Source organism: Arachis stenosperma, chromosome 9, assembly GCF_014773155.1.
Source record: "Arachis stenosperma cultivar V10309 chromosome 9, arast.V10309.gnm1.PFL2, whole genome shotgun sequence".
NCBI classification, from domain to species: domain Eukaryota; kingdom Viridiplantae; phylum Streptophyta; class Magnoliopsida; order Fabales; family Fabaceae; genus Arachis; species Arachis stenosperma.
The window spans coordinates 43,656,404-43,728,492 of NC_080385.1; the positions used below are offsets into that span (position 1 = coordinate 43,656,404).

Here is a 72,089-nt window from a genome sequence, read left to right on the forward strand (position 1 = left end):
ATAATCACAAACAAACCAACAAATCATGAAAACAAAAACTATAGATATTCAATTGGAGCAACCAAATCTGGAGGCAACAATCCTCAATAATTTGATCAAGATAGTCACAATCTAATCACAATTAAGCCACAAAAACATAAAGAATAATAGGACAGCAGCACATTTACCATGAATAATCACAAACAGCAGTAAGATTGAATGAATTATTGTCTCCTGCATTACTAAAAAGATTTTTGTCAATCCAATGACTCAGATTATGAACTAATCCTCTATTACTAATAAGTACTAAGTCTCTGATGAATTAGTGATGCCCATTTACCTTATAATAAGAGAAACTATCACTTCATAGTATTTTTTCTTTGAAAATCTCTTTACAAGAATATTCACATTTTATTTTACATGTATCTTCTTCTTGCTATCACTTCAGCTACATAACTTGGATGCAGATGGCTTTAAAGATTAGTATTTAACAGCATCTCATCAATTTTAATTCCATATATATAATAAATCAATATATGATTCCATCCATCATATTAGTATTCACTTTATTTGAATGAATATGAAAGTTCATGTTAATATACATTCATGAGCTTCAAACAATTTTATAATTCATAAACCTCTTAAAGTGAATTCCAAAAACAAATGCAAGGATCATGAAGCAAGCTAGATGACGGAAATTACATACCTTTTTAGACTCTACATAAAGTCCCATGCCGGCAACAAAGAACAACACAGAACAATAATCAACAGCCCTAATATTCACAAGTTCTGATAATCAAAAACAATATCCCTAATTAGAAGTTCTAAAAATTTAAACCTAGACTTCCATGGCATTCATAAATTAAAACAGTTAATTTCAAAATAAAATTCCCTACCTCAATTAGCCGAAAGTCGGTAATTAATCGCAATAAACCCTTCGTTTGTTTTTAATTCCTAGTAGCAACAACTTTACTCTTGGAGCAGCAGCAACAATGATCTCAGTAACGGCAAGCTCCACCGACGGCAGAGGCGTAGCCAGAAGCTTCGGCAGTGACGGATCTGGCGGTGGTTCAGACAAAGACGATGCCGGTGACTGGTCGCGGCGGCTGGACTGGTCGCGGCCCTCCCAGGTTCTCTATCTCTCACCTGGGGATCCTGTCTCTGCCCGTGGCTCTGCTTGACGGCGATGGACTCAGAGGCGGCGGCGGCGGCGTCACGCGAAGCAGCAGCCCGTCATGATGGCGATGGCGGCGGTGGTTTCATAGCGAGAAGGACGGCGGCGACGAGTTTCACAGAAGAGGCGTGGTGCAGCGGTGGTGAGCTTCATCTGCGGCATTGTGCTTCTTCTCCTCTGGCTCCCTCCTCCGTGTCGGTGCTAGCAACGATGGCGGCGAGCAGCTCGGCCCACCAGCGCTGGCCGTCCCCCTCTCCTCTCTTCTCTTCTCTAACTCCGTTTCTCCCTCTCTCCCACAACGTTTTCTTTCTTTCTTTCTTTCTACTGATTTCTTTTTTTATCTTTTTTCTGCTGCTATGTACTGGATCTGTGTGATTTTGGAAGGAAGGAAAAGTTGAAAAGGGTGTGGCGGCTGAAGGGAAGGGGGAAATTAGGGTTAGAGTCTTAGGAAGTATTTAGTAAATTAGGTTTTATTTTGAGGACAATTGACAATATAATTAGAATATAAAATGATATTAAAAACTAAGTTTAATCTAATAAAATTATCTTTAAAAAAAGTATTATTTGTTCATCAATATATAAATTATTTTTTAATAAATATTCTAATTCAAAAAAAAAATTAGACATAATATGATTAATTCTCTTTGTTTTTCAAAATATGAGTATTAAATTATAAAATATTAATTATTTAACTCGAATCATATAAAATTCTTATTCTTTTACAACTATTAAGTTTTATCGTTTAAATATGGAAAATTATTTAATATTATAAGATTAAGTAAAATTTTTAATTTAATTATCAAATTTTAATTTAATTATTTTTAATACAATAATTTCTAAAAATAAACTCTTTAATAAATTGAAATTAACTTATAATAACATTTTTCGAAAATTCTGAGTCTTATAAGAAAAAGATAGGGTTAGAGGATTGAGTAACTTAAATATTTTTAATAAAAATAAAGATAGTATAATAACTAAAAATTAATTTTAATTTAATAATAGTTATATAAAGATATTATTTAATTATAAATTTTTAAATTATTTTTAAATAAGTATTTTAATTTTAAGAATTAGAGTAATTCTTAAAATATTATTTTATTAATATTTTAAATTATAAATAAAAAAATATTCCATTTAGTATATAAATCTCTAAAAATTTATTTTGAATAAATATAATAAATAATAAATAATTTATTATTTAATTTTTAAAATAATTTTAAACTCAAACTATCATTAATTTGACTTAAATATTTTTAGTAAAATAAACTTTTGAATATAAAATCTTAAATAAATATAATAAATCATAAATAACTTATTATGTTAATTTTTAAAAATTCAAAGTCTTACATTTAGTATGTTGAAACATAATTTTTTATTAGTTACAAAAAATCTTTGAATTTTGTGACAAATAAATAACTTGTTACAATAATATTGTATTTTGTGACAAATTAATTTTTTATTACAAAATATTTAGAACTTTTGAAACAAATAGATATTTTGTTACAAAATATTTTGAATTTTTGCAACAATATATTCTTTTGTTACAAAACATTATAACATTTTGTAACAAAACAACAATTCGATACGAAAGCCAACATAATTTGTAACAAAAGAAATCAAGTTGTTACAAAATATTGAAATGTTTTGTAACAAATTTTTTTATTGTTACAAAATATTTTTATTTTGTAACAATAACTAATTATTGTTACAAAAAATCTATAATTTGTAACAATTTTAAATTTGATACAAATTTTTTGTTACAAATATTTCATTTTCTTGTAGTGAATCATGACTCTTTAACCCAGCAAGTCTACCATGTGACACGTTTGCACACCTGCTCAAGTTAGGGGCGTGGTGCACGAAATTGTGATCACTACTTTTCACAACTCAAATAATCTTCGGTAATGAATCCAAAGACTTGGTGCTCAATACCATGGAATAAACACAACTTCGCACAACTAACCAGCAAGTGCACTGGGTCGTCCAAGTAATAAACCTTACGCGAGTAAGGGTCGATCCCACGGAGATTGTTGGTATGAAGCAAGCTATGGTCACCTTGTAAATCTTAGTCAGGCAGACTCAAATGGTTATGGATGATATATGAATAAAAGATAAAGATAGAGATACTTATGTATTTCATTGGTGAGAATTTCAGATAAGCGAATGGAGATGATTTGTCCCTTCCGTCTCTCTGCTTTCCTACTGTCTTCATCCAATCCTTCTTACTCCTTTCCATGGCAAGCTGTATGTAAGGGTTTCACCGTTGTCAGTGGCTACCTCCCATCCTCTCAGTGGAAATGTTCAACGCACCCTGTCACGGCACGGCTATCCAGCTGTCGGTTCTCGATCATGTCGGAATAGAATCCAGTGATTCTTTTGCGTCTGTCACTAACGCCCCACAATCGCGAGTTTGAAGCTCATCACAGTCATTCAATCATTGAATCCTACTCAGAATACCACAGACAAGGTTTAGACCTTCCGGATTCTCTTGAATGCCGCCATCAATTCTAGCTTATACCACGAAGATTCCGGTTAAAGAATCCAAGAGATAAACATTAGAGCCTTGTTTGCTTGTAGAACAGAAGTGGTTGTCAGTCACTTGCTCATGAGTGAGAATGATGATGAGCGTCACATAATCATCACATTCATCAAGTTCTTGAGTGCGAATGAATATCTTGGAATAAGAACAAGCTGAATTGAATAGAAGAACAATAGTAATTGCATTAATACTCGAGGTACAGCAGAGCTCCACACCTTAATCTATGGTGTGTAGAAACTCCACCGTTGAAAATACATAAGAACAAGGTCTAGGCATGGCCGTGAGGCCAGCCCCCAATGATCTAAGATAGCATAAGACTAAAGATAGCTACCCAGATGAAAATACAATAGTAAGAGGTCCTATTTATAGGGAACTAGTAGCTTAAGAATTACAAAGATGAGTAAAAGACATAAAAATCCACTTCCGGGCCTATTTGGTGTGTGCTTGGGCTGAGCATTGAAGCTTTTTTCGTGTAGAGACTCTTCTTGGAGTTAAACGCCAGCTTTTGTGCCAGTTTGGGCGTTTAACTCCCACTTTGGTGCCAGTTCCGGCGTTTAACGCTGGGAATTCTGAAGGTGACTTTGAACGCCGGTTTGGCCCATCAAATTTTGGGCAAAGTATGGACTATCATATATTGCTGGAAAGCCCAGAATGTCTACTTTTCAATGCCGTTGAGAGCACGCTAATTGGGCTTCTGTAGCTCCAGAAAATCCACTTCGAGTGCAGGGATGTCAGAATCCAACAGCATCTGCAGTCCTTTTCAGTCTCCGAATCAGATTTTTGCTCAGGTCCCTCAATTTCAGCCAGAAAATACCTGAAATCACAGAAAAACACACAAACTCATAGTAAAGTCCAGAAAAGTGAATTTTAATTAAAAACTAATAAAAATATACTAAAAACTAACTAAATTATACTAAAAACATACTAAAAATAATGCCAAAGAGCGTACAAATTATCCGCTCATCAGGGCGTAACCATCAAGAAACCTTAACCCTCTAATCCACTGACAAACATTTAGTCTATGCTCCTTCGTTAGAGAGAATACTGCCTTTGGTTTATCCCACTGCCTATTATCAAATCTCTTTAAGTTCAGATCTGGCCGTCTGCAAATGTCCACCAAGTCTAACCTAGCCTTATCGTTGTCCTTTGTTCGCTCATCGTCCATTATTGTGTACATGATATTATCAAACACATTTTTCAATGTGCATCACATCAAGACAATGCCGAACCAAATTGTCTTTCCAATAAGGCAACTCCTAAAATATACTCTGTTTAATCAATTATGCTCCTGGCCATATCCCGGAGGTCTCAAACCTGTCCCATTATCGACGATCCTTGGGATTCTATGGACACGTTGCCAAACTTGCCTACCATCCAACCTCATAGGTGCCTCTTCGTGTTCAATTTTATTCTTTTTAAACGAGTCCCTGTTACACCGAAAAGGATTATCAAAGTCAAAGAATCTTTTATGGCAATCAAACCACGAATTTTTACCGCCATTTGGAAACCATAATGCCTTCATATCCTCCATACAAATGGGGCATGTCATTCTGTCATGAGTGGACCAACCTGACAACATGCCGTATGTAGGAAATTCGTCAATGGTCCACATCAATGCAGCTTGTAGTTGAAAGTTTGTCTTCATCAAAATATCATATGTTTCTACACCATCAATCTATAACTTCTTTAACTCATTCACCAAGGGCTACAAAAAGACATCTATTTTGGCCTTTGGATTGCTAGGACCAGGTATGATGCAAGTTAGAAACATGTATGGGTCCTTCATGCACATTTCAGGACTCAAGTTATAAGGCGCCACGACTACAGGCGAATAAGAGTACGCGTTATCAAAATTGGAATTCGATGCGAACCCGTCAGAGCATAAAGCTAGTCTAATATTTCTGGGATCTCTTGCAAATATAGGATGGACCCAATCAAAATGCTTCCAAGCTTCTCTGTGTGACGTATGCGTCATAATTTTATCATCTCTCTTGTTGTTACTATGTCAGGTCATGTGAGGGGATGAACTCATCGATGCATACAATCGTTTCAGCATAGGGATTAAGGACAAGTAGTGCATCCATTTCATTGGAATTCTCTTTAAGCAGCTCGTAGCAAATTCTAACATATGATAAAATGTCTTCGCTTCCGAGTTAGGCTCTTCTTCAGCCTCTTACAATTCTATAATATCTGTTACATCACACACCATCTCGCTGTATCTCTCTTGGTTAGCCTCCCAACTCATTTTATCCATTTTTAGGTTTCTCACCACCTGAAACCTCCTTGATTGACAACCGAACCTATTCAAATTAGATGCAGACTGATTAATTCCCTACTCGTCCACTTCTCCGTATTTCGTCCAAATCTAATAACCATCTTTGAACCCATTATGGTAGAGGTGAAGCGTTATGTATGCAGGTCCTAATCACTTAGTCAGCCGACACTTTTGACACAGACACCTAGATACCCCCTTTAGATCCAAACGGTTCTATGTTGAAGACATGCACGACAAACGCATCATCCTCCTCAAAGAATTCAGAATTTAAACTCCCCGACCACCATTATTCCTCTCATACGTCCATAAACAATGACTTGGAAACAAATTAAAACACACATCCTAGAATTCAATGAACAAGACAAATTATTCAATTTTTTAGAAAATTCGGTAGAGGCTATCTTGTAATTAAACTCTCCCGCTGAATACAATTATTTTTTTCTGACAAACCAAACATGTTTTAAACAATTTGGCATAATTTCTCCTTGATTCAAAGATATCCATGAAATAAATATAATAGTTTTCACATAAAATACAGCTGCAGGCATAAATTATAACGTACACGCATTCAACAAAATTTGAAATCCTAACCATTCTAGTGCGCAACCTCTTATAACTCCATAAATTTTCAGCAAACAAGGGTTTCGAGAAGGTGCTACTACACAACCTTCTCTCACTTTCGTCCTAAAACTATATTCTAGAAAAAGTAAGTCCGACTTAAAATTTAAACAATTCATTATATTCAAAGATAAAAAACTAACCTAGAATATTATTGCAGAAACAACAAAAAAAGCAAACTCCAACTGATTTCAGAGAGAATAGCACCATCTTGATAAAAGGGACAATGTATTAAATTCACAAGTTAAAACTAAATTAGAAACAAATTTGAAAGAATAAGTAAAATTCATTAGTCCAATTAATTATAACCTAATTCTAATTTCACCAAACGAACCAAAAACATGCCAAAAATAAGCGACATAAGTTTAATGCAATTGAAAAAAAACTCATTCACTAAACTCCACTAAAATCTTTCAACAACTCAAGCATTCTTAATCTCACCTTACTTAATCTACTCTAACATTATTTGATTTTTACATCCATTAAATTAACACAACAAACTCTAATCACACACTTCGTTAAACAAATTTAGCCACTGATTTAAACTAAACCCTAACAAAATGATAAAGCCACAAATTAATATGTGAAAATGAAATAACCATACCAACAATCAATTCAATGATAGTGGTTGCATGGTCTCTTTAACGTGGTGGTGACAGAGGCGGCAGCAACAGCGACATGAATAGCAACCATGGCAGAAGCTATCACAGATACACTAGCAGAATTGATGGCGATGTGCAGCGGCGGCTTCAGTGGGTACTCCAGGCAGCGGAGACGACGACGATGAGGACTTCTCGATGGCGATAGAGAGAGCACACCAGAAGAGAGAGAAAGAAGAAATAGAGGGTTCGGACAAGTGAGGGGGGTTCTGCATTTGAATTTTAAGCAACATTTACTGTCGGATTTTTCCGACAGTAAACCACCAAAACGACACGTTTCATTAAACTGTTATACCAGCAAATTATACCACCGGAAAATCTGACGGTAACATTGGTGCCGTTGAGTCTTATTTTCGCGCCAACAATTACCATCGGTTTTTGCGATGGAAAATACATTCCAACGATAAACCTTTTCTAGCGACCAATTTCTCTTCCTTTCCGTCAGAAAATCTGCCAGTACAACTCGATGCTAAATCTAACAATAATTTTGACGGTACTCAACATTTTTCTTGCATTGTAAACGAGATATGTGTCAAAACAACATTACTTGTCTCATTTATACTATAAAAAAAATGTGTTTATTTTTCTCGTCCCACAATAAACGAAATATGTGTATATTTTTTTTGGTTCCACTATAAATGAGATGTGTAATGTAAGAAAAAAAATGCAAATTTTTTCACATTTTCATATATTGATAATTATTAAATTTATTTTAAAAAAGTCATGCATCTTTTTTTTTAAAACTAAAATGGCACATCCTATATTCTTCTTACTTGAATAAGTCATGTCAGCGAATGAGCCGTAGTTCAGACAATATATGTCCCCCTCCTTACTAAAAGGTCTTAAGTTTAAACAATATCTAATGTAAGTTGACCAAAAAAAATAAATCATGTCTTACTAATTTAACTTGCTCGTCTGTTCAAGTCAATCGAGCTTACTTAGGAGTTGAACTCCTTTTGATGATTCTCCTAAATAAGGTTGTTGGACTATGGGTTGACCTATATATAAGCTTTAAAGATATGGAGTAGACCCAATACTGACTTCTTGACCTCATTCTGTATCCTAATCCTAATTACTAATTAGTAATTACATTTCATTTTCCATCTTTGTCTTTCACACTTTTCATTAGCATGTTTTGTTGAAAAGATGTTAGTTATTGATATCAAATTACAAGTTTAAATATACATATTTTATATCATTTATAGTTTTATCAATTCATTCTTTTTAAGGGTGTTCATGAGCCAAATAAATCAGATTTTAGATTTATTTTTGTCTGAATCCGACCTTAAATATATACTAAATCCTTTTTGGGATTGTAACCTAACTCTACCCAATAAAACCTCATCACTTTCGAGGCACAGTAATATCATATCTAAATTATATTATTTTAGACTTAAACTGAATTATATATATGAAGATAACATAAAATATATATAATTTTATTTTCAAACAAAACATACCTTGAAAATGTTCTTAGCTCTCTGAACTTTTTATTTATATTTTTTATTTTGAATTCAACCGGACTGGACCTGGTGACTCAAACACTGATCTGAACCTAGTTGAATAATTTACCCAGGTCGATTTTTTAAGTTTTGATTTTGACCAAGTCATAATAAAATCAGGTCAAACTTGAGCAAAATTGATCAAACCCAAACCGGGTCTTCGGGCCGAAGTGGACAATGAACACCCTTAGACGTTACCTGGCTTTTGTTTATAGGCTCGTTTGACTCATTGGCTTTTGGGCTTATGATTTTCCATCCACATATAAGCATTCATTTTCAAAAGAGAAAATATGCATTACCAACACCAAACCTTTAAATGAAATTCAGATTTTCAGATTTTCAGCAAAATAATTTTATGACCAAATATGCAGCTTAGTCATTACAAAAGGCTCCAGTATGATTCAGCATGTTAAAGATACAAAATCGACCATTAAGTCCAATCATCTCTAGGAGTGAAACATTGCAACCTCAGTATTGAAGGATTCTAAACATCAAGCATGAATTTAAGAATTGAAGAATTTCAAACACCATATTATTTGAAAGAATGCATATGAACCCCAACTCAGGGACATGCGTATGCAACAAAAATTACAAAATCAGACTCACTAGACGCCTGCGTCAGTTTTTCATTGTTTCCCTTCCCTTAATACCATGTCAACTTTCATTTTCAAACAGCTAAAACCATTCCCTATTGAAAAATCAGAAACTGGATAGCTAGACTGAAGGGAAACATAAACCTAGGCAGGAGGCGGCGCATTGTGTGCTTCACTCGAGCTCTTTTTCGACTTGTGCTTTGATTTCTTCTCTCGCTTCTTTCCCCTGTAAAGCAATCCAAAATTATACAGCATGAAATATCTCAAACACATTTTGCAGTGAGGTTTAGAAGTAAATGACTAGCTTGCAATTCAACATAAGGGTTAAGGAAGTACTCGTCATGAGAGCATTGACCCCAACAAGACTTCAGTTTCCTATTGATATGCTTCAATTCTTTATCTGAAGGAAATTTGTATTTCATAACCTGGATATTTAGATGCAGGCAACATTGGCTCCATATTCAAATGACAAATATTCAACTTAGTGACAAATATTCAAATGAGACACAATACCAAAGAATCAATTGTGTTAAGTGCTTCAATAAGCTCGGACATTGTATGTGTGGAGTTTTGACGAGAAAATAAACTGCTCAGATAACTGCAATAGTAGAAAAGCGTATAAACCAATACATTAATTTTCATCAAAGAATACTACAAGATATTATCCAAGACATATTCTGTTTCAGAATCAAATTTTGCAAAGAAAAAATGTGAAGGGATAAGGTACCTGTCAAAGTCAATAACTTGATGGAGTGCAACTGAACTGCGCAAAGCAGCTAAAGCCAACTGCATTAAAAGACCCAATCATATAGATATTAAGATTGGAGGCAAAAAGGTTTATAACTAATTTGAACAAGAAAGTTGGAACTAGATTGGCGATAAACTGTAGAGGGTGTTTGGTTTGTTGCCTGGTTCTATTTTTAGACAAAATATTTGAGAAACATAACATTGTTTTCTGTTAACCAGTCTCTCCAAAACATCAATTAATTTGAATACATCGGTTGCGTTTCATAAAATGAATTTCATTAATTCGTGTCACAACACAGTAGATACAATACGGAGTTCTGAAAGTTACATAATATTGTTAGACTACCTGCGCAGGAGGAAATAAAAGTGGTGCATCTGTAAGCATCATTTTATCAATTTCCAATCTAGCTGTGTCTTGTAATCTCTACACATCACGAGAAAAAGTAAGTTATTTTGAATTTTCAACATCCTGGAATTCACTCAATAAAACAACAGTTAAAACAGACAAAACTGTAGCTCCGAAAATCTGTCATAGGATTATGGTGTATGGTGTAGCGGGAAATGGCTGAAATGGTGGATGGACTGAAAATCTATCAATATTAGCAACTTTCTACTCATAAAGCATGCAATTAATTCAGCAAATTCAACAAATAAACACAATATTAAGTCATAACAGACCAAAAACATAAGAGATCATGAGTAGTGACCCTATGTAAATTGAAATAAAGGATAAAGAATACAGGTTCAGAACTTCAAACTGAATGGAAGAGAGGAACAAACCAGAAAAACCAAAATATTAAAAAAGAAAAGAAAAGAAAAAAAGGATAAGATAAGGTAATGTTTTTGTAAAGTGAGGGAAGGAAAAGTTGGAAAAGAAAACCATCTAGCGTGGAGGAGGAGGGCCAACTGCTGCCAGCAGAAATGCTGCGGTGCGAGATGCTGCAACGGCTTCTTCGTCGAGCAGCAGATGGCGCCTCCAGCAGCAGAGAGAACAACGAAGAGGGAAAACAGAGGAGGAGGAGGAGGAGCGCAGCACACAGCGGTAATGCTATTGGCAGTTCTTCCAGATGCGAAGAGGTAGGGAGTCCGACAGAGAGGGAAGAGATTTTTGGGTTGGTGATGGAACCAGAGGCTAAAGCTAGTGTCTGAGAATTTGAGCTCTCTAACTTGGCTATTATGGTTTCCTAAGTGACCAAAATAACCATCAAATGCAAAAAGAAAAAATTACACCCAAGCCTCCAATTTCCGCCATTCACATTGCGGACCACCATAGCATAATGGCGGTGGCCCCAAAACCCGCCACGTCATTTCCCCATGGCACCATGATAACCACAATTCGAAACACTGATCACAATGTATTCTTGCATGAGTAAATGTATAAAATAATGATTTCCCCCTTAAGAAAAAAAGAAAAAATATGGAAATCATCTCAGACCAGTATTTTGGATAGTAGGAGTAGTACCTTCAACATTTGAAGCTGGTCCTCACTTGCATTGCAAAAGTCCTTTCATCATTGCCATTGATCACAAATTCCAGCATAAAATAAGATCAGTAGTAAAATCCAATGATAATAGCAGACAAATATAAAAACCATGCCATTCAATATGATGTAAAAAAAATAGACAATTTAATTTAAAATTCCACTCATTGACCAACCAAAGCATACCTCCATATCATCCATAAAACCTTCAAGTGAACGATATGGTGCATAAACAATAAGATCAAATTCCAAACTCTACAAAACAAGTATTTCATATCATCAAAGACTAAAAGTTAAGATAATAATAAAAAGATACATAGATAGATATGTTAAGCCTATCCATGCCTGATAAACTATCATCTCATTATTGAGAATCATTTGATGATCCTGTGAGATCCCTTTACCAAGCTCCTCAGCAGAGACATGGTTTTCTTCTATCTTACAAGCAGCATATATGCAGGTCAACCTATAAAAAATTCAGTCCAAGTTATTGACAGGCTAACACGTAATAAAAACATTTAACTAAAAAACAAAATCAAAGATTTAAAGCCAGGCAATCAGCTCTATCTTGATCATAACATTGCTTGGTTTGGGTGGAGGCTGGTGTCAGATGAAGGTGAGGGTGAAGAGAGATGGCGAGGGATGGAGAAGGTATAACAAGAACATATATTTTTTCTTCCCTCTTTTGGTGGTTGCTTCCAAGGACTTGATTACAAAACTTTAGCAATTCAAAATCACGGACCTAATTACAAATAAACCACAGGAACCAACCAAATAACTAAACCTTGAAAAAACAATTAAAATTTACAAATACAACCCTGGCTTGGATGAACTGTAATACAGCAAGCTGCACAAGTAATCAATCAAACAATTACAACGAAAGTAGGATTTTACGCACAAGCCCCCTAGAATAAAAAAAAAGAAAGGTTTTCGTTTGAAGCCTAAGACTTTTAAATTCCCAATAAACTGAATGCATGAAAAATCTTATAAGGTTTCCACTTTTTTTTTAATCATTTAGCAAAACCCTTATAAATAATATGTAACTGTTCATCTTTAGTCCAAACTCCAAAGGTCATCTTATAGGAATCTGACCAGTCAAAATTGGGCCTCTGCTGTACAGCGCCTGACGACAACAGGATATAGGTATTAGGGAAAGGAATTTAAAAAAAAAAAAAAAAAAAAACTGTGCAGAAGGAACTAGGAAACTTCAGGGACTCTAGGACACCCTCTGCTCTTGTAGATCCAGAACACCAATGAATGCACACCGTTTTCTAGGTATATTACTCTATTTCTTTGTACTCTGAACCAGTTATCACATATATAGACTGAGACAAATCACAAACCTTACATTATATGTTTTGGCTGATGTTCCATTACTGACCAGTGCAGGTAGAACCTTTTAAAATAGATAAGGGCCGTTGCCTACATATCATAATGTTTACAAAATTAGTTCATAAACACAGACTGTTTATAAAATCTGGAAACTGAAGAGGAGCTTGCATACCTGGATCTTATGAGGGAAGTGGAAATTTTTACAAACTTCTTGTAGCTTGTTTTCATAAAACACTTTTATAGATTGTTCTTCTTCAATACTGAGAGGTTTTGACCGAGAATGCTTTTCAGCTGACACAAAATAATACCCTTCTTAACAGTTAGAAATTTTAAATAAACTATCACGAGCAACACAAAGCATTTTCCAAAGCAATTGAAAATTAGAAGACAGAACATTATCAACATCCTAAGAAAGGAATGAGTGAATCCTGAAATCACATTTACCATTATCCTTCGCAGAATTCTGAGGTTCAGGATATGACATTGTCCCATCACTATCTACTTCCATCAGAGTTGCTCCACACTATTAAGAAAATAGAAAAGTTAATAGCCATCATTAACCAGATATAAACTTAAAAATGTTCAATGAAACGTTATTTATGTAGGAAATAAAATAAAACAAAAAAATAATCCCCGCATGATTAGACCACAAACATCCAAAAATGAAAAATGTTGACCTCCATGCTTTCTGATTGAAAATGTTGCAAATTAAAAATGTATTTATAAGAACAGCAAAAGCGAAAAAGAAAAAGAAAAAAAAAGGGCGGGGGGGATTCACAAGCACATTATAGAAGTATACATACCTTCTCTAAAGTTTGTATGGCTCTCTGACTAGCATCTCTATATTTTTCAACCTAAGACAAAAACAGATATACTTGAACCATAAAGCACACATAATACAGGAGAAAATAGAATTTCATCAAACTTTTGCATCAATTGCACAAAAAAGTAAATTGCACATTTAAGAATTAAAATTCAACCTACTCAGCAATTTACAAATCTAAAATTATCTCCATGTAAAGCATAATATGAGCTTATCCAGAAATTAAATCATCATTCAGTGGTGAAGGAACATAAGAGACTATGCCTCATGAGTCATGATTTATAGTTTCTTTTTCAAAGAAGTCCTTACAGCCAGAAAAGAAACATAGATGAATAGAAATGATAGAAAGAAACAAGTACCAACTGTTGAGGAGTGAAGATCCACTTGGCACGGTGGGTAGAGGTCAGAAAATCCGCCATGTCCAATCAGAAAATTGTTGGCCAAATGCTCTAGTATGCACATTTATGATATTAGTAAGCACATTTATAAGGGGAAAAAACCATAAATTATGTTAGTGATGGACAAAAACATCAATGAAAGAAACAGTAGCCATGATTTTCCCTAAGAACGGCATCTGGGTTCAAGTGTAGCAATGGTTCCTTGATGTACTGATCATGATAAATGTGTTTGGATAAATAAAGAATTTTAAAATTTGAGAGAATTTTAAATGCTATTAAATTTAATTCATCAATTGAACTTGCTTCATTTACAAAGTTCCATTTTCCAAAAATTAAACCTAGTAAACATAAACAAGGAGAAAACTATAAAATTCAAAGAACTCATATTCCTTGGAGGCATTTCATCAAACACCTTCATTACACAAAAACATTCCTTCCTCACAATCCCTTCACGCTACATCTTTGAACTATCAATCATTCCCCTTGATCAAACCAAGAACCATCATACTTTTGTACCAATTCGAGGGAGTTCACATACGGCATATTCAAAGAGCTTTCTTTATTAAGCAGAAGAGTGAGAGAAATACCTCAGACTCCTCCAGAGATGTCGGTTTCAGAAGTAGCAGCAAAGATGATGAAGGAGCTGGTCACGGAGAAAGAGGGGTGAAATTGCAATATTGCATTTTTGCAAGCACCGATAGTTTGAAAGCTCAAAGTATTCCGGGATGAGGGCGAGTCAGATAGCGCACTTCAGTGCAACACTTGTTTAGGGAGCGTCACTGTAATGCTGAAAAGCGTGTATATTTCCTAATTAAAATGAATTTAGTTAGCATATAATATTGACAAGCGCAGCATGGGCAATAATAAAATGTATATGAACAATGATCCTAATTTATAATTATCAATTTAGGCTACTGGGCAATTCACATAAACAACATAGAATTGTGTACTGAAAGAGTTAAAGTACACAGCTGACCTCTAAAATTTTTCTTTGGCACATTTTTCTTTGAAACTTAACATTTAACATTGTTTTAATGCTTTTGCACTTTCCCTAAACGTATGTTCCCGTTTCCCACCCTTTTTACATTTCAGGTTAATCATAGTGACACATTTTGCATGATCCAAAAGAAAGTGTTCTTCACTATGAAGTCCAAGTGCAGAACAAAACAGCACCATCTTTCCATTCCCAAAGAAAATAAAAGGGAAAGGAATAGAAAAGAAGGGAAACACAATATATTGTTTGATATGAATAACACATTTAAGGGGGAGAAAGGGTCAAAAATAGAAAATTAACCCAAACCGTAACCTAACACTGAAATGAAAAGAAGTTTCTGTATAAAAGAAATAAATGAAAAGAACAACCTTAAATTACTTGCAGCATGTTGTTGTCTCCTTCGAAGACCCAATTTTCAACCCAGCGCGCAAGCGTCGGTAGAGAACTCGGCTCCGGCTGCGATGGCAAGAGGTAGTCGATCGGCAGTGGCACAAGACAGTTGCGTTAGTAGCTCGTACGTTTTATAAGCACGGAGGTGTGGAAAAAGGCAGAATTTTACATAAAAGTACCAATATTTTGACCAGGGTTGCAAACGGGCATGCTCGCCCGCCCCGCCTAAGTCCGCCAGGGCGGGCCAGCCCGCCTCGTCTGACTGAACGGGCTTCTTTACTCTTTTTGGGTTACAAACATGCATGTCCACCCGCCCCGACTAAGCATGCGGGGCTGGCGGCCCGCTCCTTCTAACAGAAGGGCTGTAAACACTAACCCGCCCCGCCCCGCCCCGCCCTAACCTGACTTGCCTAAGCCCGCCAGAGCGCCCCGTCTAACTGAACTGGCTGCAAACACTAGTCCGCCCCGCCAAGAATGCTTCTTTACTCTTTTTGGGTTGCAAACCAGCATGCCCGCCCGCCCCAATCCGTCTAAGCCCGCCCGGACGGGCCAACCCACCCCGTCTAACTGAAGGGGCTGCAAACACTAGCCCGCCCGCGCAAGAATGCTTCTTTACTCTTTTTGGGTTGCAAACGGGTATGCTCGCCCTCCCCGGCCGTCTAATCCAGCCGGAAAGGCGGCCGCCCCGTCTAAACTGAACTGGCTGCAAACACTAGCCCGCCCCGCCAAGAATGCTTCTTCTCTTTCATTTTTTTTCGGGTTGCAAAGGAAAAAATTACAAACTTTATAGAACAAAAGCAGCACAGCAGATTAGCAGAAACGAGGCATAACAGAGAGAACAGCCGATGAGGGAAGAGATTCACCTGAACTGACGCGGTGGTCGGTGGAAGCACCAGGGGGAGGATCGGTGAGCACGGGGTGGAGACTGGAGAGAGCAGGAGAACGAGTCAGTGGAGCAGAGGATGAGGGACCATTGGTGCCATTGCCACCCTAATTTTGATACAATAGAATATGGAATGAAAAAGTAAAAAAAAAATTTTTTTTTTTGAACAATTACCTAGTCCCTCAAGTTTTTATAGTAAGACTGTAAGACATTTTAGTCCTTTATATCCTAAAATATACATAACAATCTTTAATATTTATTTTTGTTAAATAATATAATTTTTTTGTTAGTCACCCCGGTTTTATCTTAAGTGTTTAAAAGATTATTTTAATAAAGATATTAAAAATATATTTTTAAAAATATTTACATGTGTCATATTATTATTGAATATTTTTATTGAACTGATTAATAATTTATTTTTTAATAAACTAAAACAAAATTAGTTTATTATAGCAACAATAATAAACCCAATTATCCTTATTATAATTATTAGATCTGGTTTGATCCGATTAAATTACACAATCTGAATCGAATCATGTTTAAATTTTGGATTTGGATCCTCTAAAGTTTGAATTTTACTTTAGAGAGTAAAGTGTGATCTTCTACCCTTAAATAATTTCTCTTTTATATTTATTTTTCGCCCACCTATAAAATTAATGGTGAGAGATCACACTTTATTCTCTAAAGTGAAATTCAAACTTTAGAAAATCCAAATCCTTAAATTTTTTAGTAAAAAGACAAATATATCCTTAACTTTTTGTTTTGCAGACATTTAAATCCCTAAAAATTTAAAAATACAATTAGGTCCCTGAAAAAAAAAATCTAACCTTATCCCTTTGTCCTTTCCCAAGCCCAAATCCAACCCTAATATCTCACTAATCTCTCAAGCTGACCCAAAAAAGAAAAAAACTTAGCCATAACGTCTCTTTCCTCTCCCTTTTTTCACTGAAGCTCGAGCTTTCATCTCTTTGCTCACTGGCTCAATCTCAAGCTCTCTCCCTCTCTCGTTTCCGGTCAAGCACTCAAGGTCCTTGTTGCTCTCCGTGTCATCAGTCGTCACCATCTTGTCAGTCGTCACCGTCTCGCACTCAGTCGCGCTTGCATGCCTTCCTTGAGCTCGTCGTCGCTGGCGGAAGAAGCAGCTGGTAGGAGTTACTAGGGCTGTCGGCACAGAACATGCAACACAGCAATCCACTATTGCATACAAAGGCGGATGCAGTGACGTTGATGTAGGTATGGCAGAGGCTGGAGGGGGAGCAATTAAGCGGCGACATAAGAAGCGTTTGAGTATAGTTGAGGTAAACAATGGTATTGGAGCTTGTGATGTTGAAAGGGAGGGTATTGTTGAGTTGAATCCCTTGGTGAACCTTATCGGTGGTGACACACGTGTTCGGCAGGAGCGACACAAGACAGATAACGAGGCATAGGGACTGAGAGTTTATGGACTCGATCGGGTAAGAGTTGTTGAGCTTGTCGAAGACGAGAGTGTTGGAGGTACAATGGATCTTGTAGGCGGGGTCACCACAGGTTGGGTTGGTGCTTAGTGGGAATGGGACAGTGGCATTGGTGCACCGGGGGCATGGGGTTGCTAGTGTCATGTGAGGAGCACATGAGATGAAAAGAAGGGATGATAGAAGGAAGAGGAGGAGGTTGGTTGGGGATAAGAGCAGGAGATATGTTTGTTTTGTATTGGCAAAGAGCTGCTAGTTATGGGCAGACTAGAATATTTGGCATTTTGCAGTTTGTTGCTACATAATCAACACCAGCTCCTTGTCCTGCTGCTCAGGTAATTGATTTTGATTATGTATTGTTGTTTGCTGTTATGTTTAAATGTGGCCTAACTTTGCTAGAATTTAAGTGAAATAAAATAGAAAAATAATATGACATTTCCTTTGTTTGTGTCCTGGGATGCAGGTTTAGAGAAAAAGTATCTCCAAAAAGTGAGAATTTGGCTACAACTTCTACTGACAACATAGATGCAAAGCCTGAATTCAAGCCTATCGACAGACAGGTAATACTTTAATAGTCAGTTTTGTAGGAAGCTTCTCTGTATTTTGAAATTACATTTAGGTGAATAGATAATTACTAATTAAGTATTTGGATTGGAATCATGACACTGGCCGTTGGTTGGAAAACTTAGTCATTCTTTTGCATCTAGTAATTACTGATGGATGGCATAAGTTGGTTTGAATTAGTAATAGAAGTAGCAGATATCAACAAGCCATTATTAGCACAAGAAATGAAAATACGAACCATTTTATAATAGAAAATTTTCACACAAACATAACTTGTTAGTGGATATACCTTGTTAGTTGTTAGTGGATATCTAATAACCTTCATTCTTCAAATGTATTCAGTTTTATTCTCTATTTGTTATTTTGCAGAGATGAAGTTGTTTGTCATTGTCTTTCCTATTAGCTTTGGGTACTTTAGTGCATTTAAAGTACTGGCAAACCAATTATTTAGATTAAATATCTCTAAACTTTTTTTCCTGTTTAAAAAAAATGTCTCTTATAGGTGAAGGTCTTTTTTGCCATTCCTAAAACTGTTGCAGCAAAAATTGAGTTGCCAGATGGAGTTGTACTTCAAGGTGTATTTTCTCCATGGAAACAAACTATGACCCTCTATGAGGTTTGTCCTTCAACAAATTTGATACTTTATTTTGAGAGGAAAAATTCAATCATGAAAGTTGGAAATTTCTTGAGCTAACTATTTATTGTCAGATAACTATAATTGCAATTTACAAAGAAGTCCCTAGTTTTATAAAATGATTTATGTTGTATGTATGTATATTATTGTAAACTCATGCAATACATTTTGGATGGATTTGACTGTTACTTTGCATATCTTCCATCTTTTATCAGTTTAGTGTTTCTTCTGGGACTGCTACTCAGCACTGTTCTTGATTTTCATGTTGATGATGCAATTTGTCAATTCTGCTATGAAACAACCAGGTTTGGAGTTTGAGCTAATACATCTGGTAGTAGTCCAATAGCGGACAATTCCTCAGTTCACCAAAGCAGGGAAGAACAGTAAAACATTGGAGGATGAGGACTTGATACCTTCAACTCTAATTAACTATCAGTTTAGTGTTTCAAGGCACTTGGTACCTTCAGCTCTAATTAAGTTCTTAAGTGGAGGCATTTTCTTTATAAGTTTTCCCAGCTACCACTTGCCAGCATCTGCCTTTTAGGCCACTTTTTCTTCTTTTGTATTTTTCCTCAACAAATGGGCTTTCTCACCTTTCATCTGTAGTTTTTGGGCCCCAACTAATTAACTATTGCCTATTACCAATGCATGTAATAAAAAAAATAATTTGATATACCAAATGAAAAAAATTTATAATTTAAGCTTAGTACTGGGAAAAAAAGCAGAATATGCTATAACATTAACCTATTTTAACATGTTTGGTGTCTTTTGTGATGTTTATATTTGTTGTGTTGTTATTGGTGCGAAATTTATAATCCACAACTAACCGGCAAGTGCACCGGGTCGTACCAAGTAGTATCTCAGGTGAATGAGGGTCGATCCCACGAGGATTGATGGATCAAGCAACAATGATCGAGTGATTGGCTTAGTCAGACAAACAGAAAATGATGTTTTGAAAGTTCAATTGCATTAAATAGTAATTCAGAGAATCAAAAGAAAATAGTAAACAAGTTGTGAATAATATATGGAGAAACAGTTAAGCCTTCAGAGATATCTATCTTCCGGATTGACCTTTCATACTAACTATTTTAATCATGCAAGATTCAATTTATGGCAAACTATATGTGACTAAACCCTAATTCCTTAGACCTTTTTAGTCTCCTCTAACCTTCATCAACTGCCAATTCCTTGGTTGCTTAATTCCAATTAGAGGGTGAAGTTCAATTCTAGTTTATATGCCACAAAAACCCTAATTATCCAAATATAAGAGGATTATATGTCACGTATCCCATTAAGTCCAGAGAGAAGTTTAGGAGAAATTGTTTTCAAGATGTTGTTCAAGTAAAGAGCTTTTCCAAGTTATACAATAACTCAATTAGAACCAAGGTTATTTCCATTCAACCCAGATTCATAAAATAAAGAACGAAAACAATTCTTGAATTATCAATCAGTACATTAATTAAAATAGAAAGTAATATTATCAATCCATACAATAGACAGAGCTCCTAACCTTAATAGTGGAGGTTTAGTTGCTCATGGTTCAAAGAGAAAACTAGGATTCTGTAAAACTGTAAATTGCGGAATGAGGTATAAGAGAAGAGAGGAGCTTGAAGGGCTGATTATTTTCCCTTTTATATGTAATCCTAATTAATGTAAAATATATTTCCTAAAACTAAATAATATCTTTTTCTAATTATAAATAAAACAAAAGTTTAAATCAAAATTTACTTAAAGATTTGTGCAAGCCTTTGGACGAATTGGGGACCACCTTGTTTGTAGAGGTTAGCGCCAAACTTGAGTTTTGGCTTGAAGTTATACGCATGCATTCCTTGAAGGTCTTGGTTGTGGCGCCAAACTTGAGTTTCTTCAAGTTTGGCGTGGAATGGGCAGCATGCCTTCCTTAGAGTATTCATTGTTGGTGCCAAACTTGAGCTTCCTCAAGTTTGGCGTGGATGAGTCCGCAAGCTTCTCTTTGGAGATTCCTCACTGGCGCCAAACTTGTACATCTTCAAGTTTGGCTTGAGCATATCCGCATTGCATTCTTCACTCTTTCTTGGTTGGTGCCAAACTTGAGTATTCTCAAGTTTGGCTTCAACCAGCCAGCATGCACTCTCTCCATTCTTCATCCTTGGCGCCAAACTTGAGGTTTCTCAAGTTTGGCTTCAAGCTCTTATTCTGCTGTGGCTTTGTTTCTTCATGCTAACTCTGCCAAATTCGTCTAAAATACTACCTGAAATAAACAGAATTGCACACAACTCAAAGTAGCATTTATAGTGGCTAAAATATATTAAATCTTGATTAAACTTAGCAATTTAAATGCAAATTCAGTAGGAAAGATAGCGGAGATGCTCACGCATCACAACACCAAATTTGAATTGTTGCTTGTCCTCAAGTAACCAAAATTAATATATAATTAATATGTGAATTTGCATGAGAAGTGAGAGTTCAATTAGGCTCATGTCTCTTCTTGAAGTGAGGTTTATCTATTGTAATACTAAATAGTTTTGGCATTTCACTCTCCTTTGAATTAGAGGAATGTCACTGTCATTCGGAATTAGAATCCGGATAATATTATGAATTCTCTGATCTCTATACTTCAGTTTAATCCTTGAACACAACAGATATCCTTTAATTCTCTTTTAATTGGTGCTTTGCACCTTGAGCCTAGTCGTAACTTTAAATGTTCTATCTCAAGGGTTAATTGACACAAGAACGCCACAAGCACTTAACTAGGAAACTCTCTTGAAGTTCTGATTCTTCTTTCAGCTATTTCCAGACAGTGGTGCTCAAAGTATTTGGCATACTCTGCTAAATGCACTTGGTCTCGACTCTAAATGTTCTGTCTCGAGGATTACTTGACACAAAAACACCACAAGTATATGACTAGGGAAACAACTTTTTGAGCTTTTAATCATGTCTGACCTCCCTAGTCATTGATGCTCAGAGCCTTGGACCTTGCTTTTTATTTTTCTTTTTTCTGTTTCTTTTGCTTTAAGGATTAAACTTTCACTACTTCAGAGAATTCATAATAGTTCTCTAAATTTCTGTTCCTTATACATCAACATTCCTTTATTCAAATTCAAATATGCACGGTTCGTGTCATGCATTCGGAATCACAAAGAATACCACCACATTCAAATAATTAAGACTACTCTTTGTTATAAACTCTTTTTCTCATGAAATATATCTTTTTCTTCTTCCTTTTCTTTTGAATTCAAGCTCAGTGAGCAATACATGAGACACCTTTCAGAAATAAAACCAAACACCAAAATAAAAATAGTAATTTAAACTAGAACTTAGGAATTGAAATAACAAATGATCATGCGATAATTAAAACAAAATAACAGAAAACAGGAACCTAATAAAAAATAGCAAAATAATGTGGAAAGTGAAAAGAAACTAAGCCACCTCAATCTCCCTAGTGGGGATCTCTCTCCTCAGGCTGTGCTCCGTATGGTCTTCTCAAGCGACTGCAATCCTATTTCAGCTGATGAATCTCCTGCCGCTGAAAGTCCTGAGTAGCTCTCATCTCATCAAGGGGTGGTACAAAGATGCTCCCAACGGCTGTTCTGTGTTGCTCCCATCTCCTCTACAGACGCAGTGTATTGCTGCCAGCGGCTATCCTGCGTGATCCTCATCTGCTCAATGGAGGAGGTGAGCTGCTGCCAGTATTTTTATGGTAGAAAGTAGTGTCCTTGAGGTAGTGGTGGCTGCTCCTGTTGAGCTTTTTCTTTAGCCTGTTCAATTATAGGGAGTCTCTGATATTCCCTAACCACTTCCATAGTCTTCTTTGTGATAGGTCTCTCGACTGGAATAGGAAAATCATTCTCTATCTTGACCCTAGCGGCCTCACAAAGGCAGTAGATGAGATGTGGAAGGCCCAACCTAGCATTCGGAATGGTGCTAGTGGCAACATGATAGATTTGCTGAGCAATAACGTACTCCACGTCCACCACCTCTCCTCTCATAATGCAGTGTATCAGAATGGCCTGGTCTATAGTGCATTCGGACTGGTTGCTTGTGGGCATGATAGACCGGTGAATAAAGTGGAGACATCCTCTAGCCAAAGGAGTCAAGTCACTACTCTTAAGATGGCACGGCTTCCCCTCTGTCCCCAATTTCTACTGGGCATCTGGAATGCATATATCAGTGAGTACTGCCTCTAATTGCTGATTTCTGTTCACCCTTTTGTTGTAGGATCGAAGTGGGGGCATATTTTGGGGTAATTGGAGGGTCTGTCGGATAATCTCTGGGCTAAAATCAATTATCCTTCCCCTTAAAAAGCTTCTGTGGTTCCTTTCTTTACCTCTAGATACATCCTTGTATGTGATCCACAGATTTTCATAAAATTCTTGAATCATTAATTGTCCCACCTGTGTGTGCGGATTGCACAGAAACTACCATCCTCGTCTCTAAATTTGGTGCTGAATTTTTGGATATTCATCCGGTTCGAGACTAAATCGCACTTCCGGCAATAAAGGCCTCTTGCTAGTAACCTCATAAAAATGCTCTTCATGTAATTTAGAGCAGAAGCATCGTGTATTATGAGAACCAGTGGCCGGTTCCTTTTCTTTTCTCTTCTTGGAGGGTTGGGTGGTCTTTGGTGCCATGAAAATAAACAGAATAAACCAGCAAAGCGGCAACACCAAACTTAAAACTGTTGCTCGTCCCCGAGAAAAATAAAGAAATACAAAGGGGAAGAAGAAAGTGAAACAGAAGGCAGGAAAGATTAATGCTAAAAAAATATTCTGTTCTGAATTTTTTTTTTCAGAATGAAACATAAAATAGAAAGGGATTAAGGAATGAAGAGGGGCTGGACAGAACAGGAGGGTGGGGGAAGGTGGTACAATGATATTGGGAGGGAGGGACGGTTGGGCAAGTGGTTGTGTTTAAGGGGATAGATGGGAGTGGCTGGCTTGTGTTGCTGAAGAGGGAAAAAGTGGTATGTGGGGGAAGGAAGGTGAGTGTATGTAGTTTGTTGTGGGTTATGGGTTTATATAGGAGTATAGGAGGGTTGAGGGGGGGAGGAGTGGTCACAGGTCAATGTTGGAGGAGTGGGATGAATATCTTGGGAAGGAATAATGTTGGTCAAAGGGAAGGATTCCTGAGCTGGGGTGTCACGGGGTAGGGGTTTATTAAAAGATGAAAAAGGAAAGGAATATTTGAGAAAGGAGGGATGAAAGGTTGGGTATGGGAATGGCATGTTTGGGGATTTGAAGGGAGGGGACAAGGGTCATAGGTAAGGGGTATAAGACAGGGTAGGATAAAAGAAAAGGGATCTTGGGATTTGGTTTTGATTAATGGTGGAATCAATGAGATTGTGTCTGATTGTGGCCAAGAGTATTAAACTGGCGCCAAACTTAAAAGTAGCAAGTATGGCACCGCAGCCCCCGAGTGCAGTCTTCCTCCTGGCGCCAAACTTTTTTTTTTATATTTCTCATGCCAAACGCCAGGGGAGCCACGTTTGGCGTCCCCCTGGCAGAGAGAATGAGCCCTTTAATCCCTTATGGTGGCATGATGTCGGGTGATATTGCCAATTGCTTGAGTTTGGATTTTTCACACTAAAAGAGGATTAACATTGCAAGCATAGACCAAACCAAACAATCGATCACCGATCAAATTGAAAATTCACAAGATGTGTCACAACTCAAAACCAATTTAAAATTGAGAGTATTTGACTCCCCGGTCGTCTCCCAAAGAATCACTTGAGGGCAACGAGTGTGCAAATTCCGGTTGTAATAATCACGGGGTTGTCAATGACGAAATGAGCATATAAAGCAATAAAAGAACATGCAAACTTGTAACGATTGAACTAATAAAGAAATTAAAGAACCGACTATGTAATATAAACAAGTAAAGTATAAAAGAGATTAACATAGCAATGTATGGAAGATTGAAAGCATAAAAAGGTGTCTTGGCTTGGAGTGAGCTAAGGGTCATTTTCTTGTTAGAACCACAACTATGACAATTATGATGGATTAGTCTCACTTGATCAACCCTCACATCGGAAGGTAAGTTAAATGAGCATAAGTGTTCTTAACCTACAAATCCTAAATTGCTTGCTAATTGCCTTAGCAACAAATTAGCGTTAATGGGAACAAGAACAATTAACAATCCAAGAATTGACACTAAATGTTGGACATTCCAACTCTAGGAACCCAACGGCTCACTTTACCCAAGCCAAAAAACAAAAATTTAGCCTAAAACCATGTTTGACATTTTGTCAAACACTTGGTGGGAAAAAAGCTTAAACATGAGGGAAATAAAAAAAGACTTGAAATTAAAAGCAATAATTAATCTCAATCAACAAGAATAACATAAGAAAGCATAGAACAAACATCAAATACCAAATTCATCAACAAGAAATTAAAATTGCAAAAGAGAAGTGAAATTGAACTATAACTTGAAATAGAAGAAAGAGTAATGACAATATAATTATAAAGAGTAATAGCAAGAGAATACTTACAATGAGATTAGCAAAATCCAAGATAAAAAATAAAAATGGCACTTTGAATGTAAAACCCTAATAGAAATCCTAGTAGAGATGATGAAAAACTTAGAGAAAACTAAACTAAAAACCTTCTACTCTTATTCCTAAACTATCCTAATTATATCATATGTTATGTCCTTCATTCCATTTCCAATATGAGCTAAGAGACTTCAGAAATGGGCATCCAAAGCCCTCAAATCGCGAGTCATGTGCCTTTTTAATGAAGTCATGCGCGGACACCTGTGCGGACGCACAGGCGTGTGCGTCCGCACACCTTGCAAAAATCCCATCCTGTGCGTACGCACAAGTACCTATGCGCACGCACACTAGGCAATGCTTGCCTGGACGCGCAATGTGCTCGAAATGATCCACGCGCTCTGCTTGGGCTCCAGTGCGTACGCACAAGAGGCTGTGCGCACGCACATGTCTCTGAACTCATCTCCTTTAATTCTACATGTTTCCTCCACTTTGCATGCTCTTCTTCCTTTTTTTCCAAACCATTCCTACCTTATACATATGAACTCACTCACAAATAAGATCAAGGCATCGAATGGAAGGTAAATGGAATAAAATATATCAAATTGGGCACAAAAGAGCATGTTTTTATAATCAAGCACAATTTGGGAGGAAGGTTCAAAAGCATGCTATTCAAGGGAATAAGTACAAGTTTATGTGATGAAATCCATTCAATTCTAACAAAAAAATCATCATCAAATACGGATTCATCAATTCCCCCACACTTAAAGACTAGCATGTCCTCATGCTAAACACACTCAAAGGAGGTAGATGAAAGGGAAAATGACTTATGCTATAAATTACTTAAATACATGCAACTATCCTAAGGCTAGTCGCCAATATGTACTACGATGAGAGTTGGTAGAAATAAACCATGAAATTCTAATCCATCACAAGAAAGCTTTAGGGCCAATGCAAAGAGTCCATGCATTAAGATCAATGTCCAAAGAATTGAATTGGAATTTTCAAAACTATCCAATTGAACAACTTGCAAGAAGATACACTATGAGGTGCAAGAACATAGAATTGAGCAATCGAAACCCTCACCGGAGGTGTATCTACTCAATTCGCTCAGTGTTTAGGGTTTAACCACTCAATTCTCCTTTTTTCATGCTTTTCAAAGATTTGCAAGGCATCTAACAATCAACTAGTATTTAATGTATGAATAACAAATATCATGAGGTCTTTAGAGGGATGTAATGGGGCTAGGGTTTAGGTAGGATGAAATATGGCTAAGTAGACTTAAAGAATTAGTTCTTTAATTAGCTTGAGTGTCCACCTAATCCGATATCACATATATACACATATCATTACAACCTATCTACCCATTTTCTTCCTTTTTCTATCTCACCTCACTCATGCAATTTCTTTTCAAACATGGCACATGCATCCTTTATTTAACTCTTTATTTCATACTTTGTTATGCACAAGTTTTTTTTTCAAAGTTGAACTATGAATGCATATGTCTTCATTAATGAAATGCATGAGCATTACCTAATTGTCAAAAATTTTTCACAAAAAGTTCATGCCTCTATCACCAATGTTTCCCAAAATTCCCCCACACTTAAAATTTACACACTAATCCATCCAAGCTAATCAAAGAGTAATTCAGGGATATCAATGATTTTCCACTTAAGGGAAGTAATGTACTATCATCAGAACAAAAGAGAATCTATAGGCTCAAAGGGGTTCACAAAGGTGCATACAAGGGTTGGCCATATAGGTTAGTGAGTTTATCATCAAAGATGGCCTCAATCATGCTAAATGCATCCAAACACAAATACAGGACATAAAGAATCATGCAAATCAATGATCACAATAAAAAAAGAGTAATAATCACACACAAGAACAACATTATAGTTAAAAAGATGCAACCATCTATTAAAGCTCAAGACTCACAAGGTATGTTGTTCGAGCTCTTTTTCCATGTTCTACAAATAATTTACTCCAAGCAAGTTGGCAAACATAATATCTCCTTCAATTCAATTAATGGTACACCCTAGAAAAAAGATTTCATGGAAATTCCTTGGTGTTTCACTAACTTTTTCATTCTACCATGCAACATGCAAATACTAACTACTAAATATCCATAAATAATAAAGAAATATTTACAGACAAACCAAACAAGATGAAATATACTTAAAACTACTTAAAATAAAGGAAACGTACTACAAGAAACATTGCAAAGTGCCTTGAAAAGAGAAATTTTACCCCCCTTGAAGTCATCGATCCTCCCATGCTTAGTTTGTGCACGGTCCTCCGTGCATGCTTATGCTCCGAGGGGGTGAAGAGGGGTGATGAGCGGATAATTTATACGCTTTTTGGCATTGTTTTTAGTATGTTTTAGTTAGTTTTTATTATATTTTTATTAGTTTTTAGTTAAAATTCACTTTTCTGGACTTTACTATGAGTTTGTGTGTTTTTCTGTGATTTCAGGTACTTTCTGGCTGAAATTGAGGGATCTGAGCAAAAATCTGATTCAGAGGCTGAAAAGGACTGCAGATGCTGTTGGATTCTGACCTCCCTGCACTCGAAGTAGATTTTCTGGAGCTACAGAAGTCCAATTAGCGCGCTCTCAATTGCGTTGGAAAGTAGACATCCTAGGCTTTCCATCAATATATAATAGTCCATACTTTGCCCGAGATTTGATGGCTCAAACAGGCGTTCCAAGTCAGCTTCAGAATTTCCAGCGTTAAACGCCGGAACTGGCACAAAAGTGGGAGTTAAACGCCCAAACTGGCACAAAAGCTGGCGTTTAACTCCAAGAAAAGTCTCTACACATGAAAGCTTCAATGCTCAGCCCAAGCACACACCAAGTAGGCCCGGAAGTGGATTTTTATGTCATTTACTCATTTTTGTAAACCCTAGGCTACTAGTTCTCTATAAATAAGACCTTTTGCTACTGTATTTTCATCTTGGTTCTTCTGGTTCCCTCTCTGGGGCCGAAGCCAATGATCACTATTATCACTTATGTATTTTCAACGGTGGAGTTTCTACACACCATAGATTAAGGTGTGGAGCTCTGCTGTACCTCGAGTATCAATGCAATTACTATTGTTCTTCTATTCAATTCGGCTTATTCTTGTTCTAAGATATCACTTGTTCCTCAACTTGATGAATGTGATGATCCGTGACACTCATCATCATTCTCACCTATGAACGTGTGCCTGACAACCACCTCTGTTCTACCTTAGATTGAGTGGATATCTCTTGGATCCCTTAATCGGAATCTTCGTGGTATAAGCTAGAATTGATGGCGGCATTCAAGAGAATCCGGAAGGTCTAAACCTTGTCTGTGGTACTCTGAGTAGGATTCAAGGATTGAATGATTGTGACGAGCTTTAAACTCGCGATTGTGGGGCGTTAATGACAGACGCAAAAGAATCACTGGATTCTATTCCGACATGATCGAGAATCGACAGCTGATTAGCCGTGCTGTGACAGAGCGCGTTGAACATTTTCACTGAGGGGACAGGACTGTAGCCATTGACAACGGTGATGCCCAACATACAGCTTGCCATGGAAAGGAGTAAGAAGGATTGGATGAAGACAGTAGGAAAGCAGAGAGACGGAAGGGACAAAGCATCTCCATACGCTTATCTGAAATTCTCACCAATGAATTACATAAGTATCTCTATCTTTATCTTATGTTTTATTTATCTTTTAATCATCAATCCTCCATAACCATTTGAATCCGCCTGACTGAGATTTACAAGATGACCATAGCTTGCTTCATACCAACAATCTCCGTGGGATCAATCCTTACTCGCGTAAGGTTTATTACTTGGATGACCCAGTGCACTTGCTGGTTAGTTGTGCGAAGTTGTGATAAATAGTTGAGATTGCAATTGAGCGTACCATGTTGATGGCGCCATTGATGATCACAACTTCGTGCACCAAGGGGTCACCTTCAGCCGGTGGACTTGGATGTGGGTTGGTCAACTGCATCATATTCCTCCCCAGCTAGCTCGAATGAAGCTTTAGGAGGTGGGCCGGGGTCTCTCCCTTCTAGCCTTGCCGCTATCCAATCGAAACGCTTTTGCTCCAAATGCTCCTTGCAGTGGATATCATGCAAGATGTCTTCGAATAATTTTGGAAGAGGACGGAGAAAGGGTAAAGCAGTTGACGAAGTTGGTAGACTTGGTGGTGGTACTTTAGGTGTCTTCCTCTCGGAGGGTGTTGTGTTTGTTGATCTCTCCAAATCTCCCCTCAGAATGAACTTGTTGCCTCTAGGAACCTTGAACATAATGTCTCTCGGATGCCACTCTACCCCCGCTGTTGTTGCTAGACACATCACCATCGATGGAAAAGGGATGCTAATGTTCTTCTTCTGAATTAGTTTCCATATCGATGTGCATAATAAAGGCACAATAGCTATGTTCTTTCCTTCCATAATAGCCCAAAGTAGCAACGCAATCTTGAATCTCACATGGGTAGCATGGGTGTTAGGAATAATGTAATCCGCCACATTTTGATGCCATATATGAGCTTCGGCATTCAAATCGGAGTAAGTTATAGTTGCGGGAACATATTTTCTCCCTTTGCTATACTTCCATGAAGCACCGGGACGGCCAATTCTCGCAAGTATGGGAGTCAAAGACATCCTCCCCTTGGACACACTTGCCTTGATCCTTGAATAGTCATTATTCTCGGGCGGAATGTGGGGAATCTTCAGAATAGCTTCAAGAGCTCGATTGGAAGTATCCAACCTCTTCCCCCGGAGGAATACTGACTCCGCTTCCCAATTTTGGTAGTTGGCGTAGAATTCCCGCACCAAGGTTTCATTAACTTTGATTGGGTCTTGCTCTAAAAACTCCAAATGAAGTGAGGCGATCCGCTCATGGACAACCATTTTGTACTTGATCGGAACCTTAAGCGTCCATTCCCAATGAATTGACCTTTTCTCAAATTTGTCATATTGGAACTCGGCTCTCTGGTTGAGCAAGATATTTGGGTCATTGATGACAGGTCATCTTAGCCTAGTTTCACTAGCCTTTTTCTTTTATTTTCAATTGATTTTATGCACTTTCTTGAGCCATAAGCAAGCCAATTGGGTAGATTTTCATGTTTCCTTTGATTTAATCAACCATAGATGAATTAATGCAATTTCATGAGGTTTTATGCTATAATTGTCACAAATTATGAAAGAATGAATATCTCATGATTTTGAGCATAGCTTTGATGTGTTTGGTTGATTAATGATAGGTGAAGAAAGCTTGGAGAAAGGTTGAAGCAAGAAGGAATGGCTAGGAGGAAGAGAGGACAAAAAGTTTGAGCAAAAGTTTGCCTCAAACTTTAGCTCAAACTTTTGGAATAAGTGAAAATGAACCAGGAAGCAAAAGCTGGACCAAAAGTTAGCCTCAAACTTTTGCACAAACTTTTGGGTGAAAAGTTTGCCCCAACGTTAGCCCCTAACTTTTGGGCTAACGTTGGCACATGCAAAACACTCCCTGGGGCACCAAAAGTTTGCGCCAACGTTAGCCTCTAACTTTTAGGCTAACGTTGGCGCATGAAAAACACAAAGGAGGAGCAAAAGTTTGCGCCAACGTTAGCCCCTAACTTTTGGGCTAACGTTGGCGCCATGAGTGCACATGAGGAGGCCAACGTTGGAGCAAAAGTTAGACCCCTAACTTTTGCACTAACGTTGGTATCAGCAAAATGAGGAAGCTGATATGAAAAGTTGGAGTAAAAGTTTGCCTCAAACTTTTACTCAAACTTTTACTCAAACTTTTGCAACATTCAAACCCGGTTCACTTGGTTCACTTCGGTTCCTCTCCAAACTCCAAGAGCAATCAACCAAGGCCTCTCTCAACCCAATTCCACCAAGAGCAAAGGCCCAACTCAAGGCTTGAAGATCATTTGAAGAAAGTGTATAAATAGGATAGAATTCAAGTTATTCGGGGAGCTTTTTAGTTTTCGGAGCTTTTCTTTTTAGTTTTCATAGGGAGCTTTCCCTTTTTGTTTTCAGAATAGTTTTCGGGGAGCTTTTGGTATTGAGTGATCTTTAATTTCTTAGTCTCGGGGAAGGAGAATTCACTTCTCTTCCTCTTAGTTTTCTTGCTTTCAATTTCAATTACTTTTGCTTGGATCTTGGGTTGGAGAATTGAAGGAATTCTGTTTCAATCTCATCCTTAGATCTCTCTGTTTATTTACTGCTTAATTGAATTTCAGTTTCGGCTAATTGCTTCTTCTTCTACTTTTTCTGCAATTTACAATTCCTCATTTACTTTGCAATTGTTTTTGTTGGATCTAGGAAGGCATTGAGATCTAGACTTGGTTATCTAGTCTCTTGGGTCCTGAGATCTGAATTTCAATTTTACATTCCCTGTTTAATGCTTTTCAATCTCATTTACATTTCTGTTCTAAGATCCGATTCAATCCAAGTCATCTTCTATTTCTCTGTTTGTTGAAATTTACTTTTCCTTGTTTAATTTCTGCAAATCCAATTCCCAGTTCCCTTTATAATTCAAGCCATTTACATTTCTTGCAATTTAAGATTCTGCAATTTACATTTCTTGCGTTCTAAGTTTCTGCCATTTAATTTCTTGCACTTTAAGATTCAGCACTTTAAATTTCAGTTCTCTTTAATTTCATGCAATTTCCCCATTCCCTCTACTTTCCATGCAATTTAGATTCTGCAAATCACAAATCACTCAACCAAATCTTGATTCGCTTGACTAAATCAACCACTAAACTAAAATTGCTCAATCCTTCAATCCCTGTGGGATCGACCTCACTCCCGTGAGTTATTATTACTTGATGCGACCCGGTGCACTTGCCGGTTAGATTTGTGTGTTTTGGGAGAAATTCATTTTTCCACCAAAATAACATCATCAGTCATTACTCGGGCGATCCATGAAACATGGTCTGAAGGCGCGGGTTGTAGGTTGCACAACTGGTAAAGTGATCAGTTTCTTACCCTTCTTTCGCATTTAGAAAGAAAAAAGAAAATATCAAGGTCATAGGACAACAACAAATTAAGAATAATGAAGAAGCACTTAATAAAGTCAAGAAAATCAAATTCTTAGTTGGAAGCTTGAAGATAGTGTGATTCGCAAGAATGGCGGTGTGTATATTCCAATGGTGCACACAGTTGGAACACACACACCGGCCGCACACAACGGCAAACACACTCTGAAGGCAACTAAAAGTTTAAAGCTTCACAACTAAGTGCTCAAGTTACAACTATAAAACATAGAAATGCAAGCAACTTCAAGCAAGCACCCAAAAGGGAATTGTCAATTGTTCATCTTTAACAAGCGATAATCACATATACAATACTCTTAATTTGAAGCCAAAAGATGTTTGGTTAAGACATCACCAAAAGTTGAACATTCGTAAAGTGGTTACTCAATTTAGATTCCAAGATGAACAATGAACTAATATTCTACCAACATAATGCATTTTCACTAAATTCACCCATTAGAAAGGTACAAAACATGGGTGATTGAACTCAAAGTATACCGACAAGGAAATGCATTGGTAAAACTAATTGATAACATTAAAATGCACAATTGAAGTTGCACAATTTAGACAATATGCCTAACAAAAGATAAATTGAAAGCATATGATGGCTAAGTCATATGAATCTAACAAGATGTTCATTGAGGCATTTTATCGAACATGTAGTATGCAATGTGCAAGTTTATCACAATTAAGCTTAAAATTGATCCTAACCAACCCAATAATTATGCAACAACACTTTGCAATACATGGAAGCAACAAAAAAAAGCAACAAATTTAACTTAGGCAACATAAAAGAAATTAAAACAAATGCAAAAATATTAACATAAATAAAAGAAAGGAAAAATAAAAACCTTATGTATAGAAGTTGAAGAGAACAAGAACTAGGGAGGAACAATGACACTTCTTATAGCCACTGCAAAATCATGGCGGTTGGGTTCACGGAAAAAAGCACTGGAAGAGAGAACTCACCGGTGGTAAAAAGTAAGAAGAGAAGAGAAAGAGAGAAAGAAAGAAAAGAGAAAAGAAGTAACAGAAAGAGAGAGAGATATGGTGGACGGCGGCGATGGCCGACGGCAGGGACCGGCGGAGAAGAGGGAGAGGACAGCTAGGCAGAAGAAAAGAAAAGAGAGGAGCTGCCTCTCAATAGGGCAGATTGCCCTTTAATGGCCTAGAACGTGACTTGTGCGGACGCACAAGGGGCTGTGCGGATACACAGAAACGAAAACTTGGAAGGGTGCAAACGCACACAGCGTGTGAATGCTGCGACCAGAGAGGTTGCAAAAGGGCGTGTGGGCGCACGAGAGTGTGCGCGCGCACAGAAGAGCCCTCTTTTTTTTTTTAAAATGGACAGAAGCAGGTGTGCGTGCACACACAGGTTCGTGCGCACGCACAGAGGTTAAGAATGGGGGAGGTTGTTCACGCACACAGGCTGTTCCCTCGCTCCCACCAAAGGGGCTTGCAATTGGTGTGCGGACGCACACGTCTGTGCGGACGCACACGTCTGTGCGGACGCACACGTCTGTGTGGCCGCACAGATGAAGCATGAAAGGAAACGTGTGCGTACGCACGCAGCTGTGCATACGCACGCAGCTGTGCATACGCATAGGTCAAAGAAAAGGGGGCAGCGCGCATGCACAAGCTGTGCTGGCGCTGTGACCAGAGGGCATGTCAAGGTGTGTGTGGATGCATAGGCTTGTGCTTCTGCACACATGGCGAAAAACACAGTTTTGTGCGCACGCACAGCTTGGTGCATACGCACAGATGCCCTGTTTCAGAAATTTCTTTTCTCTTAAAAACTAAGGTTCCTAACCTTCGCACAAAAATATACCAACCCCAAATCATTCAAACAAGCACAAATTCATAGTCCACAAGTAATTTAACTTATACAACTCAAAATTCTCCAACTAAATCTGAGCTAATCCTTATATCACAAGAAAACAAGTAGTTCAAAAAAGCTATAAACAAGAGATAGAATTGAAAAATGTCACCATGGTGGGGTGTCTCTCACCAAACACTTTGGTTTAGAGTCCTAAGTTGGACTCGCATGGCTTCCTTGATCACTTAGAAATTTCCCCAAGGAGGAAAATCTCCAACTCCTTAGCTTGCTTTGGTTGAGTATGATCCTTTGAATTTGAATTCTTGGCACTATCCTCTTTTCCTTGCTCCTTGCCATCTTCACTCACTTTGTCTTCAACTTTGTCGCACCCAAAAATAGAGTAAGCTTCAAGGATGGGCTTGTTGGACTCCTCCAAAGTGAACTTGACTAACTTGCCATCCGACTCAAAAGAATAGACCCCCGAGTGTGCATCTAGCCTGAAGCGGGCCGTCTTCAAGAATGGTCTTCCAAGGAGTATTGATGATGGCTTAGTTGAGTCAAAGGGAGGGGTCTCCAAAATGTGAAAATCAACTGGAAAGAGCAATCATTGAATATTAACTATGACATTCTCTGCAATCCCCACAACTGACACAATACTCTTGTCGGCTAACACAAACCTCGCCCTGGACCTCTTTAGGGGAGATAAGTTCAATCTTTCATAGATGGGGAGTGGCATGATGCTTACACACGCCCCCAAATCATACATACAGTCCATAAACTTAATCCCACCAATCAAACAAGTCACCAAACATAGGCCGGGATTATTGCATTTTTCAGGAAGTAAAGAAGAGATAGAGTCATTTACCGGCTTTTTGTTGAGGTTGCCAAGTTTGTCTTTGTGAGTGCAAACATCTTTGAGAAACTTGGCATATTTCGGCACTTGTTGAATGGCTTGAAAGAGAGGGACGGTAACTTCAATTTTCTCAAAAACTTCTACCACAGTGGGGTCAAGATCTTCTTGCTTCTTTGCTTTCTTAACTAAAGTTGGGAATGGAATGGGAAAAGGCTCTTCAAGCAAGGTCTTTCTCTTTGGCTCCTTGACCTTTGGTGGTTCTTCCTCACTTTTGTCAACATTTTCTTCTTCATCCCTCATCACCTCCACTTTATCTCCTACCTCCTCATTGTTTATTTCCTCACTCAACCTTGTGGGTATAGCAACATTCTTATCCAATTTGGTACCACTTCTAAGGGTAATGGCATTTATGCTCCCCTTAGGGTTGGGTTGGGGTTGAGAGGGTAAACTACTTGAGGTTGAAGCTTGTTGGGTGCTTTGTGCGGCTTGAGGAGGGAGAGTTAAACGGGAAAGGGCTTCGGCTATTGCAGCCATGTAAGCATCTTGTTTCTTATGGAACTCTCTTTGCTCTTACATGAAGGTGTGAATCGTGTCATTCATGTGGGATTGATTGGAGGAAAGGGCTTGATTAATTTGAGAAGGATTGGATCGACTGTTTGGATGTTGATACTTTACTTGAGACTGAGGTTGTGGGGGTTGTTGGTATTGTGGTTGACCTTGGGGGTGTTGATGGTAGTAGACTTAAGAATTTTGGTTGGGTTGAGCTTGGGAAGCTTGGTTCCACCTTTGGTTTGAGTTATCTCTCCACCTTGGCTTTGATTACCTCCATGTAGGTAGGACCCTTGGTTGTAATTGGGTCTTTGCGGGTAAGAGTTAGCAACTGCCAATGTAGTGTCCTCTTAGATTTGAGGGCACTCATCGGTGTAATTAGTAGTACAAGCACAAACACCACATATCCTTGATAGTCCTTCAATCCGTGGAGGTTTAGGTGGAGCATTTATCAAAGCTTGAGGAATTTGTTGCCCTTGGGTGATTTGCCTCAACAAAATCGTCATCTCACTGAGGGTCTTAGTCAAAATTGCATATTTGGAGGGAGAAACCTCACTCAAGGCTTTTGGTTGTGGACTCCTTGCCCTTGAGTATTGAGTTGAGTCCGCTAGATCCGATATAACTTCCCATGCTTCTGTAGCAGTCTTATTTTTGGTCAATGACCCTCCACTCGTGGCATCTAGGAGAAGCTTGTCTTGGTTGTGCATTCCTTAACAAAAATAACTGATCAGAACCAACTCATCAATCCAGTGGTGAGGACAAGCCTCCAGCAACTTCTTGAATCTTTCCTAGTATTCATATAAAGTCTCCCCATCTCGTTGCACAATACAAGAGATCTCTCTTCGCAGCTTGTCTATTTTCTGGAGAGGGTAAAACTTCTACAAAAATTCTTTTCACAACAAGTCCCAATTGGATCTAACTTCACCCGGCTGAGTATAAAACCACTCATTCGCTTTTCCCTCTAGAGAGAACGGGAAAGCGAAGACCACCACCGCGGCTTCATCCGCCCTATGTCTTCTCGCAGTTGCATATGCAACTTGGAAATCCTTAAGGTGCTTCAGAGGATCTTCCCCAGGTAGTCCATTGTATTTGGGGAAAAAGTTAATTGTGCCAGACTTAAGCTCGAAATTTGGGTCCAAGGCCAGATATAAAATTTGAAGCGGTTGCAAGTTAAGACCAGGAGCTCTGGCTTCCTTCAAGGTGATCCTTCGGGGTGGGTCTAGCATGACGGTGTCACCTAAGTCACTCAAAGAGAATTCAGTACTCCCCATAGATGAATATAGAGTCTCCTCGTTGATTGGAGAATGATGGTCACGGATTGGCGGTGATAGTGAATGGGAGTGATCCGCAAGGGAACCCGATTCACTATTTACGAAAGCTAGCCGGCGCCAAACTTGCCTTACACGAGTTAAAGTTCTTTCTATTTCTGGATCAAAAGTGGCCAAGCTCAGGTCTGGAAGCGACCGTGTCATTCAACTGAGGAGGCAATGAAAGCATGCAATTATGAAAAGTAGAACAAAAGTAGGCAAGTAAATAAGAACTAACTTAGCAATCTACAACTACTAATTACAATTGATGCCAAGTAGCAAACCAAAAATCGAATATTCATAATATTCACATATTTACACAACCAAAATCATAGTACTCATTGCACTTAAAGCGAAGTCCCCGGCAACGGCGCCAAAATTTGGTGTCGGGTGATATTGCCAATTGCTTGAGTTTGGATTTTTCACACTAAAAGAGGATTAACGCTGCAAGCATAGACCAAACCAAACAATCGGTCACCGATCAAATTGGAAATTCACAAGATGTGTCATAACTCAAAACCAATTTAAAACCGAGAGTATTTAACTCCCGGGTCGTCTCCCAAGGAATCACTTGAGGGCAACGAGTGTGCAAATTCCGGTTGTAATGATCACGGGGTTGTCAATGAAGAAATGAACATATAAAGCAATAAAAGAACATGCAAACTTGTAACGATTGAACTAATAAAGAAATTAAAGAACCGATTATGTAATATAAACAAGTAAAGTATAAAAGAGATTAACATAGCAATATATGGAAGATTGAAAGCATAAAAAGGAGTCTTGGCTTGGAGTGAGCTAAGGGTCCTTTCCTTGTTGGAACTACAACTATGACAATTATGATGGATTAGTCTCACTTGATCAACCCTCACATCGGAAGGTAAGTTAAATGAGCATAAGTGTTCTTAACCCACAAATCCTAAATTGCTTGCTAATTGCCTTAGCAACAAATTAGTGTTAGTGGGAACAAGAACAATTAACAATCCAAGAATTGACACTAAATGTTAGACATTCCAGCTCTAGAAACCCAACGGCTCACTTTACCCAAGCCAAGAGACAAAAATTTAGCCTAAAATCATGTTTGATATTTTGTCAAACACTTGGTGGGCAAAAAGCTTAAACATGAGGGAAATAAGAAAAGACTTGAAATTAAAAGCAACAATTGATCTCAATCAACAAGAATAATATAAGAAAGCATAGAACAAACATCAAATACCAAATTCATCAACAAGAAATTAAAATTGCAAAGGAGAAGTGAAATTGAACTATAACTTGAAATAGAAGAAAGAGTAATGACAATATAACTATAAAGAGTAATAACAAGAGAATACTTACAATGAGATTAGCAAAATTCAAGATCAAAAATCGAAATGGCACTTTGAATGTAAAACCCTAATAGAAATCCTAGTAGAGATGATGAAAAACTTAGAGAAAACTAAAACTAAAAACCTTCTACTTCTACTCATAAACTATCCTAATGATATCCTATGTTATGTCCTTCATTTCCCCTCCAATATGAGCTAAGAGACTTCAAAAATGGGCATCCAAATCCCTCAAATCGCAAGTCACGTGCTTTTTTAATGAAGTCATGTGCGGACACCTGTGTGGACGCACAGGTGTGTGCGTCCGCACACTAGGCGATGCTTGCCTGGACTCGCGACACGCTCGAAATGATCCAGGCGCTCTGCTTGGGCTCCTGTGCGTACGCACAAGAGGTTGTGTGGACGCACATGTATCTGAACTCATCTCCTTTGATTCTTCATGTTTCCTCCACTTTGCATGCTCTTCTTCCATTTTCTCCAATCCATTCCCACCTTATACACCTGAAATCACTCACAAACAAGATCAAGGCATTGAATGGAAGGCAAATGGAATAAAATATATTAAATTGAGCACAGAAGAGCATGTTTTCATAATCAAGCATAATTTGGGAGGAAGGTTCAAAAGCATGCTATTCAAGGGAATAAGTGCAAGTTTATGTGATGAAATCCGTTTAATTCTAACCAAAAAATCATCATCAAATATGGATTCATCATGGCGCCAAACTTGAAAAAGCTAGATTTTGGCGCCACCCTCATCCAAATTGCTTTCTTGTGACGTCGTTCTCAGCGCCAAAATTGGAATTTTCCAAGTTTGGCTTCAACCCTCCAGAAGATAACTCCTCTTTGTGCACTATGTCCCGTGCCAAACTTGGACATCCCAAGTTTGGCTTCAACCCTCCAGAGCCATATTCCATTTTTGTACATAGCATTCGGCACCAAACTTGGAAATCCCAAGTTTGGCACCACCTAATCCGCAGCATACATATCCAGGGTGGTTGAAAATTCTTCTAAGTGTCCTGGTTCCTGTTCTAAATATTCGGCATGATTAAAACACATGTAAAACAAAGAAAAAATAGTATAAACTCAACAAAAATCAAATAAATAATAAAATCAACGCAACAAAAATTAAACTAAGGATATGAAATTATCGGGTTGCCTCCCAACAAGCGCTTCTTTAACGTCACTAGCTTGACGATCAGTTCTGCTAGTTCAGTAGATGAGCAGACCTCTGGAGATTGATCTCACCTCCAAGATAGTGCTTCAACCTCTGGCCATTCACTATAAATTTTCTGTCAGAATTCTCTTCCTAAATTTTCGCATGACCATATGGTGAAGCTTTGGTTACCACAAACGGTCCTGACTACCAGGATTTTAGCTTCTCGGGAAATAGTTTGAGCCTTGAATTAAACAGAAGCACCCTCTGACTTGGCTAAAAAACTCTTATGGCAATCTTCTTGTCATGCCATATTTTAGTCCTCTCCTTATAGAGCTTGGCATTCTCATAGACTGAATATCTGAATTCATCAAGCTCATTCAACTAAAGTATCCTCTTAATTCCTGGAGCCTGAGAAATTTTCCTTTTAGATTGCCAAAGCAAAGCAATAACACTAACAAAGTAATTGAACAATAAGAAACATGAAACATAAATTGAATTAATATGAATAAAAGGAAACAAGAGGAATTTATAAACTAAATTGGCAACATAAAGGAATCAACAAGAGAAGTAGATAAACTAAAGTAATAGAACAAACAAAAGTAGAAGAACCTAAATTGAAGAAGGTAGAAATCTGAATTTGAGAAGAAATAAACCTAAAAACCCTAAAACCTAGAGAGAGGAGAGAGCATATCTCTCTAGAAAACTACATCTAAGCCTAAAATTATGTGAATGAATGTTGAATGATTGATTCACCCTTTCCAGCCTCACTCTGCAGCCTCTAATCAGCATTTTCGGGCCTGAAATTGGGTCCAAAGTAGCCCTGAAATTGCCGCTAGCATTTTCTGTAAGTTGCAACATGTGACGCTCTGTCACGTGTACGCGTCGCCCACGCGTACGTGTCGCTTCACAAACTCCTGGTCACGCGTACGCATCACTTGCCTGCTGCACTGGTCTCGCGTATGCGTCGCCCACGCGTACACGTAGCTGCCAACTTCCTAAAACCTCAATTTCTTGTGTTCCTTCCACTCTTGCATGCTTCCTTTCCATCCCCTAAGTCATTCCTGCCCTATAAACCCTAAAAACACTTAACAAACATATCACGGCATTGAATGATAATAAGAGAGGATTAAAATTAGCAAATTTAAAGCCAAATAAGCATGTTTACAATCATAGCACAAAATTAGGAAGGAAAATATAAAACATGCGAATTCTATGAATAAGTGTGAGAATAATGGATAAAATCCACTCAATTCAGTACAAAATAAACTGTAAAATAGCGGTTTATCAATCTCCACACACTAAACATTAGCATGTCCTCGTGCTAAGCTCAAGAGAACCAAAAGAGTGAAGGGGGATGGTAGGACTTATTAAATGCAACCTATCTATATGAATGCAACTACATGCAAAAATGATTCTACCTACTTGGTTAAAAGTAAATCAAATTCTCCAAGAATAAATATGAACTGGATTCCACTAATTCAAATCGTAAAATAAAGTACAGGTAGACTTGCAAGAAGAAAGCTCGTGAAAGCCGGGAACAAAGAATCGAGCATCGAACCCTCACCAGAAGTGTATACACTCTAATTACTCTAGTGTTTAAGGTTTGATTCTCTTAATTCTCTACTAATCTTACTTTCTAAGACTTGCTCTTCTTCTACCAATCAACAAAATTTTACTGAACAAATACACATATCAAGAGGTCTTTTCAAGGGTTGTAATGGGGTTAGGGTCAAGGTAGGATTATATTTAGTTAAGTGGACTAAAATCTGAATCCTTGATCAATCTAAACTTCCCACCTAACTTAAGACAATCCATATAATCAGAATAGAAAATCTAACTACCCATTAACTGTGTTTACTACATATTCATGCATCCCAAATTTGAGTATAGTACATATGCATTGCTATCACCATTTACTTTGGGGCATTTTATCCCCTTTTTATTTATTTGCTCTTTTCCTTTTCCTTTTCTCTTTTTTTTTCTTTGTATTTTTTTCTTTAGTTTTTCTCAATGCATATGATTAAGGTATTGAATGCATAAACATGTCGTCAACATTCTTTGCACATTTTTTCAAAAAGTATACAACACCCAATTTTCCCAACCCAATTTCCCCACACTTAATTCATGAGCACTCTCACTAGTCTAAGCTAACCTAGAATTCAAATTAAGGACATTATTGTTTTTCGCTTAGAGTTAATGATGTGCCAAATTTAGCATTGACCTATAAATAATATCACCTAACAATAGAAAATAAGTCACTAAGTGCCAAAACAATGGAAGAAAAATTCAACAGGTGATTAAGAAAATGCAACACCAATGAAGAAATAGCAAACTTAGAAAAGTAAATAAAAACATGCACAAAATTAAAATGCAATGAATGAAAGTATGCAAATGTAATAAGTAAAATAGAATGAAAAAGAATAAGGATGAGAAGTTAACGAAATGAAGAAGAAGGAAGTAAGAAAGGAGGAAGAAAAGGAAAAAGAAAGGAAAGAGGAAAGAATAGGAAAGGAGAGAAGAAAGGAGAAAAAATATAAAACAGCAAGCGACGCATAAGCGTCACCCACGTGTATGCGTGGGTTGCAGAACGAGGAGGTGACGCGTTCGCGTAGGTGTGAATTGTGCTCCTCGCACAGTGGCAGCGCAACTTTCGCTGACGTACACATGTGGAATGATGAAATTTAGGGTGACGCGTACGCGTGGGGTGGGTTGTGCACCAGGCACCCCTCCCACATGGTTCCAACTTCCAACGCAACTTTCTGAAAGTTGCAGCATCGCATATGATGCGTGCGCGTAGTCCACGCGCACGCGTGGGACACCTTTTTTTTTTAACTAACAAGTTACCAAAATAAATCCAATCATCATTAAACAAGCCAGATCAAAACTTAAACAAAATAAACCTAATTAAAAATAAAACTCAACTTATTACCAATAGAAATAAAAGAAAAAAATAGAAAGAATTTACCATGGTGGGGTATCTCCCACCTAGCACTTTTAGTTAAAGTCCTTAAGTTGGACATTTGGGGGGCTCCTTGTCATGGTGGCTTATGCTTAAACTCATATCGAAACTTCCACCAACGCTTGGACTTCCAATAAGCTCCAACATTTCCAAGTGAATTCACCAAGCCTTGATGAAGTTCTTCACAAGCTTTGAGCTCCCAAAGTTGATCCTCTTGTATGCCGGGATCCCAAATCATTTTTCTACACCCGTCTTTAAGTTGATAACCATTGTTCCAATTGGGTGACAAACAATCCGAATTCTCAATGAAGTACCAAACTCTTCTCTTAGATCCAACCATTTGATCACTAGACCAACCCTTGCATCTAGCTCTTGAAATAACAACCTTGATGAGTCTTGATTTGCAACTCCAACCACTAAACATTCTTCTCTTACGCTTAATTCCATAAAGCCTCCTAAATTGGCCATCTGTTTCAAGAATACCATACTCAAGTGGGACAGTAAAGCTAATAGAGATAAGTTTTACCCACTCAAATGAAGGAGTAGACGGCAACCTAGGTAGAGAAGTCTCCAACGATCTTGACAAAGCATATTCAACTCCCGTCCAACCTTGCCAAAGGACTTCCACCTTAATGTTGCTTTCAATTTCATCGGGAGAAGACTCTTCTAACTCACTTGTGGATGCAAATTCATTACTAGGATAGCTTGATTCAAGATCATCCTCACCAAGAAAACTCGCTTCTTGATCTATTCCATCCAATTCTTCATAGAAAATATGCCTTGGAGGTTGTGCACTAGCCTCCTCAACATCAAATTCAAGCTTCTTGGAGGAATACTTGATAAACCCCATTTTTAGGGTTTATCTTATGCTTAATTTAGTGGATTTTATTCATTATTCTCACACTTATGCATGTAATTTGCATATTTTACATTTTCCTTCCTAATTTTGTACTATGATTGAAAACATGCTTCTTTGGCCTTAATTTTGCGAATTTTAATTCTTCCTTATTACCATTCAATGCCGTGAAATATTTGCTGAGTGCTTTCAGGGTTTAAAGGGCATGAATGGCTTAGAGGATGGAAAGGAAGCATGCAAAAGTAGAAGGAACACAAGAAAATGAAGTTTTGAGAAGCTGGTAGCGACGCGCATGCGTGATATGACGCGTAGCGTGACTAGCGCAGAAGACGAGCAATGCGTACGCGTGGGTGACGCGTACGCGTGGACGACGTGTATGCATTGGCGACGCATACGCGTGGGCAACGCGTACGCGTGACCAGGATTTTGTCAAGCGACGCTGATGAGCAGATATTTTATACGCTTTTTGCTAGTGTTTTCATATAGTTTTTAGCATGTTTTATTCACTTTTTATTATATTTTTATTATTTTTTATTCAAAAATCACATTTATAGACTTTACTATGAGTTTGTGTGTTTTTCTGTAATTTCAGATATTTTCTGGCTGAAATTGAGGGACCTAAGCAAATATCTGATTCAGAGACTGAGAAAGGATTGCAGATGCTGTTGGATTCTGACCTGCCTGCAGTCAAACACATTTTTTTGGAGCTACAAAAACCCAATTGGCGCGTTCTTAATTGGGCTGGAAAGCTAACATCTTGGGCTTTCCAGCAATGTATAATAGTTTATACTTTGCTCGATATTTGATGGCCCAAACTGGCATTATACGCTAGCAAGAAACCTTTTTCTGGCGTAAAACGCCAAAACTGGCACACTTCTTGGCGTTAAACGCCCATTTTGGCACCCAGGGTGGCGTTTAACTCCTATTTGAGGCACAAGCACATGGAAGCTTGAAAGCTCAGCCTAAACACTAACCAATTGGGTTCCGGAAGTGGATTTCTGCACTATCTACACCTAGTTACTCATTTTCTGTAAACCTAAGTTACTAGTCTAGTATAAGAACTACTTTTAGAGATTCATTTTGTAACTTATGACATTTTACATCTCATATTGTATCCTCTACGGCATGAGTCTCTAAACCCCATAGGTGGGGGGTGAGGAGCTCTGCTGTGTTTCAATGGATTAATGCAATTACTATTATTTTCTATTCAATCACACTTGCTTATGTTCTAAGATACTCACTCATACTTCAATATGAAGAATGTGATGATCCGTGACACTCATCATCATTCTCAAATTTATGAACGCGTTCTTGACAACCACTTCCGTTCTATCCGAGCTCAACATAGTCATTGGGTGACAGCTTGAGTACGTATCTCTTGGGTTTCTAATCCACGAGTTTGACTTGCATCTCCTAACAACAGAGCATTCAAACTTGTGAGATTAGAACCTTCATGGTAGAGGTTAGAATAAACGAGCTTCAAACTCACGAACATTTGGCACAGTGACAGTGTGCAAAAGGACAGAGAGGTTCTATTCCGACACAAGTGAGAACCGACAGATAATTAGCCATGCAGAAGCTGTACTCAGAGCATTTTTCATCCGAGACGAAGGATGGTAGCCATTGCAACGGTGATCCACTAACATATGGCCTGCCATAGAAGGAGCCATGCGTGTTTGGAGAAGAAGACAGTAGGAAAGTAGAGATTCAGAAGACAGAGCATCTCTGAAACCTCAACCTGTTCTCCATTACTGAATAACAAGTATCACTCATTTCACGCTCTTTTACTTTTTACAAACGAAATCATTTTCATCACTAATCTCCTGACTAAGAATTACAGGATAACCATAGCTTGCTTCAAGCCGGCAATCTCCGTGGGATCGACCCTTACTCGCGTAAGAAATTATTACTTGGATGACCCAGTGCACTTGCTGGTCAGTTGTACCGGAGTTGTGAAAAGTGTGATCACAATTCCGTGCACCAAATTTTTAGCGCCGTTGCTGGGGATTGTTCGAGTTTGAACAACTGACGGTTCATCTTGTTACTTAGATTAGGAAAAATTTATCTTTTTGGTTTAGAGTCACTAAATTTGAGTCTTTTATTTTCTTTTCAAAAATCTTTCAAAAATCTTATTTTTCTTTATCAATCTTTAATTTTTCTTTGAGTTTTGTATTATTGTTTTTGTTAAAATTTTAAAATCCTTGTTTTCTTTTTCTAGATTTTCTCAAAAATTTTTAATAAATAGATAAAAACCAATAAACTAATAATGGAGTCTTCTGTTTGAGTTTAGTTTCATGTTTTATGTTTGGTGTCAATTGCATGTTTTTATTTTCCTTCAATTTTTCGAATTGTATGCTCTTTTTATTCTTCATATTTTCGAGTTTTACGTTCCTTGTTCTTTCTTGATCTTCAAGTTGTTTTTGTTTATTTTTCTTATTTGATCTTTAGTTTTTCTTGTTTTATGTCTTTCCTTATTTTTCTTGTGCATTTTCGAATTATTAGTGTCCAAAGTATAAAAATTTTTAAGTTTGGTGTCCTTTGTATTTTTTATTTTCTTAAAGATTTTCAAAAATTAGTTCTTGGTGTTTATCTTGACATTCAACGTGTTCTTGGTGTTCATCTTGACATTCAATGTGTTCTTGGTTGTTTTCTTTGTTTTGATCCAAAATTGTTAAGTCTTGTGTCTTTTTATTGTTTTTCTCTTTCCTTTATTTACTCGTCATTTTCGAATTCTTTGGGTTGACTTAGTCAAAATTTTTAAAATTTGGTAGCTTCTTGTTAGTCAAGTCAAAATTTCAATTTAAAAAAAATTATCTTTTTAAATATTTTTCAAAACAAATTCTTTTTCAATTTTCTTTTTATATTTTTCAAAAATCTTTTATAAAATATTTCAAAATCCTTTTTCTTTTTTTTTTATAATTTTCGAATTACTTGTCCTATTTTATTAGTTTGATTGAAAAATTTTAAGTTTGGTATTTTCTTGTTAAGAAAGTTTCAATCTTTAAAATTTTAAAATCATATCTTTTTCAAAACATCCTAACCACTTTCTGTCTCCTCATTTTTCGAAAATCCTCATCCACAATATTTCAAATCTTTTTAATTAATTATTTTAGTTTTCAATTTTCTTTTATTTATTTTTCTTCTAATTTTTGAACTTATATTCAATTTTTCATTTATTTTATTTTATTTTTATTTTCTTTTAATTTCGGTTTTCAAAATAAACAAAAAAAGAGAAAATTTTTTATTTACAATTCACATCATCTCCCTTTCTCCGTTATGGATCTAAGTGAAAATGAATAGTCCAGAAGGACTTTGGGGTCATATGCTAATCCCACTACTGCTTCATATGGGAGTAGTATCTGTATACCCCCCATCAGAGCCAGCAATTTTGAGTTAAATCCTCAGCCCATTATCATGGTGCAGAAAAATTGTCAGTATTTCGATCTTCCACAGGAAGAACCTATTGAGTTTTTGGCACAATTCTTACAAATTGCTAACACAGTACGTGATAAAGAAGTGGATCAGGATGTCTACAGATTATTGCTGTTTCCATTTGCTGTAAAAGACCAAGCTAAGAGGTGGTTAAACAACTAACCCAAAGCCAGCATAAGAACATGGAAATAGTTGTTAGACAAATTCCTGAATCAATATTTTCCTCCAAAAAGGATGACACAGCTAAGGCTGGACATCCAATGCTTTAAACAAGAGGATAATGAATCTCTTTATAATGCCTGGGAGAGGTACAGAGAGATACTAAGGAAATGTCCCTCTGAAATGTTTTCAGAATCGATGTAGTTAAACATCTTCTACTACGGGGTTACAGAAAAGGCCCAGATATCTCTAGACCACTCAGCTGGTGGATCTATACACATGAGAAAGACAATTGAAGAAGCTCAAGAGCTCATTGATACAGTTGCTAGAAATTAGCATCTGTACTTAAGTAGTGAGTCCTCCATGAAAGAAGATGCTAAAGCAGTATCCACTGAACTTAGTCCTCCAGAACAAGTTGCTGAACTCAATCAGTAATTGCTTTTTATAACAAAATAGTTAGCAGAATTTAAAGAGATGCTACAAGACACTAAAAATGCTAACAAGAATATGAAAGCACAATTGGATCAGACAAGACAGCATTTATCTAAACAGATAACAAAAGAATGCCAAGCTGTTCATTTAAGGAGTGGGAAGACATTGAATGTCTCAACTCAAAGCAGCAGAAAGCCAAGAAAGGAATAATTGACAGAGGATGACCAAATCACTGCCCAAAATCCCTCTGAGGACAGTAAGAGCCCAGAAAGGAATAATTATGGCATTCAAACGCCAAAAAAGGGTGAGAAATTGGCGTTGAACGCCCAGTGGATGGCCAATTCTGGCGTCCAGACGCCAGAAAAGGGTGGCGATCTGCGTTAAACACTCATACATCACCCAATTCTGGCATTCAAATGCCAATGAGGGATCAGACACCTGCAAGTGCTGATAACAACCCCCTTAAGCAGGCTTCTCTAACCACTTCTATAGGAAATAAACCTGCAGCAACTAAGGTTGAAGAATATAAAGCCAAGATGCCTTATCCTCAGGAACACCGTCAAGCAGAACAGGATAAATAATTTGCCCGCTTTGCAAACTATCTCAGGACTCTTGAAATAAAGATTCTATTTGCAGAGGCACTTGAGCAAATACCCTCTTATGCTAAGTTCATGAAAGAGATCTTAAGTCATAAGAAGGATTGGAGAGAAATTGAAAAAGTTTTCCTCACTGAAGAATGCAGTTCAGTCATTCTGAAAAGCTAACCAGAGAAGCTTAAAGATCCCGAAAGCTTTATGATACCATGCACATTAGAGGATGCTTGTACCAAGACAACTCTATGTAGTTTGGGGGCAAGTATCAACCTGATACCCGCATCTACTATTAAAAAGCTTGGTTTGGATGATGAAGTTAAACCAACCTAGATATGCCTCCAACTTGCTGATGGCTCCATTAAAATTCCATCAGGTGTAATTGAGGACATGATTGTCAAGGTTAGGCCATTTGCCTTTCTCACTGACTTTGTGGTGCTGGAAATGGAGTAGTACAAGAGTGCAACTTTCATTCTAGGAAGACATTTTTTGGTGACTGGACGAACCCTCATTGATGTCCAAAAAAGGGAGGTGACCCTAAAAGTCAATGAGGATGAGTTTAAGTTGAATGCTGTCAAAGCTATGTGATGAGCGGATAATTTATACGCTTTTTAGCATTGTTTTTAGGAATTTTTTAGTAGGATCTAGCTACTTTTTAGTATATTTTTATTATTTTTAAGCAACATTCACATTTCTGGACTTTACTATGAGTTTGTGTGTTTTTCTGTAATTTCAGGTATTTTCTGGCTGAAATTGAGGGACCTGAGCAAAAATCTAATTCAGAGGCTGAAAAAGGACTGCTGATGTTGTTGGATTCTGACCTCCCTGCACTCGAAATGGATTTTTTGGAGCTACAGAAATCCAAATGGCGCGCTCTTAATTGCGTTGGAAAGAAGACATCCTTGGCTTTCCAGCAATATATAATAGTCCAAAATTTGCTCGAGTTTTGATGACGCAAACTGGCATTCAACGCCAACTTTCTGCCCTGTTCTGGCGTTAAATGCTAGAAACAGGATAGAAGCTGTAGTTAAACGCCCAAACTGGCATAAAAACTGGCGTTTAACTCCAAGAAAATCTCTACACATAAAAGCTTCAATGCTCAGCCCAAGCACACACCAAGTGGGCCCGGAAGTGGATTTCTGCATCATTTACTTATTTCTGTAACCCTAGTAACTAGTTTAGTATAAATAGGACTTTTTACTATTGTACTCATATCCTCGGATTATCTTTGGATTATCCTTAGATCATCTTTGGAACGTTTTTCCTTAGACTTGGAGGCTGGCCATTCAGCCATGCCTAGACCTTGTTCTTACGTATTTTCAATGGTGGAGTTTCTACACACCATAGATTAAGGTGTGGAGCTCTGCTGTTCCTCGAGTATTAATGCAAAGTACTATTACTCTTCTATTCAATTCAAGCTTATTCTTATTCTAAGATATTCATTCGTACACAAGAACATGCTGAATGTGATGATCAAGTGACAGTCATCACCATTATCACTTATGAACGCGTGCTTGACAAACACTTCAGTTCTACATGAAAACAAGCTTGAATGCATATCTCTTGGGTCTATAATCAACCATTCACATCGACTCCCCTTTGAAAATGGGGCATCCAAATCCGAGATTAGAATCTTCGTGGTATAGGCTAGAATCAATTGGCAGCATTCCTGAGATCTGGAAAGTCTAAACCTTGTTTGTGGTATTCCGAGTAGGATCTGGGAAGGGATGACTGTGACGAGCTTCAAACTCGCGATTGTTGGGCGTAGTGACAGACACAAAAAGATCATTGGATCCTATTCCGACACGATCGAGAATCAACAGCTGATTAGCCATGCGGTAGCTATGCCTGGTATTTTTCATCCGAGATGAAAAATCTGACAGTTGATTAGCCGTACAGAAATCGTAGAGGACCATTTTCACTGAGAGGATGGGAGGTAGCCATTGACAATGGTGATCCCCAACATACAGCTTGCCATGGAAAGGAATATGAATGATTGAATGAAGACAGTAGGAAAGCAGAGATTCAGAAGGAATAACGCATCTCCATACGCTTATCTGAAATTCCCACCAATGAATTACATAAGTATTTCTATCTTTATTTTGTGTTTATTTATCCTTTAATTTTCAAAACTCTATAACCATTTGAATTCGCCTGAGTGAGATTTACAAGATGACCATAGCTTGTTTCAAGCCGACAATCTCCGTGGGATCGACCCTTACTCACGTAAGGTTTATTACTTGGACGACCTAGTGCACTTGCTGGTTAGTTGTGAGAAGTTGTGAAAAAGAATTGAGATTACAATTGTGCACACCAAGTTGTTGGCGCAATTGAAATCACAATTTTCGTGCACCACTATGCAGCATCCAGACACCTCAAAAGACTGCATGAGCATTGATGTTATTCACTCCCTAGTAGAGGAGGTCAATATGACTAAGAGTCTCGAATCAAAGATAGAGGACATCTTTAAAGATGTTCAGCCTGATCTGGAGGAACCAGAGGAAACAGAAAAGCCTCCAAAAACTCCTCAGGAAGAGGAAAAGCCTCCTAAACTCGAGCTCAAACCACTACCACCATCCCTAAAATATGTATTTCTGGGAGAAGATGACACTTTTCCTGTGATCATAAGCTCTACTTTAGAGCCACAGGAAGAGAAAACACTAATTCAGGTGCTGAGGACACCTAAGATAGCTCTTGGGTGGTCCATAAGTGATCTCAAGGGCATTAGCCCAGCCAGATACATGCACAAGATCCTATTGGAGGATGATGCTAAGCCAGTGGTTCAACCACTGAGGCGGGTGAATCCAGTCATGAAGGAGGTGGTGCAGAAAAAGGTCACTATGTTACTGGAGGCTGGTGTTCCGAGGGTCACCTGAAACTGTAGGTCGATCTCGGACGAGACCTTCTGTGTTGGTCGGAGCCGACGTGTCCGGCAGGTGTACAGCGGCCGGAGCTGGTGTATTCGACTTGTTGGACTTGGTGGTGATGCTGATCCTTCGTCCCCGGAGGGTGGGGGGTACCTGCAAGGGACTCCGATGCTTAAGTTAGCAAGGGTATTAAGCAGGTATTGAGTAGAATCAGAGTATGAGTTATACCTGGGTGCTCCAGTGTATTTATAATGGTGAGATGTGGCCTCCTGCGGATAAGATAAGTTAGTTATCTTATCTTATCTTTATCTTATCTTTAAGTGAGGTCATCTTTAAGGGAACCGCCTTTATCTCTTATGGGCTTGGGCTGCCCTTGGATTTGGGGCGCGTTCCTCTATTTGGGCCCTTTATTTGGGCTTTCCTGTGACTTGGCCGAACTCTTTGAGGAGAGGTCGGGTTGTCCTGACCTGAAGAGGTCGGTCGCTTTGTTTGTCGAACATCCCGGGTCGGACAGCTCGACCCAGGGTATGAACAGCTGGGATTATTTATCCTATTTCTGATAGCACCTAGGTGAGCCTTGTCCAAGTTGTCCCCAAGAAGGGAGGTATAACAGTGGTTCATAATGAAAGGAATGAACTGGTTCCCATAAGAACAGTTACAGGGTGGCGTATGTGTATTGACTACAGAAGGCTCAATACAGCCACCAGAAAGGATCATTTTCCTTTACCATTCATAGACCAGATGCTAGAGAGACTAGCAAGTCATAAATACTACTACTTTTTGGATGGCTATTTAGGTTACAACCAAATTACAGTAGATCCTTAAGACCAAGAGAAAACAGCATTCACATGTCCATCTGGAGTATTTGCCTACAGAAGGATGTGATTTGGTCTGTGCAATGCACCTGCAACCTTTCAGAGATGCATACTCTCTATCTTTTCTGATATGGTAGAGAAATTTCTGGAAGTCTTCATGGATGACTTCTCAGTATTTGGAGACTCATTCAGCTCCTGTCTTTGGCACACCAAGTTTTTGGCGCCGTTGCCGGGGATTGTTCAAGTTTGGACAACTGACGGTTTATCTTGTTGCTCAGATTAGGTAATTTTCTTCTTGTTCAACCTTTATTTTATTTTCAAAAAGTTTTCAAAAATCTTTCAAAAATTTTTTTTATTTCTCTTCTTTTTTGTTTTTTCCAAAAAATTTTTTCGAAAAATTACAAAAAATTAATAAAATCGTAAAAACTAAAAAAATATTTTGTGTTTCTTGTTTGAGTCTAAAGTCAAATTTTAAGTTTGGTGTCAATTGCATATTTTTAATTTTCCTTAAAAAAATTTTTCGAAAACTCATGCATGGTGTTCTTCATGATCTTCAAGTTGTTCTTGATGATTGTCTTCGTTTGATCTTGTGATTTTCTTGTTTTGTGTCTTTTCTTGTTTTTCATATGCATTTTCAATTTGTTAGTGTCTAAACATTAAAAATTTCTAAGTTTGGTGTCTTGCATATGTTTCTTCTCTTAAAAATTTTCAAAAAATAAGTCTTGATGTTCATCTTGATCTTCAAAGTGTTCTTGGTGTTCATATTGACATTCAAAGTGTTCTTGCATGCATTAATTGTTTTGATTCATAATTTTTATGTTTTGTTTCAAATTGGTGTTTTTTTTTCTCTCTCTCTATTAAAACTCCAAAAATAAAAATATATATTTCCTTGTTTTACTCATAAATTACAATTTCAAAATTCTATCTTTTTAAATCTTTTTCAAAATCAAATCTTTTCCATTTTCCTGTTTGTATTTTCGAAAATTTTTTTAAATATTTCAAAATCTTTTTTTATTTTGCTTTTAATGTTTTCGAAGATTTTAAAAATTGATTTTCAAAATCTTTTTCTTATTTTTACTTCATATTTTCGAAAATCTTACTAACATTTAATGTTTTGATTCAAAAAAATTTCAAGTTGTTGCTTGCCTATTAAAAAAGGTTCAATCTTTAAATTCTAGAATCATATCTTTTAGTTTCTTATTAGCCAAGTAATCAACTTTAATTTCAAAAATCAAATCTATTTAATTTCTTTTTCAAAATAATTTCCAATCATATCTTTTTCAAAATCAATTTCAAAATCTTTTCTAACTTCTTATCTTTTCAAAATTGATTTTCAAATCTTTTTCAATTAACCACTTAACTTTTTGTTTGATTTTCAAAATTCTTATCTTTTTCAAAACTACCTAACTAATTTTCTCTCTAATTTTCAAAAACTCCTCACTCTTTTTCAAAATTCTTTTAATTAACTAATTGTTTCAAATTTCAATTTTAATTTTATTTCTTCTCTTAATTTTTGAATTCTAACTAAATTTTAAAATAAAAACAAAAATATTTTCCTTTTTCTTTTAATTATTTTCGAAAACTCTCTCTCATCTTCTTCTATTTATTTATTTAATCACTAACACTCTTCTCTTCTTCTTATAATTCGAACCCTCTCTCCCTCTCTGTGTTCGAATTTTTTATCTCTTCTCTCTACATCACTCTTTTATTCTTTTCTTATTCTACTCACATAAAGGAATCTCTATACTGTGACATAGAGGATTCCTCTTCCTTTTCTATCCTCTTCTTTTTCATATGAGCAAGAGCAAGGACAAGGACATTCTTGTTGAAGCAGATCCTGAACCTGAAAGGACTCTGAAGAAAAAGCTAAGAGAAGCTAAAGCACAAAAATCCAGAGAAAACCTTACAGAGAATCTCGAAAAAGAAGTAATGGCCGAACCCAACAACAATGCAAGGAAGATGCTTGGTGACTTCACTACACCAAATTCTAACTTCCACGGAAGAAACATCTCAATCCCTACCATTGGAGCAAACAATTTTGAGCTTAAGCCTCAATTAGTTTCTCTGATGCAACAGAATTGCAAGTTTCATGGACTTCCATCAGAAGATTCTTTTTAATTCTTAACTGAATTCTTGCAGATCTGTGATACTGTTAAGACCAATGGAGTTGATCCCGAGGTCTATAAGCTTATGCTTTTCCCTTTTGCTGTAAGAGATAGAGCTAGAATATGGTTGGACTTTCAACCTAGAAATAGCCTGAACTCTTGGGATAAGCTGGTCACGGCTTTCTTAGCCAAGTTCTTTCCTCCTCAAAAGCTGAGCAAGCTTATAGTGGATGTTCAAACCTTCAGGAAGAAAGAAGGTGAATCCCTCTATGAAGCTTGGGAAAGATACAAGCAACTGACCAAAAAGTGTCATTCTGACATGCTCTCAGAATGGACCATCCTGGATATATTCTATGATGGTCTGTCTGAATTATCTAAGATGTCATTGGACCACTCTGCAGGTGGATCTATTCACTTGAAGAAAATGCCTGCAGAAGCTCAGGAACTCATTAAAATGGTTGCAAATAACTAGTTCATGTACACCTCTGAAAGGAATCCTATGAATAATGGGACGCCTCAGAAGAAAAGAGTTCTTGAAATTGATGCTCTGAATGCCATATTGGCTCAGAACAAAATGTTGACTCAGCAAGTCAATATGATTTCTCAGAGTCTGAATGGATTGCAAAATGCATCCAACAGTACTAAAGAAGCATCTTCTGAAGAAGAAGCTTATTGGTGCACGAAATTGTGATCACTACTTTTCACAACTCAAATAATCCCCGGTAATGAATCCAAAAACTTGGTGCTCAATACCATGGTATAAACATAATTTCACAACTTTGCACAACTAACCAGCAAGTGCACTGGGTCGTCCAAGTAATAAACCTTACGCGAGTAAGGGTCGATCCCACGGAGATTGTTGGTATGAAGCAAGCTATGGTCACCTTGTAAATATCAGTCAGGCAGACTCAAATGGTTATGGATGATATATGAATAAAACATAAAATAAAGATAAAGATACTTATGTAATTCATTGGTGAGAACTTCAGATAAGCGAATAGAGATGCTTTGTCCCTTCCGTCTCTCTGCTTTCCTACTGTCTTCATCCAATCCTTCTTACTCCTTTCCATGGCAAGCTGTATGTTGGGCATCACCGTTGTCAGTGGCTACAGTCCCGTCCTCTCAGTGAAAATGTTCAACGCACCCTGTCACGGCACGGCTATTCAGCTGTCGGTTCTCGATCATGTCGGAATAGAATCCAGTGATTCTTTTGCGTCTGTCACTAACGCCCAACAATCGTGAGTTTGAAGCTCGTCACAGTCATTCAATCATTGAATCCTACTCAGAATACCACAGACAAGGTTTAGACCTTTCGGATTCTCTTGAATGCCGCCATCAATTCTAGCTTATACCACGAAGATTCCGATTAAGGAATCCAAGAGATAAACATTCAAGCCTTGTTTGCTTGTAGAACGGGAGTGGTTGTCAGGCACGCGTTCATAAGTGAGAATGATGATGAGCGTCACATAATCATCACATTCATCAAGTTCTTGAGTGCGAATGAATATCTTGGAATAAGAACAAGCTGAATTGAATAGAAGAACAGTAGTAATTGCATTAATACTCGAGGTACTGCAGAGCTCCACACCTTAATATATGGTGTGTAGAAACTCCACCGTTGAAAATACATAAGAACAAGGTCTAGGCATGCCCGTGAGACCAGCCCCCCAATACATGATCAAAAGATTCAAAGATCTTCAGATGAAAATACAATAGCAAAAGGTCCTACTTATAGAGAACTAGTAGCCTAAGGTTTACAGAAATGAGTAAATGACAGAAAAATCCACTTTCGGGCCCATTTGGTGTGTGCTTGGGCTGAGCATTGAAGCATTTTCGTGTAGAGACTTCTCTTGGAGTTAAACGCCAGCTTTTGTGCCAGTTTGGGCGTTTAACTCCCATTCTTGTGCCAGTTCCGGCGTTTAACGCCGGGCATTCTTGAGCTGATTTGGAACGCCGGTTTAGGCCATCAAATCTCTGACAAAGTATGGACTATTATACATTGCTGGAAAGCCCAGGATGTCTACTTTTCAATGCCGTTGAGAGCGCGCCAATTGGGCTTCTGAAGCTCCAGAAAATCCACTTCGAGTTCAGGGAGGTCAGAATCCAACAGCATCTGCAGTCCTTTTCAGTCTCTGAATCAGATTTTTGCTCAGGTCCCTCAATTTCAGCCAGAAAATACCTGAAATCACAGAAAAACACACAAACTCATAGTAAAGTCTAGAAAAGTGAATTTTAACTAAAAACTAATAAAAATATAATAAAAACTAACTAAAACATACTAAAAACATACTAAAAACAATGCCAAAAAGCGCATAAATTATCCGCTCATCACAACACCAAACTTAAATTGTTGCTTGTCCCCAAGCAACTGAAAATCAAATAAGATAAAGAGAAGAGAATATGCAATGAATTTCAAAAACATCTATGAAGATCAGTATTAATTAGATGAGCGGGGCTTTTAGCTTTTTGCCTCTGAATAGTTTTGGCATCTCACTCTATCCTTTGAAATTCAGAATGATTGGCTTCTATAGGAACTCAGAATCCAGATAGTGTTATTGATTCTCCTAGTTAAGTATGATGATTCTTGAACACAGCTACTTTATGAGTCTTGGCCGTGGCCCAAAGCACTCTGTCTTCCAGTATTACCACCGGATACATACATGCCACAAACACATAATTGGGTGAACCTTTTCAGATTGTGACTCAGCTTTGCTAGAGTCCCCAATTAGAGGTGTCCAGGGTTCTTAAGCACACTCTTTTTGCCTTGGATCACAACTTTATTTCTTTCTTTTTTTTTCTTTTTCTCTTTCTCCCTTTTTTTCAAAATTTTTTTCGCTTCTTTCCCCTTTTTTTTGTATTCACTGCTTTTTCTTACTTCAAGAATCATTTTTATGATTTTTCAGATCCTCAGTAACATGTCTTCTTTTTCATCATTCTTTCAAGAGCCAACCAATCATGAACAACAAATTCAAAAGACATATGCACTGTTTAAGCATACATTCAGAAAACAAAAGTATTGCCACCACATCAAAATAATTAATCTGTTATAAAATTTAAAATTCATGCAATTCTTCTCTTTTTCAATTAAGAACATTTTTCATTCAAGAAAGGTGATGGATTCATAGGACATTCATAACTTTAAGGCATAGACACTAAGACACTAATGATCACAAGACACAAACATAGATAAACATAAGCATGAAATTTCAAAAAACAAGAAAATAAGTAACAAGGAAATTAAAGAACGGGTCCACCTTAGTGATGGCGGCTTGTTCTTCCTCTTGAAGATCTTATGGAGTGCTTGAGCTCCTCAATGTCTCTTCCTTGCCTTTGTTGCTCCTCTCTCATGATTCTTTGATCTTCTCTAATTTCATGGAGGAGAATGGAATGTTCTTGGTGCTCCACCCTTAGTTGTCCCATGTTGGAACTCAATTCTCCTAGGGAGGTGTTGATTTGCTCCCAATAGTTTTGTGGAGGAAAGTGCATCCCTTGAGGTATCTCAGAGATTTCATGATGAGTGGGATCTCTTGTTTGCTCCATCCTTTTCTTAGTGATGGGCTTGTCCTCATCAATGGGGATGTCTCCCTCTATGTCAACTCCAACTGAATAACAGAGGTGACAAATGAGATGAGGAAAAGCTAACCTTGCCAAGGTAGAGGACTTGTCCGCCACCTTATAAAGTTCTTGGGCTATAACCTCATGAACTTCTACTTCTTCTCTAACCATGATGCTATGAATCATGATGGCCCGGTCTAGAGTAAATTCAGACCGGTTGCTAGTGGGAATGATTGAGCGTTGGATAAACTCCAACCATCCCCTAGCCACGGGCTTAAGGTCATGCCTTCTCAATTGAACCGGCTTCCCTCTTGAATCTCTCTTCCATTGGGCACCCTCTTTGCAGATGTCTATGAGGACTTGGTCCAACCTTTGATCAAAGTTGACCCTTCTAGTGTAAGGGTGTTCATCTCCTTGCATCATGGGCAAGTTGAATGCCAACCTTACATTTTCCGGACTAAAATCTAAGTATTTCCCCCGAACCATTGTAAGCCAATTCTTTGGGTTCGGGTTCACACTTTGATCATGGCCCTTCGTGATCCATGCATTGGCATAGAACTCTTGAACCATTAAGATTCCGACTTTGTTGAATGGGGTTGGTAAGAACTTCCCAACCTCTTCTTCGAATCTCATGTCGGATCTCCGGATATTCACTCTTTTTGAGTTTGAAAGGGACCTCGGGGATCACCTTCTTCAAGGCCACAACTTTATAGAAGTGGTCTTGATGCACCCTTGAGATGAATCTCTCCATCTCCCATGACTCGGAGGTGAAAGCTTTTGCCTTCCCTTTCCTCTTTCTAGAGGTTTCTCCGGCCTTGGATGTCATAAATGGTTATGGAAAAACAAAAAGCAATGCTTTTACCACACCAAACTTAAAAGGTTTGCTCGTCCTCGAGCAAAAAAAGAAAAAAGAGGGTAGAAGAAGAAGAAATAGAGGAGATGGAGGTGGTTTTGTGGTTCGGCCAAAGAGAGAGAAGTAGTGTTTAGGGTGTGTGAAAATGAAGGAGTGAAGATGGGTTTATATAGGGGTGAAGAGATGGGAGGAAAAGTGGTTTGAATTTGAATGGTGAGGTAGGTGGGGTTTTATGAAGGATGGATGTGAATGGTGAAGAGAAAGATGGGATTTGATAGGTGAGGGGTTTTTGGGGAAGAGTGGTTGAGGTGATTGGTGAATGGGTGAAGAAGAAGAGAGAGGGTGGTGGGGTAGGTGGGAATCCTGTGGGGTCTACAGATCCTGAGGTGTCAAGGAAAAGTCATCCCTGCACCAAGTGGCAAGCAAAATTGCTCTCTGTGCCAATTCTGGCGTTAAACGCCGGGCTGGTGCCCATTTCTGGCGTTTAACGCCAACTTCTTGCCCTTTTCTGGCGTTTAACGCCAGTCTGGTGCCCCTTTCTGGCGTTAAACGCCCAGAATGGTGCCAGACTGGGCGTTAAACGCCCATTTGCTAGCTTCATTGGCGTTTAAACGCCAGCAAGTTCTCCTCCAGGGTGTGCTGTTTTTCTTTCTATTTTTTTCATTCCGTTTTTGCTTTTTCAATTGATTTTGTGACTTCTCATGATCATCAACCTACAGAAAACATAAAATAACAAAGGAAAATAGATAAAATATAACATTGGGTTGCCTCCCAACAAGCGCTTCTTTAATGTCAGTAGCTTGACAGAGGGCTCTCATGGAGCCTCACAAATACTCAGAGCAATGTTGAAACCTCCCAACACCAAACTTAGGGTTTGAATGTGGGGGTTCAACACCAAACTTAGAATTTGGTTGTGGTCTCCCAACACCAAACTTAGAGTTTGACTGTGGGGGCTCTGTTTGACTCTGTTTTGAAAGAAGCTCTTCATGCTTCCTCTCCATGGTGACAGAGGGATATCCTTGAGCCTTAAACACAAAGGTTTCTTCATTCACTTGAATGGTCAATTCTCCTCTGTCCACATCAATCACAGCCCTTGCTGTGACTAGGAAGGGTCTGCCAAGGATGATGGATTCATCCATGCACTTCCTAGTCTCTAGGACTATGAAATCAGCAGGGATGTAATAGTCTTCAATCTTCACCAAAACATCCTCTACAAGTCCATAAGCTTGTTTTCTTGAATTGTCTGCCATCTCTAGTGAGATTCTTGTAGCTTGTACCTCAAAGATCCCTAGCTTCTCCATTACAGAGAGAGGCATGAGGTTTACACTTGACCCTAGGTCACACAGAGCCTTCTTAAAGGTCATGGTGCCTATGGTACAAGGTATTGAAAACTTCCCAGGATCTTGTCTCTTTTGAGGTAATCTCTGCCTAGATAAGTCATCCAGTTCTTTGGTGAGCAAAGGAGGTTCGTTCTCCCAAGTCTCATTACCAAATAACTTGTCATTTAGCTTCATGATTGCTCCAAGGTATTTAGCAACTTGCTCTTCAGTGACATACTCATCCTCTTCAGAGGAAGAATATTCATCAGAGCTCATGAATGGCAGAAGTAAATCCAATGGAATCTCTATAGTCTCAGTGTGAGCCTCAGATTCCCATGGTTCCTCATTAGGGAACTCATTGGAGGCCAGTGGACGTCCATTGAGGTCTTCCTCAGTGGCGTTCACTGCCTCTCCCTCCTCTCCAAGTTCGGCCATGTTGATGGCCTTACATTCTCTTTTTGGATTCTCTTCTGTATTGCTTGGAAGAGTACTAGGAGGGAGTTCAGTAATTTTCTTGCTCAGCTGACCCACTTGTGCCTCCAAGTTTCTAATGGAGGACCTTGTTTCAGTCATGAAACTTTGAGTGGTTTTGATTAGATCAGAGACCATGGTTGCTAAGTCAGAGTGGCTCTGCTTAGAATTCTCTGTCTGTTGCTGAGAAGATGATGGAAAAGGCTTGCCATTGCTTAACCTGTTTCTTCCACCATTATTGTTGTTGAAACTTTGTTGAGGTCTCTGTTGATCCTTCCATGAGAGATTTGGATGATTTCTCCATGAAGAATTATAGGTGTTTCGATAGGGTTCTCCCATGTAATTCACCTCTTCCATTGAAGGGTTCTCAGGACGATAAGCTTCTTCTTCAGATGAAGCATCCTTAGTACTGCCTGGTGCATTTTGCATTCCAGACAGACTTTGAGAAATCAAATTGACTTGCTGAGTCAATATTTTGTTCTGAGCCAATATGGCATTCAGAGTATCAATCTCAAGAACTCATTTCTTCTAATTTGTCCCATTGTTCACAGGATTCCTTTCAGAAGTGTACATGAATTGGTTATTTGCAACCATTTCAATGAGCTCTTGAGCTTCTGCAGGTGTCTTCTTCAGATGAAGAGATCCTCCAGCAGAGCTATCCAAATACATCTTGGACAGTTTAGAGAGACTATCATAGAAAATACCTATGATGCTCCATTCAGAAAGCATGTCAGAGGGACACTTTCTGATTAATTGTTTGTATCTTTCCCAAGCTTCATAGAGGGATTCTCCTTCCTTTTGTCTCAAGGTTTGGACTTCCACTCTAAGCTTATTCAATTTTTGAGGTGGAAAGAACTTTGCCAAGAAGGCATTGACTAGCTTTTCCCAAGAGTTCAGGCTATCTTTAGGTTGTAAGTCCAACCATATTCTAGCTCTGTCTCTTACAGCAAAAGGGAATAGCATAAGTCTGTAGACCTCAGGGTCAACCCCATTAGTCTTGACAGTGTCACAGATTTGCAAGAATTCAGCTAAGAATTGATGAGGATCTTCCAATGGAAGTCCATGGAACTTGCAATTCTGTTGCATCAGAGAAACTAATTGAGGCTTAAGCTCAAAGTTGTTTGCTCCAATGGTAGGGATAGAGATGCTTCTCCCATAGAAGTCGGGAGTAGGTGCAGTAAAGTCACCCAGCACCTTCCTTGCATTGTTGGCATTGTTGTTGTTTTCGGCTGCCATGGGTTCTTCTTCTTTGAAGATTTCTGTTAGGTCCTCTACAGAGAGTTGTGCCTTAGCTTCTCTTAGCTTTCGCTTCAAGGTCCTTTCAGGTTCAGGGTCAGCCTCAACAAGAATGCTTTTGTCTTTGCTCCTGCTCATATGAAAGAGAAGAAAACAAGGAAATATGGAATCCTCTATGTCACAGTATAGAGATTCCTTGAGGTGTTAGAGGAAAAGAAAAATAGAAGGAAGAAGTAGAGAAATTTGAACTTATCAAGAGAGATGGAGTTCGAATTGTTCATTGAGGAATAGTGTTAGTCCATAAATAGAAGGATGTGAGAAGAGGGGAAGAAATTTTCGAAAAAGATTTTAAAAACATTTTGAAAAATTGATTGATAATTTTCGAAAACTAAGAGTGGAAAAGAAATCAAGTGATTTTTGAAAAAGATTTTGAAATTAGAAATAAAAAAGATATGATTGAAAATTATTTTAAAAAAGATGTGATTAAAAAGATATGATTTGAAAAGTTATGGTTTTAAAAAGATGTGATTGAGAAGATATGATTTGAAAAACAATTTAAAAAGATTTGATTTTAAAAATTAATGGCTTGCCTAACAAGAAAAGATATGATTCAAACATTAAACCTCTCTCAGCAGAAAAGGCAACATACTTGAAATGTTCAATCAAATCATTAATTGTTAGCAAGTATCCTTGAAAATGGAAAGAAATTGATTTTGAGAAAGATTTGATTGAAAAGATATGATTTGAAAAAGATTTGATTTTGAAAAATTTTGAAAACTTGAAAAAAATCTGAATTGAAAACAAAATCTTCCCTTTTGTGCCATCCTGGCGTTAAACGCCCAGAATGGTGCACATTCTGGCGTTTAACGCCCAAAGCACTACCCTTTTGGGCGTTAAATGCCCAGCCAGGCACCCTGGCTGGCGTTTAAACGCCAGTCTACCTTCTTCACTGGGCATTTTGAACGCCCAGCCTTTTTCTGTGTAATTCCTCTGCTATATGTTCTGAATCTTCAATTCTCTGTATTATTGACTTGAAAAGACACAAATTAAAAATTTTTTTGGATTTTTAATAATGAGGAATAATCAAAATGCAATTAAAATCAAATGACAATGCATGCAAGACACCAAACTTAGCAGTTTGTACACTACTGACACTAACAAAATGAGAATGCATATGAGAAAACAACAAAACACTCAAGTCAATAGAATTCAAAGATCAAAACAAGGAAATCATCAAGAACAACTTGAAGATTAATGAAGACACATGAATGAATGCAAGAAGAACAGAAACATGCAATTGACACCAAACTTAACATGAGACACTAGACTCAACAAGAAACATACAATATTTTTTATTTTTATGATTTTGTAATTTTTTTGTATTTTTCGAAAATTAAGTGAAAAAGAAAATAAAGGTATCAAAATTCTTAATGAGAATTCCAGGAATCATGCAATGTTAGTCTAAAGCTTTAGTCTAAAGAAATTAGACATGGCTAGCCAAGCTTCAGCAGGACATTGCATTCAAGAGCTAAATTGATGAGAATCAATCAGCTTTGGTGATGATAAGAACATCACCTTGAAACACTAGAATTCATTCTTAAGAACTCTGAAGAAAAATACCTAATCTAAGCAACAAGATGAACCGTCAGTTGTCCATACTCGAAACAATCCCCGGCAACGGCGCCAAAAACTTGATGCTGTTGCCGGATAAAAACTTGGCACTGTTATTGCAGGGAACAAATGCAAAATTGTAGTTAGGACATTTAATTCCCCGGCAACGGCGCCAAAAACTTGGTGCACGAAATTGTGATCACTACTTTTCACAACTCAAATAATCCCCGGTAATGAATCCAAAAACTTGGTGCTCAATACCATGGTATAAACATAATTTCACAACTTTGCACAACTAACCAGCAAGTGCACTGGGTCGTCCAAGTAATAAACCTTACGCGAGTAAGGGTCGATCCCACGGAGATTGTTGGTATGAAGCAAGCTATGGTCACCTTGTAAATATCAGTCAGGCAGACTCAAATGGTTATGGATGATATATGAATAAAACATAAAATAAAGATAAAGATACTTATGTAATTCATTGGTGAGAACTTCAGATAAGCGAATGGAGATGCTTTGTCCCTTCCGTCTCTCTGCTTTCCTACTGTCTTCATCCAATCCTTCTTACTCCTTTCCATGGCAAGCTGTATGTTGGGCATCACCGTTGTCAGTGGCTACAGTCCCGTCCTCTCAGTGAAAATGTTCAACGCACCCTGTCACGGCACGGCTATTCAGCTGTCGGTTCTCGATCATGTCGGAATAGAATCCAGTGATTCTTTTGCGTCTGTCACTAACGCCCAACAATCGTGAGTTTGAAGCTCGTCACAGTCATTCAATCATTGAATCCTACTCAGAATACCACAGACAAGGTTTAGACCTTTCGGATTCTCTTGAATGCCGCCATCAATTCTAGCTTATACCACGAAGATTCCGATTAAGGAATCCAAGAGATAAACATTCAAGCCTTGTTTGCTTGTAGAACGGGAGTGGTTGTCAGGCACGTGTTCATAAGTGAGAATGATGATGAGCGTCACATAATCATCACATTCATCAAGTTCTTGAGTGCGAATGAATATCTTGGAATAAGAACAAGCTGAATTGAATAAAAGAACAGTAGTAATTGCATTAATACTCGAGGTACAGCAGAGCTCCACACCTTAATCTATGGTGTGTAGAAACTCCACCATTGAAAATACATAAGAACAAGGTCTAGGCATGGCCGTGAGGCTAGCCCCCCAATATATGATCCAAAGATTCAAAGATCTCCAGATGAAAATACAATAGCAAAAGGTCCTACTTATAGAGAACTAGTAGCCTAAGGTTTACAGAAATGAGTAAATGACAGAAAAATCCACTTCCGGGCCCATTTGGTGTGTGCTTGGGCTGAGCATTAAAGCATTTTCGTGTAGAGACTTCTCTTGGAGTTAAACGCCAGCTTTTGTGCCAGTTTGGGCGTTTAACTCCCATTTTTGTGCCAGTTCCGGCGTTTAACGCCGGACATTCTTGAGCTGATTTGGAACGCCGGTTTGGGCCATCAAATCTCGGGCAAAGTATGGACTATTATACATTGCGGGAAAGCCCAGGATGTCTACTTTCCAACGCCTTGAGAGCGCGCCAATTGGGCTTCTGTAGCTCCAGAAAATTCACTTCGAGTGCGGGGAGGTCAGAATCCAACAGCATCTGCAGTCCTTTTCAGTCTCTGAATCAGATTTTTGCTCAGGTCCCTCAATTTCAGCCAGAAAATATCTGAAATCACAGAAAAACACACAAAATCATAGTAAAGGCCAGAAAAGTGAATTTTAACTAAAAACTAATAAAAATATAATAAAAACTAACTAAAACATACTAAAAACAATGCCAAAAAGCGTATAAATTATCCGCTCATCACTTATGATCCTGAGAACCCTGCAATGGCAGATATGAATTACATGGGTGAAGCCTATGGAAACACCTATAATCCCTCATGGAGAAATCATCCAAATTTCTCATGGAAGGATCAACAAAAGCCTCAACAAGGCTTTAACAATAATAATGGTGGAAGAAATAGGTTTAGCAATGGCAATCTTTTTCCATCATCCTCTCAGCAATAGACAGAGAATTCTGAGCAAAATCCATCTAGCTTAGCAAATATAGTCTCTGATCTATCTAAGGCCACTCTAAGTTTCATGAATGAAACAAGGTCCTCCATCAGAAACTTGGAGGCACAAGTGGGTCAGCTGAGTAAAAGGGTTACTGAAACTCCTCCTAGCACTCTCCCAAGCAATACAGAAGAGAATCCCAAAAGGAAGTGCAAGGCCATAACCGTGACCAACATGGCTGAACCTAGAGAGAGTAAAAAGGCAGTGATTCCCAGTGAGGAAGGCCTCAGGGAACGTCCACTGGCCATTAAGGAGTACCCCAATGAGGAACCAAAGGAATCTGAGGCTCATACAGAGATCATTGAGATTCTATTGAATTTCCTTTTGCCATTCATGAGCTCTGATGACTATTCATCTTCTGAAGAAGATGAAGACATTGCTGAAGGGCAAGTTGCCCAGTATTTAGGAGCAATCATGAAGCTGAATGTCAAGTTATTTGGTAATGAGACTTGGGAGGATGAACCTCCATTGCTCATTAATGACCTGAATGCATAGGTTCAGCACATTTTACCCCAAAAGAAATAGGATCCTGGTAAATTCTTAATACCTTGTACCATAGGCACCATGACCTTTGAGAAGGCTCTATGTGACCTAGGGTCAGGTATTAACCTCATGCCACTCACTGTAATGGAAAAACTAGGAATCTTTGAGGTACAAGCTGCAAGAATCTCACTAGAGATGGCAGACAAATCAATGAAACAGGCTTATGGACTAGTAGAGGACGTGCTAGTAAAGGTTGAAGGCCTTTACATCCCTGCTAATTTCATAATCCTAGACACTGGGAAAGATGAGGATGAATCCATCATCCTTAGCAGACTTTTCTTAGCCACAGCAAAAGCTGTGATTGATGTTGACAGAGGAGAGTTGATTCTTCAATTGAATGAGAACTACCTTGTATTTAAGACTCATAGTTCTCCTTCTGTACACATGGAGAAGAAGCATGAAAAACTTCTCTCAATACAGAGTCAAACAAAGTCCCCACATTTAAACTCTAAGTTTGGTGTTGGGAGGCCACAACCAGACTCTAAGTTTGGTGTTGGGAGGCCCCAACCATGCTCTGATTATCTGTGAGGCTCCATGAAAGCCCACTGTCAAGCTATTGACATTAAAGAAGCCTTTGTTGGAAGGCAACACAATTTTTTTTATCTATGTTATTTTATGTTTTCTTTAGGTTGATGATCATGTGGAGTCACAAAAACAACTACAAAAATCAAAGCAAATTCAAAAACAACATTAGAAATAGCACACCCTGAAGGAAAAACTTACTGGGGTTTAAACGCCAGTAAGGGTAGCAGGATGGGCGTTAAACGCCCAGTCTGGCACTATTCTGGGCGTTTAACGCCAGAAATGGGCACCAGACTGGCGTTTAACGCTAGAACATAGCACTAAGTTGGCATTAAATGCCAGAAACAAGCAACAGCTTGTCGTTTAACGCCAGGAAAGGTATAAAAGCTGGCGTTTAACGCCAAAAACAGGCAGCAGTTTGGCGTTAAATGCTAGAATTGCACTCTAAGGGTGTTTTTGCACGCCTAAATGGAGCAGGGATGAGAAGTCCTTGACCCCTCAGGATCTGTGGACCCCACAGGATCCCCACCTACCCCACCTCTCCCTCTCCCCCTCACACATCTCTATCACACTCTACCCAAAACACCACCCACCTATTAAATCATATCCTCTTCCCTATATTCTCTTCACCAATTACCTCCATCCCTCTTCCCCAAAAACCCCACCTACCTCACTTTTCAAATTCAAACACTTTTCCCTCCCAAACCCACCCAATTCCATTCGGCCACTCTCCCCCTCTTTCCCTATAAATACCCCTCTTTACTCCTTCATCTTCACACATCACAACCACTCTCCTACCCCCATGGCCGAACCTATCTCTCCCTCTATCTCCTCTATTTTCTTCTTCTTCCCCTTCTTTCTTTCTTCTTTTGCTCGAGGACGAGCAAACCTTTTAAGTTTGGTGTGGTAAAAGCATTGCTTTTTATTATTTCATAACCAGTTATGGCACCTAAGGCCGAAGAAACCTTTAGAAAGAAGAAAAGGGAAGGCAAAAGCTTCCGCCTCCGAGTCATAGAAAATGGAGAGATTCATCTCAAAGGTCCATCAAGACCACTTCTATGAAGTTGTGGCCAAGAAGAAAGTAATCCCTGAGGTTCCTTTCATGCTCAAGAAGAATGAGTATCCAGAGATCCGACATGAGATCCGAAGAAGAGGTTGGGAAGTTCTCACCAACCCCATTCAACAAGTCAGAATCTTAATGGTTCAAGAGTTCTATGCCAATGCATGGATCACTAGGAACCATGATCAAAGTATGAACCTGAATCCAAAGAATTGGCTTACAATGGTTCGGGGGAAATACTTAGATTTCAGTCCGGAAAATGTAAGGTTGGCGTTCAACTTGCCAATGATGCAATAAAACACACGCCCCTACGCTAGAAGGGTCAACTTTGATCAAAGGTTGGACCAAGTCCTCATGCATATATGTGTAGAAGGAGATCAATGGAAAAGAGACTTAAGAGGCAAGCCGGTTCAATTGAGAAGATCGGACCTTAAGCCTGTGGCTAAAGGATAGTTGGAGTTCATCCAACGCTCCATCATTCCTACTAGCAACTGATCCGAGGTAACTGTGGATCGGGCCATCATGATCCATAGTATCATGATTGGGGAGGAAGTGAAAGATCATGAGATTATACCTCTAGAACTCTACAAGGTGGCTGACAAGTCCTCCACTTTGGCAAGGTTAGCCTTTCCTCATCTCATTTGTCACCTATACAATTCGGCTGGGATTGACATAGAAGGAGACATCCTCATTGAAGAGGACAAGCCCATCACTAAAAAGAGGATGGAGCAAACAAGAGAGCCCACTCATGGACCTTAACAAGAGCATGAGGAAATTCCTCATCAAGAAGTCCCTGAGATGCCTCAAGGGATGCATTTTTTTCCACACAACTATTGGGAGCAACTCAACACCTCTTTGGAAGGCTTGAGTTACAACATGGACCAACTAAGGGTGGAACACTAAGAGCACTCCATCATTCTCCATGAGATTAGAGAAGATCAAAGAGCTATGAGGGAGGAGCAACAAAGGCAAGGAAGAGACATAGATGAGCTCAGGCGTTCCATTGGATCTTCAAGAGGAAGAACTAGCCGACATCACTAAGATGGACCCATTCTTTGATTTCCTTGTTCTTAGTTTTCTGTTTTTTGAATTTGATGCTTTATGTTTATCTATGTTTGTGTCTTCATTACATGATCATTAGTGTCTAGTGTTTATGCCTTAAAGCTATGAATAATTCCATAAATCCTTCACCTCTCTTAAATGAAAAATGTGCCTAATTACAAAAGAACAAGAAGTACTTGGATTTCAAATTTTATCTTGAAATTAGTTTAATAATTTTGATGTGGTGGCAATACTTTTTGTTTTCTGAATGAATGCTTGAACAGTGCATATTTTTGACAGTGAAGTTTATGAATGTTAAAATTGTTGGCTCTTGAAAGAATGATGAACAAAGAGAAACGTTATTGATGATCTGAAAAATCATAAAATTGATTCTTGAAGCAAGAAAAAGAAGTGAATAACAAAGCTTGCGAAAAAAAAGGAGAGAAAGAAAGAAAAAGAAAAAGCAAGCAGAAAAAACCAATAGCCCTTTAAACCAAAAGGCAAGGGTAAAGAGGATCAAAGGCTTTGAGCATTAATGGATAGGAGGAGCCAAGAAAATAAAATTCAGGCCTAAGCGGCTAAATCAAGCTGTCCCTAACCATGTGCTTGTGTCATGAAGGTCCAAGTGAAAAGCTTGAGACTGAGTGGTTAAAGTCGTGATCCAAAGCAAAAGAGTGTGCTTAAGAACTCTGGACACCTCTAACTAGGGAGTTTAGCAAAGCTGAGTCACAATCTGAAAAGGTTCACCCATTTATGTGTCTGTGGCATTTATGTATCTGGTGGTAATACTGGAAAACAAAGTGCTTAGGGCCACGACCAAGACTCATAAAGTAGCTGTGTTTAAGAATCAACATACTGAACTAGGAGAATCAATAACACTATCTAAAATTCTGAGTTCCTATAGATGCCAATCATTTTGAATTTCAAAGGATAAAGTGAGATGCCAAAACTGTTCAGAACTAAAAAGCTACTAGCCCCGCTCATCTAATTGGGACTAAGTTTCATTGATATTGTGAGATTAATTGTATATTCTCTTTTTTTATCCTATTTTGTTTTCATTTGCTTGGGGACAAGCAACAATTTAAGTTTGGTGTTGTGATGAGCAGATAATTTATACACTTTTTGGCATTATTTTTAGGTAGTTTTTAGTATATTTTTATTAGTTTTTAAGAAACATTCACATTTCTGGACTTTACTATGAGTTTGTGTTTTTTTCTGTGATTTTAGGTATTTTCTGGCTAAAATTGAGGGACCTGAGCAAAAATTTAATTCAGAGGCTGAAAAAGACTGCTGATGTTGTTGGATTCTGACCTCCCTGCACTCAAAATAGATTTTATGGAGATAAAGAAATCCAAATGGCACGCTCTCAATTGCATTGGAAAGTAGACATTCTGTGCTTTCCAAAAATATATAATAGTCCATACTTTGCTCGAGTTTTGACGACACAAACTGGCGTTCAACGCCAACTTCCTGCCCTTTTCTGGCGTTAAACGCCAGAAACAGGATAGAAGCTGTAGTTAAACGCCCAAACTGGCATAAAAACTGGTGTTTAACTCCAAGAAAAGTCTCTACACATGAAAGCTTCAATGCTCAGTCCAAGCACACACCAAGTGGGCCCGGAAGTGGATTTCTGCATCATTTACTTATTTCTATAATCTTAGTAACTAGTTTAGTATAAATAGGACTTTTTACTATTGTACTTATATCCTTGGATTATCTTTGGATTATCCTTAGATCATCTTTGGAATGTTTTTCCTTAGACTTGGAGGCTGGCCATTCAGCCATGCCTAGACCTTGTTCTTATGTATTTTCAACGGTAGAGTTTCTACACACCATAGATTAAGGTGTGGAGCTCTGCTGTTCCTCGAGTATTAATGCAAAGTACTATTGTTCTTCTATTCAATTCAAGCTTATTCTTATTCTAAGATATTCATTCTTACACAAGAACATGATGAATGTGATTATCAAGTGACACTCATCACCATTCTCACTTATGAACGCGTGCCTGACAAACACTTCAGTTCTACATGAAAACAAGCTTGAATGCATATCTCTTAGGTCTCTAATCAATGATTCACATCGACTCCCCTCTGACAATGGGGCATCTGAATCCGAGATTAGAATCTTCGTGGTATAGGCTAGAATCAATTGGCAGCGTTCCTGAGATCCGAAAAGTCTAAACCTTGTCTGTGGTATTCCGAGTAGGATCTGGGAAGGGATGACTGTAATGAGCTTCAAACTCGTGACTGTGGGGCATAGTGACAGATGCAAAAGGATCATTGGATCCTATTCTGACACGATCGAGAACCAACAGCTGATTAGCCATGCGGTAGCTGTGCCTGGTATTTTTCATCCGAGATGAGAAATCCGACAGTTGATTAGCCGTACAGAAACAGTAGAGGATCATTTTCACTGAGAGGACGGGAGGTAGCCATTGACAACGGTGATCCTCAACATACAGCTTGCCATGGAAAGGAATATAAATGATTGAATGAAGACAGTAGAAAAGCAGAGATTCAGAAGGAATAACGCATCTCCATACGCTTATCTGAAATTCCCACCAATGAATTACATAAGTATTTCTATCTTTATGTTGTGTTTATTTATCTTTTAATTTTCAAAACTCTATAACCATTTGAATTCGGCTGACTGAGATTTACAAGATGACCATAGCTTGCTTCAAGCCGACAATCTCCGTGGGATCGACCCTTACTCACGTAAGGTTTATTACTTGGACGACCCAATGCACTTGCTGGTTAGTTGTGAGAAGTTATGAAAAAGAATTGAGATTACAATTGTGCACACCAAGTTGTTGGCGCCATTGAGATCACAATTTCTTGCACCACTATGCAGCATCCAGACACCTCAAAGGATTGCATAAGCATTGATGTTATTGACTCCCTGGTAGAGGAGGTCAATATGACTGAGAGTCTCGAATCAAAGCTAGAGGACATCTTTAAATATGTTCAGCCTGATCTGGAGGAACCAGAGGAAACAGAAAAGCCTACAAAAACTCCTCAGGAAGAGGAAAAGCCTTCTAAACTCGAGCTCAAACCACTACCACCATCCCTGAAATATGTGTTTCTGGGAGAAGATGACACTTTTCCTATGATCATAAGCTCTGCTTTAGAGCCACAAGAAGAGAAAGCACTAATTCAGGTGCTAAGGACACATAAGATAGCTCTTGGGTGGTCCATAAGCGATCTCAAGGACATTAGCCCATCCAGATACATGCAAAAGATCCTATTGGAGGATGATGCTAAGCCAGTGGTTCAACCACAGAGGCGGGTGAATCCAGCCATGAAGGAGGTAGTGTAGAAAGAGGTCACTATGTTACTGGAGGCTGGGATTATTTATCCTATTTCTGATAGCACCTAGGTGAGCCTTGCCCAAGTTATCCCCAAGAAGGGAGGTATGACAGTGGTTCAAAATAAAAGAAATGAATTGGTTCCCACAAGAACAGTTACAGGGTGGCGTATGTGTATTGACTACAGAAGGCTTAATACAGCCACCAGAAAGGATCATTTTCCTTTACCATTCATAGAGCAGATGCTAGAGAGACTTGCAGGTCATGAATACTACTACTTTTTGGATGGCTATTCAGGTTACAACCAAATTGCAGTAGATCCTCAAGACCAAGAGAAAACAACATTCACATGTCCATCTGGAGTATTTACCTACAGAAGGATGCCATTTGGTCTGTGCAATGCACCTGCAACCTTTCAAAGGTGCATGCTCTCTATCTTCTCTGATATGGTAGAAAAATTTTTGGAAGTCTTCATGGATGACTTCTCAGTATTTGGAGACTCATTCAGCTCCTGTCTTGACTATCTAGCACTTGTTCTGAAACGGTGCCAAGAGACTAACCTGGTTTTAAACTGGGAGAAATGTCACTTTATGGTGACTGAAGGAATTGTCCTTGGACACAAAATTTTGAACAAGGAAATATAGGTGGATCAAGCTAAGGTAGAGGTAATTGAAAAATTACCACTACTTGCCAATGTTAAGACAATTAGAAGCTTTCTCGGGCATGCAGGATTCTATAGGAGCTTTATAAAGAATTTTCAAAAATTGCAAAA

General features: G+C 38.1%; 2 protein-coding genes and 1 non-coding gene across 3 annotated transcripts; 2 read left to right on the forward strand and 1 right to left on the reverse strand.

The window, feature by feature from the left end:
• Nucleotides 1-9,057: 9,057 nt before the first annotated feature.
• On the reverse strand, nt 9,058-16,562 carry LOC130950545 (cyclin-H1-1). Its single transcript, XM_057879069.1, has 16 exons — nt 16,367-16,562; nt 15,482-15,569; nt 14,707-14,926; nt 14,081-14,170; nt 13,702-13,752; nt 13,343-13,421; nt 13,071-13,189; nt 12,915-12,988; nt 11,912-12,032; nt 11,753-11,821; nt 11,549-11,590; nt 10,433-10,510; nt 10,067-10,125; nt 9,853-9,937; nt 9,676-9,764; nt 9,058-9,565 (listed from the first exon to the last, which is right to left on the reverse strand). The coding sequence occupies exons 4-16, from the start codon at nt 14,138-14,140 to the stop codon at nt 9,484-9,486; spliced, it is 1,008 nt and encodes a 335-aa protein (XP_057735052.1). The 5' UTR covers nt 14,141-14,170; nt 14,707-14,926; nt 15,482-15,569; nt 16,367-16,562; the 3' UTR covers nt 9,058-9,483.
• A 724-nt stretch (nt 16,563-17,286) lies between these two features.
• Nucleotides 17,287-19,742, forward strand: LOC130951384 (uncharacterized). Its single transcript, XM_057880033.1, has 4 exons — nt 17,287-18,172; nt 18,301-18,397; nt 18,904-19,017; nt 19,341-19,742. The coding sequence occupies exons 1-4, from the start codon at nt 18,096-18,098 to the stop codon at nt 19,356-19,358; spliced, it is 306 nt and encodes a 101-aa protein (XP_057736016.1). The 5' UTR covers nt 17,287-18,095; the 3' UTR covers nt 19,359-19,742.
• A 16,726-nt stretch (nt 19,743-36,468) lies between these two features.
• On the forward strand, nt 36,469-36,575 carry LOC130952261 (small nucleolar RNA R71). Its single transcript, XR_009074442.1, has one exon. It is a non-coding gene; the product is annotated as a small nucleolar RNA R71 (small nucleolar RNA).
• The last annotated feature ends 35,514 nt before the right edge of the window (nt 36,576-72,089 follow it).

What these genes read in the sequence shown, in the direction of transcription:
- LOC130950545 (XM_057879069.1), bottom strand. Translation starts at nt 14,140, where the DNA reads ATGGCGGATTTTCTGACCTCTACCCACCGTGCCAAGTGGATCTTCACT. An exon ending in CCATACAAACTTTAGAGAAG is followed by an intron (nt 13,422 to 13,701) that starts GTATGTATACTT and finishes TTTTCTTAATAG; the next exon opens with TGTGGAGCAACTCTGATGGA. An exon ending in ATGAGATGATAGTTTATCAG is followed by an intron (nt 11,822 to 11,911) that starts GCATGGATAGGC and finishes CTTGTTTTGTAG; the next exon opens with AGTTTGGAATTTGATCTTAT.
- LOC130951384 (XM_057880033.1), top strand. Translation starts at nt 18,096, where the DNA reads ATGGGCAGACTAGAATATTTGGCATTTTGCAGTTTGTTGCTACATAAT. An exon ending in CTCCTTGTCCTGCTGCTCAG is followed by an intron (nt 18,173 to 18,300) that starts GTAATTGATTTT and finishes CCTGGGATGCAG; the next exon opens with GTTTAGAGAAAAAGTATCTC. An exon ending in TCAAGCCTATCGACAGACAG is followed by an intron (nt 18,398 to 18,903) that starts GTAATACTTTAA and finishes TGTCTCTTATAG; the next exon opens with GTGAAGGTCTTTTTTGCCAT.